This window comes from Rattus norvegicus, chromosome 5 (assembly GCF_036323735.1).
Source record: "Rattus norvegicus strain BN/NHsdMcwi chromosome 5, GRCr8, whole genome shotgun sequence".
In the NCBI taxonomy this organism is placed as follows: domain Eukaryota; kingdom Metazoa; phylum Chordata; class Mammalia; order Rodentia; family Muridae; genus Rattus; species Rattus norvegicus.
Window position 1 is genome coordinate 151,341,646 of NC_086023.1, and position 64,628 is coordinate 151,406,273.

A 64,628-nucleotide genomic window follows, 5' to 3' on the forward strand; every position below is an offset into this window, starting at 1 on the left:
ATCCTTCATCTCCTCCATCTTTCTTTTTTAAAAAAAAATGTATTAATTATATGTGAGTACACTGTAGCTGTCTTCAGACACACCAGAAGAGGGCATCGGATCCCATAACAGATGGTTGTGAGCCACCATGTGGTTGCTGGGATTTGAACTCAGGACCTCTGGAAGAGCAGTCGGAACTCTTTTTTTTTTTTTTTTTTTTTGGAGCTGGGGACCGAACCCAGGGCCTTGCGCTTGCTAGGCAAGCGCTCTGCCGCTGAGCTAAATCCCCAACCCCCAACCCCCAGTCAGTACTCTTAACCTCTGAGCCATCTCTCCAGCCCCACATCCCTCTTTCTTCCTCTTCTTCCTCCTCCTCCTTCTCCTCCTCCTCCTCTTCCTCCTCCCCTCCTCCTCCCCTCCTCCTCCTCTTCCTCCTCTTCCCCCTTCTTCTTTTTTGTAATAGCCCTGGCTGCCCTGGAACTTACTTTGTAGACCAGGCTACCCTTAAGCTCAGAGAATTGCCTGCCTCTGCCTCTCGAGTGCTGGGGTTACAGGCGTGCACCAGTACACTTGGTTTTATGTGCTGCCGGGGATGGAACCCGGGCCTTCATGCCTGCTAGGCAAGCACTCTCCCAACAGAGCCATGCCCCCAGCTTTGTTTGTTGTCAGATGGATGGGATTTGCTGTGTTGCCCCGGACCGAGTGCTTGACCTCAGTTGTCATCTTCCTGCGTAGCTAGAACTAAAGGTGAGTGACATCACAGCTGTCTGATTTCTGTCCATCCTTCCATCCGGCATCCATGTGTTTCCCGTGTACATGAGAATTTGCACATCCTGAGCATGGCCTCTCCCGCTGAACCACACCCCTCCAAACTGCCTTTATTGAATATATTAACGTGTCTAGTGAGGTTAGAACTTGTTACCCCTGAAGGATATCTAAGTTCCAATATGTTCTTGTTTTACTAAGAAACAGCAAATAGGACCAGAGAGATGACTTAGCAGAGGACCTGGGCTGGGTCCCCAGGACTGATGGGTACACTGAATAAGGGCCATGGTTCTAACATCCTAATTTCCAAGCCGGGAGAGTGGAAATGTTATCATTTCCCCCTGGCCTTGGGAAATCCTCTTCCCCTCTTGTGGTGACTCCTAGAATTACCATTACCATAGAAATCATGGATCTACAGGGACTCCTGTAGGAGTCTCCAAGGACTCTGAGAGACTAAAGGCACTCAAGTCAGTGCTCCCTGAGCTGCTCTTCCAAAACCCCACTTATGACAGAGTGTGCTAATGAATGCTTTCAACGTTCAAAAGAGTACAGCCAAGCTGGCACAGTGGTGACACACCATAATCCTACCTCTGGGGAGGTGGAGGCAGGAGGATCGGGAGTTGGAGGTCATCCTTGGCTACACAGTGAGCCTGAGGCCAGCCATATAAAAATATACAGCTTGCTAAAGTGCCTGCTTCACAACCTGAAGACTTGAGTTCTGGTCCCCATTGGTACTGGAGGCCCAGAGACCGGTGGATCCCTGGAGTTCATTCGTTTACAAACCTTGATTAATTAGTCAGTGAGTTCCCGGCTCAGTGAAAGACCCTGAGGCATGGGAGGAAGAAGTTTGAGAAGGGCATGGTGGGGGTTGTGTGAATTGCTTGTGTCTCCATCCCAGAATCCCAGCGCTTGGGAGCGGAGTCAGACAGGTCTCTATGAGAATGAGGCCAGCCTGGTCTACACAATGAGTTCCAGGCTAGCCAGAGCTACATAGTGAGATTGTGAGGCCCTGACTCTAAAAAACAAAGAAAAGAAAAACAAACAAGCAAATGAAACCTAAGAAAGAGAAAAGAAGGTGGGATACCCAAAGATACCTCATTGGGTAAAGTCTGACGTTTTTGTTTTTCTGAGACAGGATTTTTCTGTGTAGCCCTGGCTGTCTTGGAACTTTTTCTATGGACCAGGCTGGCCTTGAACTCCCAGAAATCCACAAGTCTCTGCCTCCTGAGTGTTGGGATATATACATACACACACACACACACACACACACGCACACACACACACACACACACACACACACACACACACACACACACACACACACACACACAGAGGCACTGATAATAACAACCTGAAATGAACAGGTTGATTCACTAGACTTGTGTCCTTGTTTGGACTCAGGTTCTCATGTAGCCCAGGTTAGCCTCCAACTTGCTATGTAATTGAGGTCAGTCCTTTCCTGCCTCTCAGGCCTATGTCAGTCCGATTAGACTTACTGGACATTAAAATCTTCTGCTCTGTCATAGATGCCAGGAAGAGAGATTCTTGTTGTTTGTGACTTGGTTTCACCATCTAAACCTGGTTGGCTCAGAACTCGTAATTTTCACCCCTCTAACTCCCCAGAGATCTGGGACAACAGGTACGTCACATGCACAGCCTACACATGTTTATGACAAGTGAGCAAGGCCCAGAAAGTGTTAAGAATGAATATGTATGGGCTGGAGAGATGGATCAGCGGTTAAGAGCGCTGACTGCTCTTCCAGAGGTCCTGAGTTCAAATCCCAGCAACCACATGGTGGCTCACAACCATCTGTAATGGGATCTGACGCCCTCTTCTGGTGTGTCTGAAGACAGTGACAGTGTACTCATATAAATAAAATAAATAAATCTAAAAAAAAAAAAAAAAAAAGGAGGTGTTGCCTTACTGGGAGAAATGTGTCACCATGGGGTGGGCTTTGAGGTGCTATGTCCTGGTTCAGAAGAGACCGTCCTGGCTGCCTGTGGAAAACAGTCTCCTCCTAGCTACCTTCTGATCAAGATATAGAATTCTTGGCTCTCCAACATCAAGTCTGCCTGCACAATGCCATGCTTCCCACCATGATGGTAATGGACTGAACTTAGGAAACTGTAAGCCAGTCCCAGTGAAATGTTTTCCTTTTTTTTTTTTCTTTTTTTTTTTTTCCTTTTTCTTTTTTTCAGAGCTGGGGACCGAACCCAGGGCCTTGCGTTTGCTAGGCAAGCGCTCTACCACTGAGCTAAATCCCCAACCCCAAATGTTTTCCTTTTTAAGAGTCGCCTGGATCATGGTGTCTCTTCACAGCAATAAAAACCCGACTAAGACGATATAAAAAAAAAGAATGAGGGGCTGGGGATTTAGCTCAGTGGTAGAGCGCTTACCTAGGAAGCGCAAGGCCCTGGGTTCGGTCCCCAGTTCCGGAAAAAAAAAAAAAAGAACCAAAAAAAAAAAAAAATGAGGGGCTGGGGATTTAGCTCCTGGGTTCGGTCCCCAGCTCCGAAAAAAAAGAACCAAAAAAAAAAAAAAAAAAAAAAAAGAATGAGTCTACTCAACAGTGAGAGGACTCATCAAGAAACAGGCAAAAGATTTGTACAGGGTCTTCTCTAAAAAAGATACACACACAATAAAAGCAAGAAACCCCACAATAAAAGCAAGGGTCAGAATGGACCATGCAAATTAAAAGCACACTGCGCGGGGTTGGGGATTTAGCTCAGTGGTAGAGCTAGAGCGCTTGCCTAGCAAGCACAAGGCCGTGGGTTCAGTCCCCAGCTCTGAAAGAAAAAACAACAAAAAACGCACACTGCGCTCTCTGAAGGCAGAAGCAGGAGATAAGCACTCCTAGCTGCACCTGTTCAGTCTCCCACGGTGCGGTGCGCACCGCACTGTAAAAACAGCGAGTGTAGGGAGAGGCAGAGGCAAACCTCAGGTTTCAGAACACTAGGGTGGGGCTGGGGACACTTTGCACTACGCACATGGGGAAGTCCTTAGGTGTGCTAGGCTGAACAGGGAACTGTCGGGGCCAGCACCGACACAGTACCGAGAATCGGGCGAAAGCCTACAGGATGAAAGAAACACACACACACACACACACACACACACACACACACACAGGTTATCATGTCAAGCCAGGAGAGGAAGAGAGGAAGAGAGGAAGAGATAGAGAGAGAGAGAGAGAGAGAGAGAGAGAGAGAGAGAGAGAGAGAGAGAGAGAGAGGTTGAAGAAGTGATTCAGCATTGGCTTCCCTTCCAGAGGACCCAGGTTCAATTCTCAGCAACCACATGGCAACTCGTAACCCCAGTTCTAAGAAACCCATGTCCTCCTTTGGCCTCCGTGGGCACAGCATGCACAGAATACACAGACGCACACGCAGGCAAAACACCCATAAGTATTAAAAAAAAAAATGGCATGCTGTTGGGTGTAGCCGCTCGCACCTATATAACTACTGCATTCTGAAGGCCGAGGTAGGAGAATCGAGACCAGCCCGGTTGGCATAGTGAAATCCGAGCCACCGGGCTGAAAGATGTGCCCAGGCGTTGGAGTGCTTGTCTAACATGGAGGAAGCCTGAGTCTGACCTCAGCACCACATAAACCAGGCGTGGTGGCACAAGCCTGAAATCCCAGGACGTGGGAGGCAGAGGGAGGAGGATGAGAGGGTCACAGTGAGTTTGAGGCCAGACTGGACTACACGAGACCCTGTCTCTAAAAGATAACAAACAAATAAATGACAACATGACCGGACAAGACATGGTGTGCAGGGGTTGGGGATGTAGCTCAGTGGTAGAGCGCTTGCCTAGGAAGCACAAGGCCCTGGGTTCGGTCCCCAGTTCCGAAAAAAAAAGAACCAAAAAAAAAAAAACAAAACAAAACAACTAAAAAGTTAATTTAAAAATGTACTTATTTTCTTTTTTATGTTTTTTGGGACAGGGTCTGGCCTTGAACTCACAAAGATCCACCTGCCTCTGCCTCCTGAGTGCTGGGATTCAATGTGTGTGTGCCACGACATCCTGCAAAAATAAAAAAAAATTTTTTTTCTTTAAATTTGTAAATTGTTCTTCACCAAAAACTTTCATTCTTCAAATAAAACAATGAGTCACATATCTGGAACACACACACACACACACACACACACACACACACACACACACACACACAGGACAATAGATAGATACGTGGGGTTCTCTGCAATCTGTAGAACTGACTCCATTGAAGGAGGTGGCGAAGGTTCGCAGGAGCAGAAGCAGACAGAAACAGTGCCTTTGTGAGAAAGGCTCAGTAACATTTGTCATCAGGAAATGCAGACTAAACTCACACTCCACACCCACCAGCCTGACTATATTTAAAGCAACTGATACCACTGTCCAAGCCCAGGTGTCCAACCTTGTGACCCTTCCACCTGGTATTGTCATCTACAAATGTGTTGGGCCTCGTTCACAGCCTGCCTTGGACCCATGTAGCCAGTTAGACACACCGGAAGTGACAACCGGATGGATGTTCATGCATTCCTGGTAGGAAAGGAAAGTGGTCAGCTACTTTGGCAAACATTTAGTGTTTCATTATATATATATATGCATGTATATGTATGTATATGTATATGTATGTATATATATATATATGAATTTCTTTGGGTAGCTCTGGTTGTTCTGGAACTTGCTCTGTAGACCAGGCTGGTCTTGAACTCAGAGATTCACCTGCTTCCGTCCCTGGAGTGCTGGGATTAAAGGTGTGTGTCACCAAGTCTGATTTTCTTTCTTTCTTTTTTATTTTTTCAAGACAGAGTTTTGCTCTGTAGCCCAGGATGACCTCAGACATGTAGTACGTTGGTTTGTCTGTAGCAGGACTCGTTGTCCTGGGACTCACTGTGTAGACCTCAAACTCACAGAAATCTACCTTCCTTGATCTCCTGAATTGGGATTAAAGGCAAGCCACCACTTCTGGTCATACATACATACACACACATACACGTAGATACACATACACACACACACACACACAGGCACATGTACATACACATTACACATACACATCTTTATTTTATATGTGCTTTGCACACACACATATACACACACACATTATATATGTGGCACATGTGTTCCTGGTGCCACCTAAGGTCAGATGTGGATGTTGTGTCTGTGAACTGCCACGTAGGTGTTGGGAATTGAACCTTAGTCCTTTGGAAGAGCAGCCAGTGTTCTTAACCACTGAGCCATGTCTCCAGTCCCTCATGTAGTCTAACTTCTGCCTTCCATGCTAAGATTACACTGGGCTGTCACTTTTGTTTCTTTGTTGACTGGGGGACAAGCTTCTTCAAGCTCATGACAGTGGCTGACAACACTGCTGGGCTGACAACACTGGTTTTCAGTAACCTTTCTTTCTTCTTTTACACTGTTATGTGTAGATTCGTGTGTACTGAGGCCGGAAGTGTTAGGCCTCCTGGATTAGACTTATGGGTGGTTGTGAGTCGTCTGATATGGGTGTTGGGACTTGAACCTGGTCCTCTGGAAGAGAACTATATGCTTTAACCACTAAGTCATCCCTCTAGCCCTAAGTAGTGTTCTTTAAGTCATGTTCTTTTTCTTTTTCTTTTTTTCTTTTTTGGTTCTTTTTTTCGGAGCTGGGGACCGAACCCAGGGCCTTGCGCTCGCTAGGCAAGCGCTCTACCACTGAGCTAAATCCCCAACCCCTCTTTTTCTTTTTTTAAAGATTTATTTATTTTATGTAAGTACACTGTAGCTGTCTTCAGACACCAGAAAAGGGCATCAGATCCCATGTCAGATGGTTGTGAGCCACCATGTGGTTGCTGGGATTTGAACTCAGGACCTCTGGAAGAGCAGTCAGTGCTCTTAACCGCTGAGCCATCTCTCCAGCCCTAAGTCATGGTCTTAGACATGATTTACTGACTTGGTCACACTTGGAAACCAGCAGGCACCATCCTAAAAGAATCTTTCCTACTCTCACCAGACTCCCGAGTCATTACCATGGCGTCTCATCAGAAAGCTCGGAGAAAGCAGAGCAGAATGTAGGGAGCCAGGGTCTTCCATGAACAACCCTGGGTCATTCCACTGTTTTCACAGTCACTTCATAACCACTGTACAGTCTAAGATTCATCTCTACTCCGCCCCGTATCTGGAGACTAGTGTGTATTACCTTTGTTAAATATCATCCAATTGTACGTTAAAACCTTGTGCATTTTTCTTGGCTGTAAATGAAAACCCAACATAACGAATGTAGACACAGGCATGAAACTTCTTCCCGGTCTGTTAGACTGAGTCGGAGTTTATGAAGAGAATCCTTTGTCCCAGTCAGCTGTAAGAACTGGGCACTGCGCCCCCTGGAGGTAACACATCAGCACAGCCCTCGCTGCTGACAGAGCAACTCTCTGAGGTGAACAACTGACAGTAGGCTTCCTTCAGAACTCTGTGATCTTACCTGGGCATGGTGGCACATGCCTGTGATTCCAGCACTCAGGAGACTGAGGCAAGAGGATTGTGAGTTCGAGGCCAGGCTGACCTACATAACAGGTTCAAGGTCAGTGTGGGCTGTGTAGTGTGTTCCAAACCCTGAAATTTGAAGAAAATTCATCAGGTGTAGGTGTCGTAGGATATACCTTTAACTCTGCAAGGGTAGGTGGATCTCTGTGAGGCTAGCCTAATCTAAAAACCAATTATAATTTGGCTGGCCTCAAACTCATAGAGATCTTCCTGGCCGCCCCCCCCCGCCCCCGCTCCCTCCCTCTGCCCCCACCCCTCCCCCTCCCCCTGCCCCCGCTCCCGCCCCCTCCCTCTGCCCCCACCCCTCCCCCTCCCCCTCCCCCTGCCCCCGCTCCCTCCCTCTGCCCCCACCCCTCCCCCTCCCTCTGCCCCCACCCCTCCCCCTCCCCTGCCCCCACCCCCTTACCCTCCCCCCTGCCCCCTCCCCTCCTCTGCTGAGTGACCTGCTCCTGGCTCCTGGCAGGCGCTCTTTGTTTGCTCATTGGTTTGTGTTGTTTAGAAAGAGGATGGCACTTAGCATAGGCTGACCTCAAATTAACTAGCCAAGGACTACCTGGAACTACTAATCCTCCTGCCTCGGCCTCCCAAATTAGGATTACAGCACCCATTCCACGCTCAGTTTAGGAAGTTTCCGTGTTCCCGTTTCTTCTACTCCCGTTTCTTCTACTCATGGTCGCTGCCAGAGCCTTGACTCCCATTCAACTTTTCCCCCCCTTGGGGATTGAACCTGGGTCCTTACATATGTTAGGCGAGTGCTGTATCACTAAGCTATGCCCCCAGGCCTGTTTCTGCTTTTTAGTTTGAGGTCGTCACAGTAAATTGCTCAAGATAGCATTGAACTCGGACCCTCCTGTCTCAGCCTCCCAAGAAGCTGGAATTCCAGTCCTGAGCTAACAGAGCTGGCTCTGTTGATTCGTTTTTAAAGGGGGCTCTGCCCACTTGGATGCCCACCCCCGAAGCCCCTGCAGAGGCTCTCATAATTAAACTCCATAGCAACAGTAAGGTGATTGGACCCAAGTAAATCCAGCCCCAGGGAGAATTTCCTGCCATGGTTGATTGACCACAGGCCCTTCCCAGATACAAGCTTCACGCTCAGGTCAGCCCACAGCCTTTGGGGCAGGTGTGGAGCCACAGAGAGAGGAGGCAGAGGAAATGACTTATAAAAAGCAGTCTCAGATTGAGTCACATGCATGAGCTAGAGCTCAGAGATCGGTTTGGGGCAGGAAGAGGGGAGCGGAGGCCTTGTGAACGGCTCCCTCTTCCCCCTGGGCTAAGGCTCTTTACTGAAGTCCACTTCTCTCCAGGTCTTGGTGATGGTTTTGCTTCCCCAAATGTAGAATGAAGAAAGACCCTGAGCTAGGAGGCCGGAGCCTGTGATCCGGGAGAAAGGGAGGGTGCCAGCGAATATGTGTTAGCCTGAGCTACTTCTCAGCCATCTTGTTTCACCTGTATAAAAACCAAACCAAACCAAAACCCCAACCAGCAACAACAACAGAAACACAGCAGGCCCTACTCTGAGCTCAAGTTTAAAGATGGGAGCTCTCTGAGTGATGTTGGAGGGTCAGGAGTTTGAGGTCATCCTTGGCTACCTTGAGAGTTAGAGCCTAGCCACTTGAGATTCTGTCTCAAAAAATAAATACATAAATTCCAACAAAACTGAATAGCCTAAACCTGAGCTAACCACTGCTCCAGCCTGCCCGCCCATCCTCCTGGCTGTTTGTTTATATCCTCCACCCATGCTCACAAGAACTGCATGTGGGGGTGCAGGGTGCCCCCTGCCCCCAATTGCAAACTCAAGGACCTGAGTTCAAATCTCAGCATTCGCATGAAAAGTTTGGTGTTGGGGTTGGGAATTTAGCTCAGTGGTAGAGCGCTTGCCTAGCAAGCGCCAGGCCCTGGGTTTGGTCCCCAGCTCCGGAAAAAAAAAAAAAAAGTTTGGTGTTTGGTGGGCAGAGACAGGCACTGGGGCCAATGGCCAGCTAGCATGGCTCAGTGAGCCCTGGGCCGTGAGACCTGTCTTAAAGGACGTGGGCTCCATTTCTGAAGATCACACCGAAGGTTGTTCTCTGGCTTTTTTGAACAGGCACAAACATACAGAAACAGACACAGACAGACACAGACACAGACACACATGCACACACACACACACACACACACACACACACAGACATACACACACATACACACACAGACAGACATGGACAAAGACAGACAGACATAGACAAAGACAGACACAGACAGACAGACAGAAACACACACACACACACACACACACACACACACACACACGAGTGAGGATGGTAAAGTATAGTTTTTGTTTGATATTTGAGGACAAAGAACCACAGGTCTGGGCTGGAGAGATGGTTCAGCGGTTAAGAGCACTGACTGCTCTTCCAGAGGTCCTGAGTTCAATTCCCAGCAACCACATGGTGGCTCACAACCATCTGTAATGAGATCTGGTGCCCTCTTCTGGTGTGTCTGAAGACAGCTATAGTGTACTCACATAAATTAAATAAATCTTAAAAAAAAAAAAAAGAACCACAGGTTCAACTGACTTGATGTCTGGGCTGTGTCCACCCACTGCGGCCTTCCCAAGGGAGCTGAGCAGGAGGGGGAAGGAAAGGAGCACTGCAGGAGTCCTCCCACTCACCTCTCCAAAGTCCTCCCACAGTTCAGTTCCACCCCTTTGCCATCACTGAAGGGGCAGCATCCAGTAAGGCCTCCCTCCTCCTTGTTGAATCATCCCCATCCCCCCAGTCTCCCACAGTTAGTGGGGAACCCCTCTCTCTGTTTCTAGAAATAAAGTGTAGCTCTTCTGAAAAATCTCAGCTCAGAGCAGAGGAACTTTCCAGGGGTGTGGGGACTACCCTGTAGTAAGGTGGATTCTCCACAGCCTGTGATATTTAATCGCTGACCTGTCCAGCAGGTCCAGTTATTCAGGGTCTCGAAGAGGCACTACCTGAGGGTCAAGGCGGGGGAGAAAAGAAGGAGACCAAGCAAGGCTCTGTTGTCAAGGTCTCGTTTATTGGGGCAAGCTTTACAGCTTATAAGGCTTTCAGATAGGGGGAGTGACCTTTGTGAAACACAAAGGAGGGAGGGGCGAGGGCATTCTTCGAAGCAATATCAGGAAGCAAAGAGGTCATGCAGGGGTTGGGGATTTAGCTCAGTGGTACAGCGCTTGCCTAGGAATTGCAAGGCCCTGGGTTCGGTCCCCAGCTCCGAAAAAAAGAACCAAAAAAAAAAAAAAAAAAAAAGAGGTCATGCGGTGGAGAAATCTGGTGTTTGCTCAGGCTGAAACATCCTGTGATTGTTCCCGGAATCTTCCTGTGTCCTGTGCCGTCAGTTTGTGGGAAAGGATTTTGTCCAACAATCTCATAATCTTGCAGCAGCCATCTTAGGGCTGAGTGTTCTGTGACTGTTTAGCTCAGAATGGCTCCCTACATCTCCCCTTTTTTTCTTTTATAGAAGACCATTAAGACTTCCGTGGAGAAACTGGGCAGAGGAGCAAATGACCGAAAGAGGTGTAGCCATCTCTGTCTTAGGATTGACCTCTCTTTTTTTTTTCTTTTTTTTTTTCGGAGCTGGGGACCGAACCCAGGGCCTTGCGCTTGCTAGGCAAGCGCTCTACCACTGAGCTAAATCCCCAACCCCAGGATCAACCTCTCAAACCCCAGCATTACCTGTCGTAGGATTACCTTGTCGTCCTCAAGACTCCATGTCTTAGGTTGGTCAGGGGCTAGAGGAAGTTGCCCATCATTGAGATGGCTACTTTGGGTCATCTTACCATTCCTCCTAAAAGCCCATGGACGAAAGGGTAGGGGCCAGACAGCATTACTTTAGGAGATTGTGGAAGTTGAGCCTCTCTCGATGTATTGAGCCTCACCTCGCCTTGTTCACCGTCTCTCTGGTCATCCTCAGCTGTTCTGGTCTCCAAGCGATGATAATGTACTGAAACAGAATTTCTAGGCAAAACAGAATCTATTTGTGATTTAATAAAGTGTGTGAGTCACTGAAAGGCCCAAGGACCGAAGGAAATCAACAGAAGCAGGCCAACAAGGGGTCCTAAAATCGAAGGCAGCAGGGTAGAGAGCCATGGGGATCAAGGGTTCTGTAATTCCCTGTTCATATCTAACTATTAATCCCTTTCCAGGGAGGAATCCTGTCCTTAACATTTGGTTAGTAATGACCTCATTGGGACTACACATCATCACTCCCATCTGGGAAAGAATATCCCTTCCCCAGAGGTTAACAGGGAGTCCAGAAACTACAAATGGCCTAACCGTGCCTGTATTATTTTCTTTATCTTTCTAGGTCAGGAGCTTTGAACTTTGGAGTGTATCCTGTGTTTGGCCTATCCCTTTTAAATGTGTGGTGGTAGCTTTAGGGGCCAGGTTGAGGGCCAGTGTCTAGAGGAGAGCACCGTTGCATCCACCCCCGTATCTAAAAGGCCCTGAAACTGTTTGCCATCGAGCCAAAGAGACATCATGGTTTTTTTTTGTTTTTTTGGTTTTTTTTTTGTTCTTTTTTTCGGAGCTGGGGACCAAACCCAGGGCCTTGCGCTTCCTAGGCAAGCACTCTACCACTGAGCTAAATCCCCAACCCCCCCTTTTTTTTTAAAAATATTTATTTATTATGTGTGAATATGAGTACACTGTAGCTGTCCTCAGACACACCAGAAGAGGGCATCAGATCCCATTACAGACGGTTGTGAGCCACCATGTGGTTGCTGGGAATTGAACTCAGGACCTCTGGAAGAGCAGCCGGTGCTCTTAACCGCTGAGCCATCTCTCCAGCCTCCATCATGGGTCTTTTATCAGTTAATTTTTGAACCCAATAAACATCTGAAGAGTCAGGGAAGGAGGAACCACGTCCTTCTTCTATGTGAGGGAACTGTCCCATGAAGGGAAGAGGTAGAGCTTGTGCAATGTGTTGTCCGGCCCTAAGCGTTAAGGGGCCCCGCATGGCAGTGGCTAGAAATTTAATTTCTCCAAAATAGTCAGCATCTATTACAGAGGGAAGGATGACAAGTCCTTGAAGAGCACTCGGGGCTCGCCCAATTATTAGGAAAAACATGCCAGGCGGTGGGGGCCCAAACTCTCCAGATTCTATGATAATAGTCCCTTCCTCAGGGGTTATAATCCTGGTGGTGGAGGAACACAGGTCCACTCCTGCACTCCCTGCTGTTGCCCTGGATAAGTTGGCGTTGTAGGAGCTTGATGCTGCATTTGGGGGGCATGTGGTCACCTGTGGATAGGGGCCCCGGTGTGGGGCCCCCTGTCCGTTTCCCTGGACCGCAGGGAGGGTTTGCCCATTAGCGTCAGTCTTAGACCGACATTCCTTTGCCCAGTGACAGCCTCTCCTACAGCAGGGACAAATTCCCGGGGCAGTGGGCCTAGGGGCCCCTTGACCAACGGCAGGATTAGGGGACTGGATGGGGTTAAGGGCACTACATTCTCTAGCAAAATGACCAGGTTGTCCACATTTAAAACATATTTTGCGGGGTTGGGGATTTAGCTCAGTGGTAGAGCGCCTGCCTAGCAAGCGCAAGGCCCTGGGTTCATCCCCAGCTCGGGGTGGGGGTGGGGGGGAGAAGCTGCTAAAACATGTTTTGCCTCTAGGGTGACCAGAATCCCTGGTTTTTTGGAACACAGTCCTGATCGCCAGGCTAATAGACTTGGATACTTGATATGAGAAGGAATCGACATCATTGCAAAGTTTAATCATTCCCGGAATACCAAGGTCTTTGGTCTTGCCTCGCAGCGTGGCTCTGCACGCCGAGTTGCGTTCTCAAGAGCGAGTTGTCTCACCAGGAGCCCCTCACTTTCTCTTTGACCTAAGATTCTTTCGGCTGCTTCTTGTAGTCTCCCCACAAATTGAGCGTAGGGCTCTTGTGCCCCCTGGATTATTTTAGTTAGGGGGGTGGTGAGTGCTCCTGTAGCAGGGACCGCTCTCCAGGCGGACAAGGCAGCCTGCGCTGTTTGAGTGAGTACACCCGGGGACAACCCTAGCTGTTTTTCCTCAGAGGCGAATGAGCCCCTTCCACATAATTTGTCCGCGGTCTAAGAAGCAATCTTACTTAGAGGATATTTTCTATTTCTAGCAGCAAGACTGTCTGCCCTGTCTATAAACTCGGATTTCCAAGTTAAATATTGTCCTCTAGTGAGGACAGACTGCACCACCTTGGTCCATTCACTAGGAGTCAAATATCCAGACCCGGCAAGTCCCTCTAAAACGGACAAGGTAAAGGGAGCATTTATACCATAATTTTTAACAGCTGAGTGTAATTCTTTTTTTTTTTTAAACAATTAAGTCAATTTATTTAAACAGTTGACTTAGGCATCTGCAATGGCGACTTCAACCTCCACTCCAGGCTCAATACTGATGGAAGTAATCTGCTTAACAATCTCAGAAGGACTGTGTAAGTCGATGAGTCGCTTGTGGATTCTCATCTGGAAACGATCCCACGTCTTGGAACCTTCACCGCAAGGGGTTTTTCTGGTAGTGATTCTCAGTGTCTTGGTAGGCATGCGCACCGGTCCTTTCACTTTCAGATTCTTCTCCTTTGCGCCTCTGATCAAGTCCGCACAAACCTTTTCCAGTGACTTCACGTTGCGGCTGGTGAGCGTGATTCGAATCCAGTGAATCGCCACGTCGGGCTCCTCGGGAGTCTTCCCGGTATCTTTAAATGCCATGGCTGAGGCGAGCTTCCTGACCGACTTGTTTCTCAGCAGGAGCGAACAGCCGTGAGTCAGGACAGAGCAGACTGGACAAGGCTCCACAGCACGCACCACAGGTCTGGGAAAGGCTGAGTGTAATTCTTTTATATGCTTGAGTTTCAGTTTTTGGTACACCGGACGTAAAGTCTCGTATTCACCTTGGTCGGAGTCTTCCTCATCAGAATCTGCAGCTACCTCATCATAATCATTCTCTTCTTAGATCTCTTGTTCCTCATTGTTGTTCTCTCCTTGATTATGATTGGTACTATCTGGCTTGGGTTCTATCTCTGGCCGGTCTATTCCGTGCCCTAGTATTGTCTAACTTGGGCTCATCCCTAGCCTGTCTGGCGCGTGCCCTAGCCATATCCGGGAAAGTTAGTTTTGGCTGGGGTTTTTTAATGGTGTTAGATGGCCTTTTGGGGGCAACTTGTCCCCTTCTCATGGTCTCTTGTAAGTTTTGAATCTCAAATGTAAGGTCCCCTAACTCCTGTTGTAAATGTAAGACTTGTTTGAGTCCGGTGATTGGAGCCTGAAGCGCAGCCTTAGTCTGAGTTAGTCCCTCTACCACTGTGATTAGCAGAGGTGCAGGAGGAATGGACGGCATTGGGGGCAAATAGGGTGGGGGGTGGGTAGGTCTGGATCTTTGTGTGAAAAAGACTGGAGGTTCCTGTGGCCCGGGCCGTACCTCTCCTCCTCATATTTGGCAGCTTCCTCCTCTAACCCGGCCTCAGAGGCGGGATCTAGTCTTGACTCAGAGGATCTAGTCTTGACTCAGAGAAGCGGCGTAGGCGGTGCCTCTCATTTTTATCTTTGTCTTGGTCCCTAGAGATCCCTTTCAGAGAGGGATAGATGGTTTTCGAATTTTTAGACATTTTGAGGTCCTCTAGAGAGCGTAAGACTTCGGATGAGGGATTTCCCCCATCCCCAGGCATATCGATGACAATGGAAGGGCAAGGAGAGTGTGGCTCCCCGTTTTTACTTTCACTTTAAGGTGACAGCTGCCACAAAACTTGTAAGAAATCCTCTGCAATAGCTAAGAGGCGGGCACTCTCGCCTCCTTTCTCAGCATCTTTTATAATGTCTCTAATGATACCCCAGTAACTAAAAAATGCCGCGGACACTGGGTCACCGGCTTTCAAGAGCTTATTAATGTCTTGACCAACCTTATTCCAAGTAAGGGGGTGTATATCGGGGCTGCTTAAAATTAACCAAGGACACTTTTCATCAACAAAACAAAAGAATTTGATTAAATCCTTTTTCTTAACTCTTATTCCTCTCTCCCTGAGTGAGCGCTTGATCTCTCCTATGAAACAAGTTTCTTTAGATAATTGCTTCCCCATGACAGTCGGACGACAATTATTCAGCCGTTCGTACCTCCCTCTCCAGCAACGCACTAGCGATGCGGCCTGAAGAGTCTTGTCTTTTTGTGGATCCTTTGTCTCCGTTGTCCAGTAGTTGGCCGTGCTTCAGGTCCCTGTTCAGGCGCCACTTGACCAGTTCAGCAGGTCCAGTTATTCAGGGTCCTGAAGAGGCACTACCTGAGGGTCAAGGGGGGGAGAAAAGAAGGAGACCAAGGAAGGCTCTATTGTCAAGGTCTCGTTTATTGGGGCGAGCGTTATAGCTTATAAGGTTTTCAGATAGGGGGAGTGACCTTTGTGAAACACAAAGGAGGGAGGGGCGAGGGCATTCTTAGCAGCAATAGCAGGAAGAGAAGAGGTCATGCAGTGGAGACATCTGGTGTTTGCTCAGGCTGAAACATCCTGTGATTGTTCCTGGAATCTTCCTGTGCCGTCAGTTCGTGGGAAAGGCTTTTGTCCAACAATCTCATAATCTTGCAGCAGCCATCTTAGGGCTGAGCGTTCTGTGACTGTTTAGCTCAGAATGGCTCCCTACAAATCGAGGCCTGGGTGCTTAGTTGAAAGGCCTTCCGGTAGGAGGCAGGGGTTGGGGCCAGGCCTTGGAGGTTCTTTAGCTGTAAGCTTCTATGAGTCATGAGTTGAAATTTAGCCTTTACACGAGGTCAGATACAGGGCATGCATAGGGCTAAGATAGACTTAGGCTCAAAGCCTGCCTTCCTGGCGTATACATGCCTGAGACAGGAGGGGTTTTGAATGGAGGAGCTCAAGGCAACGAGGCTGCCTGGGCACTAGGAAATAGTCCCTTTTCCAAAGACAAAAGACACAGGCCTGCAGAGACAATTGCCACCCAACCTAAAGCCCTGTGATCCCCAGATAAGAGAGAACCAACTTCTGTATGATGTCCTCTGACCTCTACCTATATGCTTTGCCACGGGTGACCGCACACATGAACATACACACACATAAGCCTTTTTTGTCTTTTAAAAGTGGTCTAGCCACCTCCTTGCTTGGACTCCGTGTGTACATTTGTCTTCAATGTCCTTCCCATAAAACCAAAAATGCTTATCTCATGAGACTATACCGCCTCAACTTTGCTAGGTAGCTGAGGCTGACCTCGAACCCCTGATCCTCCCACCTTTTGCTTTCCAAGTGCTGGGATGACGGATATACATGCCCAAAGCTGGCAGTGTTGGAGATAACCCAGCGCTTTGGACGCACGAGGCAGCCGCTCTACCCACAGAACCATCTCCCCAGCCAGCCCCGTGAGAGAGCTTTAGGTACGAATGTGATGACGGCAGAGCCGGCCTGGTGTGAAGCGAGGCTCAGTGGATCACACCTCTCACAAGTGCTTCAACAGAAGGCCAAGCCACACATCAACAGGTCCTCTGCTGACCGGTCATTTCAGAGTTGAGGGGAGGTTTTACATTGATGAGCTGAGGTCCCGAATGTTTGAATACTTAACGTGGGCAGGGAGCCAGGCCTTCCTCTGTCAGGGACTGCTTCCTCTAAGAAAGCAGGATACATGAACAGGCAAAATGCCAGAAATGCCCCAGATGCATGGGGCAGGAAAGGGCTCAGAAGTTTAAGAGCTGCTCTCTCCCAGAGGCCTGAATTCAGCTTCCAGCACCCGCATCAGGTGGCTCCTTAACTGTTGTAACTCAGGTTCCAGGGATCCAATGCTTTCTTGTGACACCAGTACACATGTGGTGCACATAAACCTGTTGTAAATACACTCTGTTGTTGTTTGTTTGAGACAGGGGTTCTCTGTGTAGAGTTCACTGTCCTGGAACTTCCTCTTTAGACTAGGCTGGTAGCCTTGAACTCACAGAAATCCACCTGCCTCTGCCTTTCCAGTGCTGGAATTAAAGGCCACTGACTACCTGGCTATGCATATATATTTTTAAAAAGTGGGGGAGGGGAGGCAGGTGGATCTCTTAAGTTCAAGGCCAGCCTGGTCTACAAAGTGAGTTCAAAGATGGCCAGAGATAGGGCTAGAGAGATGGCTCAGTGGTTAAGAGCACTGACTGCTCTTCCAGAGGTCCTGAGTTCAAATCCCAGCAACCACATGGTGGCTCATAACCATCTGTAATGGGATCTGGTGCCCTATACTTAGTAAATAAATAAACCTTAAAAAAAAAAGAGGATGGTCAGGGATACACAGAGAAACTGTACACCCTCCCAGAAAGACAGACAGACAGACAGACAGACAGACAGAAAGAAAGGAAGAAAGAAAAATTCAGAAAGGATGCTGAGAGACCCCGATGTGCAGGGCAGCATTGAGGGTGAGTCTCTGACCCAAGGGGAACATGTAGTGTATCCCAGCATCCCTCGGTGGAAAAGGAATCTCCTGGACCTTATAGAGCTGGGAAACTTTCCAATTTCCAACTTGCTTCCCATTAGTTTTCTAACAATTAATTAGAATTCTGTGACCCGGAAGCACAGAGGGGTTCTGATTTGCACTCATTTGTGAATTCCACTCTGTAGCCTGAGTTGTGTCCTTGTGCAAGTCAGTCTCTGTGTGAAATAGGGTTGGTCGCATGTTGCTTCCTCGAGGATATAATAACAGAACAGGGGAACCAGTCAGTGCTTGGCACTGGTCATTGGGAGCTGTGACCTTTACTCCTCATCGATGTGGCCTCAGGCAGTTTGGGATGGCAATAGAAAGTAGTTGAGGGCAGGTGAGGCTTGATGGGTTGTAGCCGTTGTAGCCACCGCTTACAGCCATGAGAGAGGCGTTCCTGTCACAGTAGCTGGAGGTCGTGAACTGCCTTTCTAGAGTCTGCTAAGTTAGGGGGTGGGGTGGGGGTGCCGTCCTGATCTAGTCAAAAGGAGAGCAAACTTCACACAAACCTCTTCCTTTTCTTACTCATATCCACTTACTCGATTTTCAACTGATATTGAGATGGACGGAAATGATTCATTTATTAATTCTTGATATTTTTTTTTTGTTACTCCTAACGGATGTTTTGCCTGTGTGTATGTCTGGACACACGGGTACCTGGTGCCCACGGAAGCCAGAAGACATGGAATCCCTTGGAACTGAAGTTATGGAGGTCTGTGAACTGCCATGTGGGTGCTGGGAGCCAAACTCAGTCCTCTGGAAGAGCAGCCAGTGCTCTTAACCGCTGAGCCGTCCTTCCAGCCCAGGATTCCTGTTTAGCAAGTGGGAAACTGAGGCATGGAGCAGTGTAGTAGTGGGGGTTTTGTGGCTCCTGGCTACGCTTCCTCCAGCACCATCATGCACAGTTCCGCATTTCTTTTATTTATTTAACAAACACTAGTTGAGTCCCAAGGCAATTTGTGACAATTAGGGACTTCCTGAAGTGGCCTGGGGCTGGCCTTGAATTACTGATTTTCCTGTCTACACTTCCTAGGTGTTGGGATTATAGGCTTGGGCCTCCATGACTTGGAGCTCCAATCTCTCATGAGAACTCTTACTTGATGAATCGGTTTGGATATTTAGAAAGAAGCTCTCACAGAGAACCAAGAACTTCCATTAAACCTGCCCACCCCCAACTTCCTTCCTATGTCAAACCTAGATTTCTTTTTTTCTTTTTTTTAAGATTTATTTATTTCTATGTGAGTACACTGTAGGTGTCTTCAGACACTTCAGAAGAGAACATCCCATTGCAGATGGTTGTGAGCCACCATGTGGTTGCTGGGAATCAAACTCAGGACCTCTGGAAGAGCAGTCAGTGCTCTTAACCACTGAGCCATCTCTCCAGCCCCAAACCTAGATTTCTTGAGGGAGGGTTTTGTCTCTCGTAACTGGTGCTGACTTTGAACACCTGTCATTGAGGTTCATCCTGGGTTACTTGCAACTCTGCCCCGAACCAAAACGAAACAAAATCAAGACCTTGATCCTCCTGCCTCTACCTCTCAAGTGCTGGGATTACAAGTGTGTGCTAACACCAGCCACTCAGAAGGATTTAATCTTACTGTGTGTCTGACGTATGTATGTGAGTGTGGGTACACACACCACAGCATGTGTGAAGGTCAGGTCAGGAGCATTCGCTGGGCTCAGGGATCTTTCTACTGTGGGTTCTGGGACTTGATTGAGAATGTCAGCGCATGCAAGCATGTTATCTTTAAAGTCATATTTTCTTCTTTCAGTTGTTGGAGTTTCTCTATGTACTAGAGCCCCGGCCTTCCTGGACTCACTTTGTAGTCCAGCCTGGCCTGGAACTTACAGAGATCCACCTACATCTGCCACCAGAGCGCTGGGATTAAAGGTATGCTCTACCTTACCTGGCTGGCTGTAAGATATTCTGAATCTCTTATCTATTCTCCAAACCCACAAATGTTGTCTAACCCAAAGCATGTCCTGGCCACTCCCTCCCCAGCCTGTTCAAGCTACTTGAGCCCAGACCTGATCACGGTTTTTCCTCCGTCTTGCCCCCTCTTCCAGTCAACTTGCTCTACAGCTTTAAAAAAGTAAAAGTGGGCCCAGGGCTAGAGCCTCTGTTTATCACTTTCCAGGTGGCTTAATCTACAGACACCGCCATGAAAATAGGTCAGTGATTCTCCACTTCCTGTCAGAAGGCTGCAGCAGGGGTACTGTGTTTGAGACCAGCCTAGGCTACAGTAGGAAGGGGCTGGGGAGAGAGACCATGTTAAGAGTCGTGTCATATATGGCACGGGGAATTAAAATTAGGCTGTACCTCTCTGAACTACCTGCCTATGCCCTAAACCCGCAGTTCTCAATCAGTGGGAGTGTCGAACAACCCTTCCATAAAGGTCACCTAAGACTATCACAAAATATTTACATTATAGTTTATAACAGTCGCAAAATCATAGTTATGAAACTAATTTTATGCTTGGGGGTCACCACAACATGAGGAACTGTATTAAGGGGTTCCAGCGAGAACCACTGCCATAAATCCTTTTAAGAGCTTGTACTGTTGACAATGCTCAAGTCTAGCCTGGGAAACCCAGTCTCCTTCCCAGCCTCATCCTGCATAAACTCCTGGTTCTGAGGACAAGGTCTTCAGCTAAGCACTAGACTGAGCCATTTCTCTAGTTCTCTAACTAGCTTGCATCTGTCTTTGGGTCTGTCCTAACTGGTCCCTTCTTACCATCAGCCCTAAGCTTCCGGGCCACCCTCAATGGTGTCCTACCTCTCTACTCCATTCTGGTTCTCTGCATATCTTATCAGTAGATGACCTTGGGGTTTTTTTTTTTTTGTTTGTTAATGTGAGTGAGTCACTGTCTTCACACATCAGAAGAAACCCCATTACAGATGGTTGTGAGCCACCATGTGGTTGCTGGGATTTGAACTCAGGACCTCTGGAAGAGCAATCAGTGCTCTTAATGGCTGAGCCATTTCTCAAGCTCCAGACCTTGGGTTGTTAACTGTTCATTTCCTCTGTATGGGGTAAGATCCAGGGCCTTATTTTCTACCTGGCCCAACAGAAAACACCTACTGTGTGCTGCATGAGGAATGCCATTCCCTCTCTGAGCCTGTTTTCCATTCGTAAAATGGAGCGTCTGTTTGACAGGGTTAAGACTAAATGAGATGGTGGCATAGTTCAGTGACACAGCACCGTGAGGTCCTGAGTTCAAGTCCGAGCACCACACAGAGGAAAGGGGGACGGTGGTAGAGCCCTTCTCTCGAGTGTTTAAGGACTTGGGGTTATCACAAAGGGCCAGCGACTGTCGCTGGCTGCCAATGCTAGTGTTTCTCTAGACTGTGATGGAATCCCCTCACTGGAGCACATGCACAGAATCAGAGGGATTCTCACACGCTCCTCAAATGACGTGTGCTCCAAGCAAGTGGGCTAATCTGTTCCTAGCCTGTTCCTGTCACCAGCGAAGTCTTCGAGGAGGATTAAAAAGTGGAAGCGCAGGCGCTTTGACTGGACTGTAGGTTTATTAGAAAGGCCTTGGACAGATGAACCCTGAGTTACCAGCTGAGGAGGAAAGGGAAAAGCCCTCATCCCCCGTGGACTACCTCCCTGGTCTCCTGTGAACTCTGTCCAGTGGCAGACAGGAAGTCTCCCAAAAAGTGCTCTCCGTCTCCTCTCCACGGGGCTGCCCGTTCTGACTGCAGGGGCCCACTGCGCATGGGCGCTGTGGATGCTGGTGCCTGGAGCCAAGAGCTGACAGGGTGGGGTCCCGGGCTCTTAGCAGAAAGTGGTTCGAGAACCCCAGAACAGAATGGAAAAAGAGATGGCTGGGGACACCAAGTTCTGCTGAGGAGCCAGTCGACAACTCTGAGAGGCAACGCCGAACTGCTCGGAGGCGGGTGCAGATGGCTCCTTGACCAACAGAGGGGCGGAGTCCCAAAGCTATCACGGGAGTCTTGGCCACACATGGGACTGGGTGTTCCTCCTGGGACTGCAATGGCCAAAAAGGCAAATGGATCTTGTAAAAAAAAAATCCATGGTAAATGATGTCATTTTTCTTTTCCTTTCTTAAAAAATAGTTTGTACAGTGAGTGGATTTCACACAATGGAGCCTGAGCCCAGAAGAGCCCGTCCTGGGGAGGAAGGCACTTCACACCCGCACGGGTGAGCTGGGCTAGTTGCTTCCTTTAGGACTCCATTCCACTTGGTCCTGTGACTCAGGCTTGCTCCCTCTGGGAAGGACTCTGCCTCCAAGGAGTTTGTCTGCGCTGCGGTTCACAGGGTGGTGGATGGCAGCTTCCTCACCCGCCGCTGGGCCAGGATGGACGACTCGATTGGCTTGAGCTGGGGGGTGGGTTTGGAGCTACTGAGTGCAGAATATGTAGCTGCCATGGCCCCCTAAAAGAGAAAAGGTGGGAGATCAGACCACGAGGCGGCGTGGGGGGTATAGTGGGCAGACAAAACATGTGTGCCCCAGGATCTGGCCAAGGTCCCTCCCAAGGTCCCTCAGCCCACCCAGTCCAGTGTTCCTAGACTTGGTGTTGTTTCATGACCATGGTTTTCCCTGGGACACAAGAATTCATTGACACCACTGCGTAAGTCTGGGACTCCCTTGGGACAGGGCTATGTCTTTTGCCATATCCCCTGGTTTTGGGCAGACCTAGAACTTCCTGGCTCTGTCACTTCAAGTCCCTACCATAACCCACTGGTCTGAGCCCAACCCACCGCCCTGGCCCCAGAAGCTCAGCAGCTGCCCCAGGTGCTCATACCGCAGGTGTTCATACCCCAGGTGTTCATACCGACCTTCACAAGCTGCAGGTCTTGGTGGGACAACTGGCTCTGGGGGAGCTTGTCTTTCTGGGTGATCCACGGGTGCTGCAGAACCTGTTTGGCTGTGAGGCGCTGGTGGGGGTCCACATGCAGCATCTTAGATACTAAGTCCTGGAGGCACATGGATAAGGAGGTGACCCGTGGGGCACCGAGGGAGAAGAGAGCTGTGCCAACTGATGGCCAATGACTGGAAGGCCAACCGTGTCCAGCCATCTCTGGCCTGAGCTGTTACAAAAGCCCCTGCAGTCCGTTCTTTATACACCAAAGCCCCCTCCTCCTCCCCATCCTAGGATCTCTTTTCTTCCCTCCTTGCTGCTCGAGGTATGTAGGGGACATCTTTCCCTTTTTCCTTCAGAAAAGCCAAGAGGAAAGGTGGGGATTGCCTGAAGACTGGGGGCGGAGAGGGGGCATGCAGGCAGACGCAGGCTTAGATTTGACTCTCCTTAGATGCTGGCCGGCCAGACATGCGAGAGGTGCCGGGTTCCATCCCCAGCTCAATGAAGAACAGTTGAAAAGAGAAACCCGTGAAAAAAACATGCCAGGTATTTAATCCCAGCATGTGGGAGGCAGAGCCGGGGATCATGAGTTCAAAATCAGTCTCTCGGCTACATAGGCCTTGAAGGCAACCAGGGCTGGGAGAGACCTTATCTTCAAAGCAAAACCAAAGCAAACAAGCTTCCTGCTTGTTTGCTCTCCCAGAGAGTTCAGGTCCCAGCACTCTAATTTTTTTTCCCCCAGATGGGGTTTTTCTGTGTAGCCTTGGCTGTCCTGGCCCTCGCTCTATAGATGAGACTGAAACCAGAACTCAGAGATAGGCCTGTCTCTGTCTCCTGGGCACTGGGATTAAAGGTGTGAGCCACCACCGCCCAGCCTCACACACTTGCAGGAGGCTCACAGCCAGACGTAACACCAGCTCCGGGGGCCTTAGGTCTTCTGGCCTCTGAGGTCACACACATAATTAAAATAAAACTAAAGCTGGGTGTGGTGTAAACCTTTAAACCCAGTACTGAGGAGACAGAGAAGGGTGAATGTTGGTGAATTTAATGCCAGCCTGGTCTACAGACCAAGTCTAGGATAGCCTAGGCTACACAGTGAGACAAAAAAACAAACAAAACAAAACAAAACAAAACAAAAAAAACCAAACTAAACAAACCTTGAAACAGTAACAGAATCTCAAATAAACTTAGCTCTCTCTCCCTCCAGCTGAAGTGTTCTAGAGGGTTGTTACCTCTGAGCCTCAGTTATCCCTCTGAGAAACAGAGGTGACAATACCCAGTACAGGTGGGGTGCTATTCACCAAAGGTTAAACCATGCTACGCAGATGTTCTAGGAGAATGGAAACACCCCAATATTGAAAGCTCAAGAGCAGCCTCCTTTGGGGAGCCTTTCCACACTTGGGCAGACGCCCACACACTTGACCAGAGAGCTAGCTTCAATGGGGTGGTGTGTTTTCTACCACACCAACTCTCCATGGAGACAGACATGGATTATGCAGCCCTCCTCATCCCTTAGGGCCCAGAACACAGAAGGGGCAGTGAAGTTATCCAGACAAGCAGGGGAGGGGTATGTGTCCGGGAATCTTCTACTTGGGGTAATGCTGCAAAAGGGATTTGTGGAACATTCTACGTGGGAGAGAGGGAGACTGTAGGAAACCTATTAGCCCGGCTCCGCCCTCCCAGCCTCACAGGCTTACCTTGGCTGTCTCTGAAACCGTGTTCCAGTTTCCCCCGTTGAGGGTGAACTTCCCACTGCTGATCCGGGTGAGGATCTCCTCTGGGGTATCACTGGGCCCATTGGCAAATGGAGTGTATCTAGAGGGGAGTTCCCAAAGCCAGCGTTAGCCACTGGCCTCCACCCTGGCGCTAGGGGGTTAGGTTAGGAGGTTGGAAGCTCCCGGAGGCAGGGTCAGAGGCCCAGACTTCACACTCACCCTGCCAGCATCGTGTACAGCAGAACGCCCAGGCTCCATATGTCACAGCCTTCATCGTAGCCCTGACGCTTCAGCACCTGGCAGGAGGCAGGGAGGGCGGTCAGGCTGAGGGGCGTAGGAAACGTCAAACATTTCCCATAAGGGTAGAGTAGAGTCAGAGCCATGGACTGACTATACGTCTTCCCTTGGAACCTGGGTCAAGGCCCAGACAGTATGGGACATTTGAGAGCAGGCACAGGGTCTCCTGATGCCTCCCCTCCACTTACCTCAGGTGCCACAAAGTTGGCTGTGTAGCAAGGTGTCATGAGAAGCCCGTTCTCAGCCCGTAGCTGCTTGGCAAAGCCAAAGTCGCATATTCGTAGGCATTCGGGGTTCCCAGACTCATCCACATACAGGATGTTACTGGGTTTGAGGTCCCTGTGGACGACCTAAGGGCAGAGGGCTGGGGTCGGTATATGGTGCAGGAGTAGTGACCCATGCCAACTGCCAGAGTTGAGAAGTCCCACAGACTGGCCCACAGAGAAAGGCCCAGACCTCTACAACAGGACAAGGTTTTGAAAAGAGGCCCTATGTTGGTATAACTGCCTTTAAAGAAATTGTGCGTGTGGGTACCAGGTCATACAACTTGAGGGAGTCGACTCCTTCCTTCCACTGTGTGGGTCCCGGGGGAGCACATCCGGGTTGTCCAGCTTGGCAGCAAACACATGTGCACCGGCCCTGCATCACCCTTTTGAAATCTCTGACGATGCCAGCGGGCACCTCAAAGCTCACCCCAGTTTCTCCTTCTGACCTGCCCATCAGCCCCTCTCTTCTAGGACAGCCCCACCTCCCTGCAGTGTGGGTCCTTTTCCTTCTCTTCTTCCTTCCTTTTAAAAGATTTCTATCCCTGTACCTCTCAATCCCCCACCCTCCAAACGCCGCTGGCTCTACCATTAGAATGCCCAGAGCCCAGCTCCTCTCCTGTCAGGAATCCCATCCCCAACATTGTCATTTATCTCTAGATCCCGCAGCTGACAGAGGGAGCCCCTTAAACGGAAGTCAAGGGTCAGTGCGAGGGCTGAGTAGAGAGAAGTGCTCATGGTCAAGTCTGATGCCTGGGTTTGATCAATAGAATCCACAGGGTTAAAGGAGAGAACCCGCAGTGTCCTCTGACTTCCACGTGCATGTGCCACAGCACAAGTGCACATGTGCGTACACACACACACACACACACACACGCTCGCACGCACAAACAATACACACACACAAACTCTCTCAAAGCAGGGCTAGAAAGGTGGCCTGGCAGTTAAGAACCCTGGTGAGTGGGACTGAGGATTTAGCTCAGTGGTAGAGCGCTTGCCTAGGAAGCACAAGGCCCTGGGTTCGGTCCCCAGCTCCGGGGGGGGGGGGGGGGGGGGGGGAAGAACCCTGGTGAGCAAGGCAGCACACCTTAATCCCAGCAGTCAGGAGGCAGAGGCAGGAAGAGCTCTGTGAGTTTGAGGCCAGCTTGGTCTATAGACGGAGTTCCAGGATGGCCAAGACTGCAAAAAAAAAAACAAAACCCTGTCTAACCATGCCCCATCACCTCAACCACCAAAAAAAAAAAAAAAAAAAAAAAAAAAAATTGGCTAAGTTATCATGAATATTAGAGCAGAATTTGAACCCCAGAACCTACAGAAGAAACCGGGGTGCTGTGCCTGTAACCCTGCCTACAGTGGGGCGGGCAGAGACAGGAGGACCGCTGATTGCTGGGGCTTCCTGCCTTCCAACCTAGCCAAGAACAATGCCGGTAACAGGACACTTGACACCCTGTTCTGGCTGCCAGAGTGCACACAGGTATGCACTCCCCCCACATACACGTATAATCTCATAGACAAGTATATAAAGAAGTCTTTTCAAAACGTCACTTCTCAGTCATGATGACACTGGCAGGGCCACTCATCACACCTCGGTAGGCAGGTGGCATTTTACAGAGGAGGACACGGAGAGAAACCCTGACTTGTGAGAAACAGGAGCAGGACTTGAACTCAGCCCTGACCACCATTTCGGGGCTTTCCCAGTTTACTGTGGCACAGAGGACACATTTGGGGAACAGACATTAGGGAAGTTTGTGATCTGACCCTGCCCTAGCAACATAAAGAAATGAATAACTCTTTGACAGGAACCGAGTCTCCTTGAGCTGGAGCAGAGTGGGGCGGGGCACAGCTCAGAAAAGCTGCAGACACTGCTGGCTGGTCACCAGGTATGCACACTGTCACAGAAAGTCACAGCTGGCTGGGAAGGTGCGAGGGAAGACAAGAGTGGGGACCATGGCAACCAGACTAAACACAGCTCTGGGTATGGGTGACAGTCACCATGTAGCAACTCAGGCCCTGTAGTTTTCAGAGGCAGCCACCCTCACCAAACCTTAGGACATCAACCTCAGAACAGAAGCCCACCCCTTCTGCAGTCCAGGGAGGGCCTGGCCTCACCCTCCACAGTTGTGTGGCCTGCCACTGCATCTTCAGCTCTGGGGCTGACACGTGTGTTCAGGGACCAGGGTCACAGGGAAGGCCCGGGATGTTTAACTCAGAGCCTAGGACAAAGGTGGGGGTTTGCATTGGTAACCACACAGTGGTTTCAGATGAAAGCCCAGTTTTGATGGGGATGAAGCAGGAGGATGGTCAGAGTTTCCTGGTTTCCAGTCTAGCTGAGAAAATACAAGCTGAAAATTCAAGGAGAAACCTTTTGTAAAAGGAACGGGGTGGGGGAAGAGAACACTCAACCGGACTCTGCTTCCAGACACTCACATAAACCCTTAAGAAAAAATAGTCAGTGGTGGCACAGGCCTTTGATCCCAGCACTCAGTTTGAGGCTAGCCTGGTCTACACAGTGAGTTCCAGGACAGCCAGGGCTACACAGAGAAAAAAAAGCGGTACCACAACAAACAAAAGAACAAAACAAAAGATGCAAACGTTCCCCAAAACACAAGCCCTGGCTTGTCATAGCAACTTTCTCTGGGGCAATAAAGACGGGGCAAGCACCCAGTGTCTACTGACAGGTGAGCAAAGGTCTCTGGGCAAGCCATACTGTGGAATTCAATGCAGCAACAAACCTGCAGCCCACAAGGTGTCCCTCAGTGACAGAGGGGAAGGCAATCAGCAATGGGCCTAGCTTGGAGTGGTCGCACAAGCCTGCCACCCCAGTGCCCCAGCCTGGGTACAAACACACACACACAAAGAAAAACAAAACAAAATGAAAAAACCCCAAAGCCAAAACCCGTGACCAAACTACAACAGAAAACAAGCAAGAAGAGAAGTTGAGCAGGATCAGGCGTCTCCTCAAAAGGGAGCCGGGGAACGCTTTGTGCACTGACGTCAGAGCTGGAATGGGGTGTGTTCATTGCTAGGAAACCGACCAGCCTTGTGACTTGTGTGTCACGTCGTGTTTATGGGACATTTCAATAAACATATGCTATTAAACAGGTGTCCTGGATCTGGCCCCTCGTCAGTCCTTTCTCTCAGCTTCCATGGATTCTCAGCTTCAGACACCAAACCTACCCAGAGAGCCCTGCAAATACCTCCAAAAAGAAAAAAAGAGTATCTGTGCCTGTTTCAGTGGCCCCTAGAATCTGGAAAAGGCCAGAAACAAAACACTGGTGACCTATAAACTCCTGGGCTGTCTTCAAGGGGCCCCGTGCTTTTGGAGACTCTCGTTCTGGAAATTACTTCATTGCTCTAAGCTTCAGGTTACCCACCGATAATTCACTAGCTCAGTTTCACCTTCTTAGACCCTTGGCTGTCTTAGAACTCGCTCTGGATATAGACCGGGCTGGCCTCGAACTCACAGAGCTCTGCCTGTCTCTGCCTCCTGCGGGTTAGGATTAAAGACGTGCAAAGCCACCATCCTTTCTGTTTTGTTTGTTTGTTTGTTTGTTTGTTTTTTCTATTCTTTTTTTTCATAGCTGGTGACCGAACCCAGGGCCTTGCGCTTGCTAGGCAAGCGCTCTACCACTGAGCCAAATCCCCAACCCCCTTTCTGGTTTTTTGATACAAGTTCTTCTTATATAGCCCAGGCTGCCTTGCTACAGAGTAGCTCTCAGTCTCCTGAGAGCTGGGGTTACAGTCATGTGCCGACACGTGCATTTGTTTGTTTGTGTGTGTGTGTGTGTGTGTGTGTGTGTGTGTGTGTGTGTGTGTGTGTACGCGAGTGTGTTTAGTACTGTGGATGGAACCCAGGGCCTCCAGGCCACTAGGCAAACACTGTACAATGGAACCAAGCTGTTAAGGGAGATCTTTAGCCAGTATTAACAAGACAGGAGAGGAAACATCACTGCTCTGATCTGACATGGTTAAATATTAGTCTGCTTGCACTGACCACATAGAAACCAAAGCCACTTCAAACACAACCAGTCAAAACCCACATGGCCACCAAACTGAAGCTTTGCTTATAAGGTAAAGTTCCCTCCCTCTTATGAAAGAATTCTGGGCCTCTGAGAGGGCTCAGTTGGCAAAGGCACTTGCAGCCAAGTCTGATGACCCAAGTTCGATCCCTACCTGTCGAAAGCGGATAACCACAAGTTATCCTCACCTCCACACACCCACTGTGGCATACACTCCCACACCCACTAAATTAAAGCAAACAAATGCATAAGAATTCCCTTAATAAGGCAGACATAATCTAACACTGACATTTTCACCAAGTTTAATAACAGAATTGATTCAAACACTCCTAAAAAGATAAATCCTTGGGGCTGGAGAGATGGCTCAGCGGTTAAGAGCACCGACTGCTCTTCCAGAGGTCCTGAGTTCAATTCCCAGCAACCACACAGTGCCTCACAACCATCTATAATGGGATCTGATGAATTCTTCTGGTGTGTCTGAAGACAGCTACAGTGTACTTGCATACAGAAAATAAATTAAAAAAAAAAAAGAGATATATCCTCAACGTGAGAGTCTTCCCAATGAAGAGATGGGATGACACCCATGGGGCCTGAGTAATCTGGGCAACATGAGGCTGTGTCTGTGGATGCCATGCAGGATCAAGTACAATGTCCCACTGAGTAGAAAAGTGATTCTGGCCGCCTCCCCAAGCCCCAGTCCTACTTTAATGCTTTGGAGCAGAATGCCCAATACAGACCATGTCACCAAACGGTCCTGCGAAAGAACCCAATCGTAAGTATGAACAAGAGCCTGACTGTTCTACAGAACCAGCTCAGGGACTAGAGGCTTTGGCCCTAGGTATGAGCAGAGGACATCATGATTCCCTACTCCCACCCCGTCACTAAAACACATAACTGGATGCCGATGGTTAGACATGGTCATGATAAACCCCCTTTCGAATTCTTCCACTATAGACACAGTTAAATCCAAGAAGACTAGAATTCCTGGAAGTTCAGTGGCCTGTAATAGCTAAGTTTTCTAGCTGGGTACAGAGCTATAATGTCTGTAATCCCAACACTGGGAAGGCTGAGGCAGGTGGATCTCTGTGAGTTTCAGGTCGGCCTGGCAAGGCTGCAGGGTGACTTCATAACTAGCCTGGGCTACATAGCAAATTTTAGGCTAGCCTAGGTTACATTCTAAGACTTTATCTCAAAACTAATAAAAACAAAAGCTGCAAAGGCTGCCAAAGCTGTCGCTGCTCTCACCTAACGAGGCCTCTCTAGTCTCAAGGCCTCTGAGAGGAATCTTGCTTCATAATCTCATGGGTGAAAATACTGGAACCTATAGCTTTACAGGTGAGAAAGGGGAAGGTCAAATGCAGAGGCCAAACCTTGCTCTCACCTTAAGTATGTTCCATTCCTATTTTACCTTTTTTTCCTGTTTATCTTGGGTTTGGAGAGATGACTCAGTGGTTAAGAGCACTGGCTGCTCTTCCAGAGGTCCTGAGTTCAAGTCCCAGGAACCACATGGTGGCTCACAACCATCTGTAATGAGATCTGATGCCCTCTTCTGGTGTGTCTGAAGACAGCTACAGTGTACTTATATAAATATAATAAATAAATCTTAAAAAAAAAAAAAAGAAAAGAACGAAAGAAACAGGGCCCAGGTGGATGAGGTCACATGCATTTGAAGACAAAGTCTCTCTATGTAGATCAGCCTGTCCTTGATCTCATAAAGATTTGTCTGTCTCTGCCTTTTGAGTACAAGAATTAAAGGTCTAGGATATAGAAGGCCCTACCTCAAAAACAAAAATTCTTCATCTACAGGTATTTCCAGGTCAAGCATCAATTCCTGTTCAATGTGGCTAGTCAGAGGCAGGCTGCATGGTACCCTTCTTATATTTGTTTGTTTTGAGGCAGGCCTGAGGAGATGGTTAAGAACACTAGCTGCCCTTCCAGAAGACTAATGTTGATGCCGAGCCCCATGACTGGTGGCTCACACCTGCCCTCTTCTGGCCGGCAGTGTGCACCTTCGCTCACACGCACATAGCATTTTTTTGTTTTGTTTTTTGGAGACAGGATTTCTCCGTGTAGCCTACTGGGCACATAGTTCTGGGTTATACTCACGACAGTCTGTAATTCTATTTCTATAAGACCCGATGCCCTCTTCTAGCCAATGCAGGCACTAGGGAACTAAATGTGGTACACAGACATGTTTGCAGGGAAAACACCCCCCCCACACACTCATGCACGCACGTGTGCGCACGCACACACAAGCTAAACAAGCCACAGTGAGCAAATCAGTCAGCAATGCTTCTCCGTGGTCTCTGCTTCAGTTCCTGCCTCGATTTCCCTCAACTGGACTGTGGCGTGGGAAGTATAATCCAAATAAACCTTTTTCTCCTTGTCACGGCAATAGAAAGCAAAAGAGGGCGCCATGTAAACACTGGGCAGACACAGCAGGATCCCTGTAATCCTAACACTCAGGAAGCGGAGACAGGGATGGATCTGAAGATAAATTGCTTGGCTAGTCAGCACAGTCCTGGAACAACTCGAGACCCTGCCTCAGTATATACACAATGTAGCGTGACTAAGGACAACATCCAACGTCAACCTCAGATCTCTACACTCAAGCACACGTATGCATACCAGCCCGCATACTCGCCTAATCAAATGCAAGCTCACACACACACACACACACACACACACACACACTACACACATACATACTACATACACTACACACACATACACACTACATACATGCTATACGCACACACTACATACACACATCCATCATACATCCATATACTACATACATACATACATACATACATACATACATACATACTACATACTTGTAGATGTGTGACGTGGTGGTGGCACATACCCAAGGCCTAACTCTAACATGTGATGCTCCTCCTCCCTTGGCCTCTCAAGTGATTACAGGTGGGAAGCCATGTCTAACTTCCTATACTTTTTTCCTCTTTGGAAATAAGGTGTCACTAGTTGGATCAGGCTGACCTCTGACTCCTGAGTGCTGAGATCAAAGGCTCAGGACACCAGACTGCCATCACTGTTAACCCTTCACTGTCTGATCAGACGCTCCCCAAAACATCACCCAAGCCAAGAGAGAACCACTATGAGGAACTTGAACCGCCCACTCAGCTTACCCACCAAAGCAACATCAACAAAGAAAGCCATACCCTGCTCTTTGGCCCCACCCATTCTCTCTCTCTCTCTCTTAGTACCTGGGTCATCCTCTCGAATACCCTGCATCTTCCAAACAAAAATCTACCCCTCCTTGCAACTTCTGGTCACCATTTTCCCCGGTTGTCTGATCCTGGGAAAAAGACTGTACAGCTCCAACCCTCAGACTCCCCCCCCCCCCCCAAGGGCTGGGGACCGAACCCAGGACCTTGCGCTTCCTAGGTAAGCGCTCTACCACTGAGCCAAATCCCCAACCCCAACCTTCAGACTTTTGATCTGTCAAGTGCCAGTAACCTGACAGGTCATTCAACCAATCAAACATCTAATTCAGGATTTGGTGAAAATCCCACTGAAAGAACCAAGGAAACTTTCTCTTACACTTGTCCTGGTGTGCGGCACACACTAGGTGTGGCACACAGTAGGTTCTGGACAAATGGTCTTGAGCCAGCCCTCATCTCCCCATTCCTCTTACAGCCAGCCACCTACCCAACCGGAGTCCCCTCTGACTGGCAATTTGGAGACGGTCCCTCATGAGCCAGCCAGTTCTTGCATTCTACCCAGGTCACGACCTTGGACACCCCCAACTCCTCTCACGGAGACTTACCCCTTGGGAGTGCAAGTATTCCACAGTCTTGCTGATGGTGTACAGGACGAAGCTGGCCTCCCGCTCTGAGAAGAATTTCTGCCGTAGGATCTTATCCAGCAGCTCCCCGCCCCTCATCAGCTCTGTCACCAGGTATACGTGCTTACTGTCGTCATACACCTGCCAGAGACCTCGTCATCAGGCTGCGACCTCACCCACCAGCTCTCCAGACAAGCAAGCCTCAAGGCTGGGTTCTGCCAACATTTATTTCAGGGCCCACCACCCGTTTGGGCTCCCGTCTTGCTGGACAGTGGGCGCTGGTCTCATCTATGATGGTCAGAGAATGCTGGAGTCCTCAGGGGAGGACTTGGGGACCCTCAAGTAAAACACATGGATTCGGGCTGGAGAGATGGCTCAGTGGTTAAGAGCACCTGACTACTCTTCCAGAGGTCCTGAGTTCAATTCCCAGCAACCGCATGGTGGCTCACAACCATCTGCAATGGGATCCTATGCCCTCTTCTGGTGTGTCTGAAGATAGCTACAGTGTACTTATATATAATAAATAAATGTTTAAAAAAACAAAACAAAACAGGGCTGGAGAAATGGCTCAGCGGTTAAGAGCACTGACTGCTCTTCCAGAGGTCCTGAGTTCAATTCCCAGCAACCACATGGTGGCTCACAACCATCTGCAATGGGATCCTATGCCCTCTTCTGGTGTGTCTGGAGAGAGCAGCAGTGTATTCAAATACATAAAATGAATAAATAAATCTTTAAAAAACAAAAACAAAAACACATGGGTTCCCTCAGTCAAATCCTACAGTTGGGACTCCCAGCCCCTACCTGGCTTCGATGATCCCGCCCCACTCACATCTTTCAGGGTGATGATGTTGGGGTGCTGTCCATACCGCAGAAGAATCTCGATCTCTTCGGAGGGATCTCTTTTGCTTTTGTCGATGACCTGGAGAGAACGGGAGCCCATGGCAATGTCAGGGGCAAAGACCCATGGTCCGAGTCTGAGTCTCTTTGTTATGTTTGTTATGGAGCCCACACTAGAGGGCCAGGGAGAATCAGCCAGCCGTTTGCGTGACATTATCCACAGACCCTCAAAGTGCTACAGGTACACTGGCTTCACCCCAGCCCAGCAGCCTTAGCCAAGATAGGGTTCAGAGGCTCACTTTGACTGCGTACTCCATGTTGGTGGCCTTGTGGACACAGCGCTTACACACAGAGTAGGAGCCCACGCCGATCGTCTCCTTTACTATGTAGCCATCGCTGAAAACCAAGTTCTTCCCGTGGAGTTGCTGTGGAAGACACGAGTCAGCCTGACCAGGGTGCTACGGTGCAGGGGTCGTCCGAACACCAGGCCTTGGCCCAGCAGGGGTGGCAGTGTGAAGAGAGAGAGTCACAAGGCCTAAGTGTTATCTGATCTGTGTGGCCTCAGTCGAGGATCTGCCCCTCTCTGGGCTTCCATTTTACTCTGCAATGGGCACGTTCACCTCATACATCAGCCTCTCTGCATAGGAATGAGGAAACTGAGGCATAGGAGCTGGTGACTCCTCTAGAGTCTGGTCAACTTGTAAGCTAAACCCAGGCCATGACCTCCGGTGTTAAGAACTTCCTAGCTATGTTTTTAGCCAATAGTCAGGGCCACTCGGAGACAGGTGTCAGGGACGGTGCTTCACTCATGGGTTTACACACGAGGACAGTGAGGGTCCAGGAGATTGGAGGTCCTCTGGGTCCCAGAGAGGTTTGACGGGCCAGCTCTGGAGCCTGTGTTCTCAGCTATTCTGTGGTAACTGAGCAGCAGGGCCCACGTCCCTCACCTGTACCACCGAGTGCAGCGGAGCCTGGGTGGCCCGAGGCTTGCTGTCATCCTCCATCAGACCGGTGGCCACGAAGCTGAAGCCACGGAAGAGCTGATGGGCACCAGCACTGGGGGGGATGCCCGGCGAATCTGTCAAGGAGAGGACGTGGGGTGAGGGGGTACCCTTGATGCCCTGCAGTTCAGGAAGGAGAGACTGCCGGGATCCTGGCCTGCCTCAGCAGGCAGCCATGGAGGGAGTGTTTAAGGCTCATCTATCCCAGGCCTTTGCCTCTCCGTTAACATGTATAGCTTAGGGGTATAGTACACGACTACAGTGTACAGTGTAGGCCTGATTTCCAACACCACAAAGAAATACAAACACATTCACTGTTAGGTCTCGAAGAAACCTGGGACAAGGGCTGGAGAGATGGCTCAGCGGTTAAGAGCACTGACTGCTCTTCCAGAGGTCCTGAGTTCAATTCCCAGCAACCACATGGTGGCTCAAAACCATCTGGAATGGGATCTGATGTTCTCTTCTGGTGCGTCTGAAGTGAGCTACAATGTACTCACATAAAATAAATAAATCTTTTATTAAAGAAAAAAAAAGGAAAGAAAGAAAAAGAAAAGAAAAAAAAAAAAAAGAAACATGGAACAAGTCTCAGGACCTGTGGCTCCTCCCAGGGCTCCTCCCCCAGCCCCTCACCCTAAACCTTTCCCTCCCAGGGCTAGACTTGCTCTTCTCTTTCCTCAGTCCAATCCTATGTAACTCAGCCATTTTGGCTGCTCTGGTCTCTTGGTCTCTCTTGGCCCAGGCCACCCCTCTTGGTCGCCAGCGCCTCTCTTGCTCTCCTTCCCTCTCCCCTCTCATGCCCCTCTGCTGGCCATGTTCAGTCCGGACTCTTCCCTTTGCCTGCCTTCTCCTCTGTAGCCTACGTCTGCAATAAAAACCCCCTCTGTGCTTTAGGAGCAGCCACGGTCTCCTTCGACTTCATTTCTCATCCACACACTAAATGAATACGTAGCTATGGATGACACACGCGCCTGCCACCTCAGCCCTCACCAGGGAGACTCAGGAGGACTGTGCTCCAGACAAAGGCCAGTCTGGGGAACACAGTGAGTTCTAAGCCAGCCTAAGCCACAGAAAGAAATCCTGTCTCAAAGACTCCAAACAATTGATTAACAAACACAATATAAACAAACAAACGTGTGCTTTGACCGACTGTTCCAGTCCTGTCACCTGAGGACTGTCTGAGCCCCACACCCAGCCTCCAGCTCAGGCCAGGCCCTGCCTCTTTCCAGCCTCCCCACCTCAGGTCCATCTCCCTCTTAATCGACTATCAGCACAGCTGGAGGGACAGTTCCAACCAAGAAGTCTGGGCTACCTGTGCTCTATACTCATCAGGGGAATGCTCACCCCACCCCCATGTCTGGCAAGTTAGATCCACACGGCCTCAGCCTCTTTTCTCCCCTTTGGTGACTCAGTCCTGATGAACTCCACATATTCAAAACTGCCTCAGCGTCACCACACACGCAGTTCCCCTGACTAGAATACTCACCCCTTGTCTGTCATTCAAGGCTTAGCTCATACGCCCTCCCCTGAGAAGGCTGCCTGATGCTGCTCCTCTCACCCACATGTCTAAACTCTCACCCACAGCCGGAGCCACATGTCTTGTTCACAATCCTAGGCCTGTCGTCTACACTACCACGCTCACTGTGACTGACACAGAGCAGGGACCTGGTATGGACTTAACCGGTAAATAAGGAGAAGACAGACAGCTCACAAGTGCTGAGCTTCCAGTTATCAACGGTGTGCAAGCTACAGAGAGAACAATGACCCCCTCAGAAGACACCTCAGAACCAACAAACACCTCCCCACCCACTGGCAGTATCTGGCTGGACGTCAGGATTCCCAAGCTCCCTCCTAGAAGCTACCCTCACGGATGACCTGCAGCAACAGGGGAACAAGTAAGTGGGTCTGTGACTCCCTGAAAATTCCTCACAAGCAACCAGGCCTAGCATCAGAAGCCAAGTCTGCACACATCCAACCTGGGGGCACATCCCCTCTGTTCTGCCAGACTCTGTCAGGGGTTTGCCAGGTCAAATTCCTCGTGTCTGATGCATGTGGAGGCCTGATGTGTTTAGTCATCCCAATGGGCTGAAGGGTGCCCGGGGCAGGGGTCCTGTCGTTCCTGTTGTGGTCTAAGCCACCCCCACACCTCAGTCCCTCACCTAGAAACAAAGAAGCCCACAGAACCCCAGGGAGGTAGCTGGGTAGTGTCAGAATGGAGCCTGAATCCCACGGAGCCAGATACTGCCTATCCACCCACACATCTGGGCTTCCAGAGTCCTTGATCACCGCTGGACCCCAGGGTTCCCCTCCAGAGACGTGCTACCCAGCCCGAGGCAGACAAACCAGGTCAGGAACATACCCCTGGGTGTGCGTGACGTGAACTCGGTATCAAAGTAGAAGGTGTCATCCGGCTGGGCCACAGCGGGCTTGAAAGGTGGCTTGATCTCACGGCGGTAGAGCTTCTGCAAAGGTGGGGTGTGTGCTCTGATCACCATGGTGACCCCTCAGCCTGCTAGCAGCCCCGGCTGGAAGAGTAGAAGCTACTCTACCCAGAAGATAACAGCCAGGGAGAGCAACCTTCAAGGGCATGAAGGGCTGTTCATCTTCTATCTCCTACATCTGAGGCCACGGCTGGCAGGGGCCCCTCCCCCACCCTTCCTGTGTCCATCACAGAACCAGGGAGTGGACAGACTCACTCACATTCCAGTCAATGGTAGAGTAGAAGATATGTCTCTTAATTTCCTCAGCCCCATCGGGGCCTGAGCCTGTAAGAAGCCAAAGGAAGGTCCAGCCTCAGACACCCCGACTGTCCCCCAAGCTCTGGACCAGCTGCTACAGTAGGGGGCATCTTGGGCTCACCCTGCCTTGTGTCAATACCCATCACCCCGAAGCCTGGAGCCCACTCAGTGTTTTCTATATTACGAAGCCTCTTCTGGTTTATTAAAGGAGGAGGAGCCAGGCAGGACGGACGGCTTGATCATGCATCAGTCATGACAGAAGCTGGACTTCTTTTGAGATCTAATAAGGACCTTCATCTACTCCTCCTGCCACAGGCCCTCTCTCCACCCTTCTTCTTCTACCACTGCCTTTATTCCCGAGACAAACACTCATTCAATTCGTCCCAGGGACCCGGACTGGACCTTAGCTGGTTGTGATCCAGATAAAGCCCTCATCTGAAAAACTCAGCGAGCACTGTGTACTCCAGTGCAAAGGAGGCATGTCCTTCTCTGACTCAAAGAACCCTGGGAGCCAGGTCAGGATCACTGTCTTCACAGACACAAGGAACCCTGGGGGCGTCACCTGCCTTAGCGCAGGCTCGTAAACAGTATTTGGTCTCTCGACAGACATTTACAGTAACTTCCGGGTGCCAGGCAGTGGGAATAGACACAGGCAGGACTGAGAGACTCGTGTCAGTCCTAAGCTCATATGCCTTCCCTTGAGCCAGCAACCTTGGCAGAGAGGCTGTGTGGGGGCCTCTGTCCTTGTCCCTGAGTGGGTATGGATGACTCAGTTCCTGCCTTCCCCCCACACAGGTCACCCTCCCAACACCATACATGGAACCAGAAAACAGGGTAGCCAGCAGCATTGTCTGCACACAAAGGACAACAGCTCCTTTCAGCCCCAGATGTGGCCCTGTGGCCTAGGCTGCAGCTGTACCCTGCTCCCCACTGCCATGTCCCCTCCCCGAGCTGGGGTTGCTTACCAAGCCGGTTGGCAGGATTCCTCTTGAACAGGGCCCGCAGGAGGCTCTGGGCTTCCGTGCTCAGAAACTGGGGCATGCCTAGCTTTGCCCTGGAATAGCCACAGGTCTCATCAGGGCTGAGCCCCACCCTGGGAGACCCAGAACCCCTTCCCTTTGTTCCAGGTCTCTTTCCCAGCTCAGTCCAGAGAAGCCAGCCATTAATTCACCTCCCAAAGACTTTAAGGATACCCTTCCACTGGCCCAGGTAGACAGCAAGGGTCTATTGGCAGGGAAATGCAATTCTCTGGCCCTGAAGCTTGGGTAAGATTAGGAAGAACTTGCTAGGGCCAGGGTAGCATTGATGCTTACTTCAAAATCAAGGTCATGGTCTCCTTCCGGTCCTTCCCCTGGAAGGGCAGGGAGCCCGTCAGCATCTCAAACTGCAGAGAAAAGGAACCATATAGGTGCGGTCTTGTTCTCTGTCTCCCGCATTCCCCTCCCCCTCCTTCCCAGGCTACCCCGCTGTGGTTCCAGGATTCTTGCTGGCCTGTTAGACTTCAGAGTCTAGCTGCAGCAGGGCCTGTGCCTGCCTCTGCCCCCATCCCAACCTAGATTCCAGGAGCAACACTAAAGCCTGAAGTGGAGGAGAGTCCCCCAAGTTAGGGGAAGGGTGGTACTTCAGTCAGATGGATTGAAGCCCACGATTCTTCCAAGGAAAGGAAGTGCAATGGCGTGCAGTTGTGAGACAAGGGGAGGGTAAACTGACTTTTCTCGACTTGGGGAAACTGAGTCCAGAGCCTAGACACTCACCATCAACACCCCATAGGACCACCAATCTGCACTGTGGGTGTGGCCCTGGCGGTTGACAACCTCGGGGGCCATGTACTCCACCGTCCCGCAGAAGGAATAGGCCTTCTTTTCGTGGTCAATGGCCTCCTTGCTCAGGCCAAAGTCTGCAGCATGGAGGGCAGAGAAGTCGTCGTTAGGATCCCTGCCAAGTCACTGCTACCACTCTTAGCTCCTCTGACCAGAGCCAGGCATCGCCTCTGTGATGCCAGGAGAAAGCTGAAGCCCACATGGATTTGTCCAAGGCTGTAATTGGGAGCTATGAGAGACGGCCCGGCAGTTAAATCACCGGCTGTTCTTCCCGACAACCCAGGTTCGATTCCCAGCTCCCACAGGATGGCTAACAGTTGTAGGCGACTCCAGCTTTGTGGGCAACACGTGCAGGAGGCACAGAGGCCTAGGCAGGCAGAACCCCATACACAAAAGATAAGTAACGGGGGCCTGTGCTTTTGGCTGCTTCTTGCAGGAAGCACAGTGAACTAGCTGAGTTCACTGCGGCCATCAGCTGAGACCCATCAGACGGAGCCTGTCCATCCTTCCCAGGAGCCCAAAGGAGCTGGTGCCTCACTCACCAGTGAGTTTGATGTGGCCCTCCTCATCCAAAAGGATACTGTAACAGAGAGACATGAGTCAGAAATCCTTAGCCCCAGGCACTGTGTAGGTTCTAGTGGTACCATGGGATGGAGAGAGATGGAGCTTGCCCAGAAGGAGGGCTTGGCCCAGCTCTACTCCATGGAAGAGTAGAAGGATGGAGCTCAGGAAAGTAACTCCTTGTAGTCACAAGGTTTGAATGGCTCTGGGTCTTTTTCTCCTTTCAGGGACAGGGTCTACTGCATTGTACAGGCTGGCTTCGAACTCCTGGACTCAGCCTCTTTAGCAGCTGGTACCACAGCGGAGAACCATAACGCCTGACTTAGCATGTGTCTGACTCTACCAACAGGATCTATCCCAGCTCTCCAGACAGCACTGGAAGGCAGTTCATTGGCCAACCCCAGAATGAACAGATCAAGAAATGATCTTTAGGGGCTGGGGATTTAGCTCAGTGGTAGAGCGCTTACCTAGGAAGCGCAAGGCCCTGGGTTCGGTCCCCAGCTCCGAAAAAAAGAACCAAAAAAAAAAAAAAAAGAAATGATCTTTAGAGGTGGGCGGTAGTAATACACGCCTTCAGGCCCGGCACTCGGGAGGCAGAGGCAGGCTGGTCTTGGTGAGTTTGAGGCCAGCCAGGTCTACACAGAGAGACCCAGTCTTGAACACCACCCCCTGCCCCCAAAAAAGGGAAAAAAGAAAGAAAATAGAAGCGATCTTTTAACAGCAGCATGTCCGATGTCACACTGTATTAGGAAGGAGGTCTGGGTGGGGCCCACAGCTGCCCTGCGGCCTTTAGTAATAGCCACACTTATCAGGCACTTCCTAATTATCTACGGTGAATTTGCTGCTGGCCAACCACTGCAACCACCCACCCCTCTGACAGCCCCAAAGAGAGATAAGTTCCCGGGGAGTGCCACACACTGAGTGAGTGGCCCAGTCCTAAAAGGCCCAAGGGCTGTCAGTCCCTGCACCCGGGAGAAAGGGCGGGAGTATGGCAGGGGCTTCGCTTACTTCTCAGGCTTGAGGTCTCTGTAAATGATGCCCAAGCTGTGCAGGTGGTCCAGGCCCAGTGCCAGCTCAGCCAGGTAAAACTTCACATCCTCCTCTGTAAACATAACCTGCCACAGGGAAAAAGACACCCATCCACTGGCACACCCTGTTCCCGAGGAGCCGGGCTACTGGGCAGTGGAGCCTCTTGGTGCTTGGGGGGGGGGGGGGGACGTAGGCAATGCAACTTCCTCTAATCTTTCTCTAACACGCAGTCTAATTGTATAGACGGACTGTAATAAAGAGTCAATATCTTTAATACCCGAGTCGCTCGCTGTGCTGGAGTTTGGAAACAGCAAAGAATGGAAACACCCAGGAATAAAAGACTGGAATAAACCGCCTCTCCTGGCGCAGGAGGGGGTGGGGAGGGAGGGGGTAGTGGGATGGTGGAGGGAGGGGTGTGGGGGCAGTTGGGGAGGGGGGAAGGGCAGCTCTGCAGCCATGACATAGAACAAGGAGTTTGCTCTTGTCCTGATGCAGAACAATCTGAGACACACTGACACCCGAGGCCAGGCACAGGACAGTGCGCAGGAATGAATACTTCTCATGTAAGAAAGTAGGGGTAGGGACTCAGAACATGTGTAGGATTTATTTACAGAAGGTTAAAAAAAAAACTAATTAAAAAAATGTTTACTTCCAGGGGGTAGAGGGACTGTGTAGTGATTAAGACTTGACCGTGCATATCTTTCTTTTGAATCATGAAAATGGACTGCCTGATGAACCATTATTTCTCTGAGGAGCCCTGGCTGTCCTAGAACTTGCTCTGTAGACGAGACTGGCCTTGAACTCAGAGATCACCCGGTCTGTCTCCCGAGTGCTGGGATTAAGGGTGTGGCTGCCGCCACCGCCCAGCTGAGCATTAATGTTTTAAATATTGAAAGTAAGTTTCTGAGAAAGTGAGACTCCCGGGTAAAGACTGGCTGCGTGTCTTTGAGCCCATGTGGTGGAAGCAGCGATCTAATTCCTACAAGTTGTCCTCTGGCCTTTATATGCACACCTGTGTGCCCACGAGTCTGTCTGTGTGTCCCCATGTAAAGTTTGCTGTCGGTGCTGTTTCAGAAAGAGTGACCTTTCCCCACACCCAGGCTGAATCAGGTCTTGGTATATTCTAGACAAACTCTCTACCACTGACTGACATCTCAGCCATATATATTTTAGTCACTCAGGCAGGCCTTCATGTTGTAATCCACCTGCCTCAGTCTCCCAAATAACTGTAACTTAAGGCCCGTGCCACAATGCCTGGTCAAGCTTGCTTCTCTCCCATGGTTGGATTGTATTAATGATCTTGGTTTTGAGAAATGACGTTCAGATCCTTTTCTACTGGGCCCTTTGTATTTTTTTCCTGTGGCGGTGGAGGCCTGTATTGTATTTTTTTTTTTTATATCAACAACATGACAAGGACCTTAAAGTCTTTAGCTTCCTGGGTGGGTTTGGACCTCTTCCCCTCGGCCAGCACACAGTCTATCTCAAGCATTTGAGGGATCGGCAACTAGAAATCACAGCAGTGTCACCTTTAGACCCCGTTCATCTTCAGCCCATCCTGAGAGAAATTCTCAGAGGCAGGTGGCATTTCTCGACTGTCAAACAGAGCCGGGAAGTTCCAGGCCGCACCACAATGACAGTGTTCCCCACAGGCCCAGGATGGGACTCTCTGTCAGGTCCCCAGCGGTGGGATGCTAGCTTACCTCCTTTGAGAGTCGTGTGAACAGGTCTCCACCACGCAGAAAGTCCAGAATAAGATAGAGCTTGCCCTCGGTCTGGAAGGCTAAGAGAGGAGGAAGCCAATGTGGGATCAGCTGGGCCAGTGTCAGCTTGTGACAAATGCCTCTACTCTGGGCTCCTTGGCCAGGCCCGTGAGAAGTTGGACAAGGGACAAGGAAGGCAGCAGGCTGTAGGTGAGGGTGGACGTTGAGGGGACGAGTGGCACTTGGGCAGGGTCTGGGGTCTCACCATAGTGCAGTTTCACTACGAAGGGGTGGTTCACGTCAGCTAGGATGTCTCTCTCCATCTTGGTCCGAACACGGTCACGCACTGGCCAGAGGAGAAAAGAAGGCACTAGTAGAACACACCCAACACAGCCTCTCCCCAAAGTCCACCTCTAGGTGAGGTTTCCCTCAGCCTTCCAAGGCCCCCCCAGGGTGCTCTCACCCTTGGGACGTTCAGCTAATTCTTTCCTTCTGGAATGTTCTGGGTCCTCAGGTGGCTCTTGGTCTCCTGGAGACGTCCAGGCATAGTCCTTGTGTCTTGCTCAGTTGTCTAGCCTCACCCACCACCAGACCCTGCAGCACCGTGTACCCCAGGGTGCTTAATTTTCTGAGGTCCCCGGCCTTTGACTCTGTATCCCTTCAGCACACACTTATCAAGCCTCTTTCGATCCTCCACAACAGCTTCTAAGTGTAATATTAAAACGCCATTCTGGGGTCTAAGCAGCCTTCCTTCCCTTGTTTTATTAACTTCCTTTTCCTCCAGTTGCTGGGGAGGATTATTTGAGACAAGCTCTCATGTAGGTCAGGCTTGCCTGGAAGTCATGATGTCGCCAACACTGGCCTTGAATGTCTGATCCTTCTGCTCTACCTCTACCCTGCGTTTCGATGACAAGTCTCGGGAATGTCTGGTTGGGGATGGGGATAAAAAAAGATGCCAAGCAAATTCCGACCACTAGCAGGTTTTTGGTTGACTAAGTTCAGACTTTACGGCCTCGGGGAAGCATCCCTACCCTGCAGGCAAGGCTGGGACCTCTGGGCTCCCACAAGCTGGCACTCCCCATCAAGACGTCAAGACGCATCTTATTGTGTTTTGATTCTTATGTTTCTCTCACTAGATGTGGCAGGGGCCTTGTGTGGTTGTAACTAATCCAGTCACTTTCAAACACACCTCACGCTTCAGCCACCAAAGGGACATGGTCCCTGCTTTCTGGGTTGGGGGAAGTCGTCCTTCCTTACTTTACCATCTTTTTTTTTTTTTTCTTTCCCGGAGCTGGGGACCGAACCCAGGGCCTTGCGCTTGGTAGGCAAGCGCTCTACCACTGAGCTAAATCCCCAACCCTTACTTTACCATCTTGTTCTGGTAAATTCCTAACATTCTTCAAGGCATAGGTCCTGCACTTGCCCCCAGAGTGTCCCCCAGACGCCTCATCTGACCCCTGTGATTCCACAGCCTACCCCTCAACTCCTTGGCCTGGACATCTATGTGTACAGCCAGGTATTGCTATACCCAACTGACAGGCCATGTAAACACTCTCCCACCAGTCCATGAGCCCCTTAGAGCAGCGACCACATCTCTCCATCTTTCTCCTCCCTGTAACCCCACAATCCCTCCTGAGGGATACTCCTACTATTAGCCTACACTAAAGCCTTTGATAGGCCAAGGACAGATCAGTCCTTATGGCTGGCCCCTCCTTTCTCCCTGTTACTCCCCAGCTTAGCATGGGCTCCACCTGATTTCTGGCTACATTGGCTCCCAGACCAATCAGAGTCAACTGACCCTCAGCCAGTTACTAACCATCCTCGTGCACTTTCTAAGTCCCCAGAATTCTTGACTTTAAGCTTGGGGATCCTTTCTGAACCTCTGTCATCCAACTCTTGTGGCCCTGACCCCAGTCAACCTTCTCTTACGGATCCCAGCTTCTACACTCCCAGGTTGCCTGCCTCTTTTCTCCTGCCCTCCTCCTCTTCTTTGGCTTTTGTTGAGACAAGGTTTCCCTGGGTAGCCCTGGCTATCCTAGAACCATCTGCCTCTGCCTCCTGAGTGCTGGGATCAAAGGCATGTACCACCACTGCCTAGCTCTCCCATACCCCTCTATGGTCTGAGTCTTCGGGGGGGGGGGAGCGAGAAGAGAGAGAGAGAGGAGAGAAGAGAGAGAGAAGAAGAGAGAAGCGAGGAGAGGAGAGAGAGAGAGGAGAGAGGGAAGAGAGAGGAGAAAGAAAGAAGAGAGAGGAGAGGAAAGAGAGAGAAGAGAGAGGAAAGAGAGAGAAGAGAGAGAAAAGAGAGAGAGAGAGAGAGAGATATCTCCCTTAGACTATCCGAGCACCATGAAGCAGCGATGCTTCATCAATAATGTGATGTCTGAGTCTCGCGCCCCAAGTGTTCTGTACCCCACTACTTCCTTCTCGGCACTGGCCTTTACTTGGCTTTAGAGGAGGGGGAAGGCGAGGCAAGGGCAGCTGAAGGCAGGCTTGTTTTCCATCTCTGTCAGAGACCCCTGAAGACAGAGGCATCTCCCTCGCCGGCTCCATAACCCTGTGGCCTGGGCTTCTCTCTCATCCTAAGCCCAGCCTCAGTTCTTTCCAGAGAAGTTCTCTTACTCACCTTTCAGCGTGGCCTTCTTTAATACTTTCATGGCATACAAGTGCCCATTGTCAGGCCGGGTGACCTTGCGTACCAGGAAGACCTGAGAAGGCAGAGGTCAGGACAAATCAGGAAGGAGGTGGGAGGTGGCTGGCCCAATTGTCTCCCAGCCTCCAATATGACCTAGACAGTCCCTGGGACCCCAAGTGGACCTTTAGCTCTCCCTGGGTATATCAAAGGGACCCCCCTGCTCCTTGCCCTCTGTTCCTTTGGTACATCCCAAGGTAGCCCCTGACATTCCACCTCAGACAAGACTGTGATACCCTTCCAACAAGGGACTCTAACTTACTTTGCCAAAGGATCCTTGGCCCAGAACCTTGAGGAGCTCAAAATGGGATGGATCAGCCTTCTCAGAGCCAGCCTTGACGTGGTGTGTGATAGAGATCTCCTTGAGGATGCCCTCATCCTGACAGAGGGACAGAGCTGGTAGGTGTGGGCCCCTCTGTAGATGTGGGGCCCTTCCCGGGCAACATGGCACACAGCATATCCAAGCCATTCACCAGATCAAAACAGGCCCAAGAGACCAGTGCCTCAACAGCCGTCAGGCTCATGGGTACCAACAGTGTCTCAAAGGCCGACTACCGGAGCGCCAGCTCAGGTGAGGCCCTGTTCCTGTGGCATGGATGCTCCTGCCTCCTCAGACACAAGGGACGCTACAGACATGGCCAGGAAGAGTTGACCCAAGGCTTGGGTCTGGTGTAGAGATAAACTCAAGCCAGCCCTTGAGGCTCCCCTCCCCCAGCTGTTTGGGTTTTGCCACAATAGGAAGTAAGGTTTGAGCTCACAATGGGGAGGTAGAGCCGGGCCTCTTTTTTTTTTTTTTTGCTAGGCAGGATAAGATGAGCCAAACTCTGGCTGTATGGAAAGACTGAGGTACACAGAGACTCAAGAGTCAGGAGGACATCCCCCAACCCACTTGGTGCCCATCTGGAACAATCGAGAGTTAAGGCCAGAAAAACTACACCCTACCGAACTTCCCTTGATAAGCATTGAGTCACTGCTGTTACAGGACCTCTCTGGCCCTCCAATCTGCCAGTCCTGCCCTGAGACACTGTGATGTCTCCTTACTTCCCCAGGAAGCGAGTCCCGGGCAAGGTCCAGTCATCTAGCGGGGCCAGAAGAAGCCAAAGCTAACTTAGACCAAACCGGCTGCCCAAACACCTGTTCTAGGGGCTACTGCCAAGCCAGGACCAGATGTCCGGGTCCACTTACCGAGTCCTGCTGGGGACCAGAGCCAGGGCCAGGCAGAGTCTGGCTGATCCTGGACCGTTGCTTCCTGAGTAGCCAGGGGAGCAGGGTCCTGAGCCACAGACGGGGCAGCTTGGGGTCCTGCTCCATCCGCCCAGCAGGGCCACGGCACCATGGCAAGGGTAAGCAACAACTGGGACTGCCAAGGAGGTGGCTGGGCCCAAGGCGGATGTGCAGGGTGAAGGCGTGGGGGCTGGGCCAGGCTCAAGACAGCCAATCAGACAGGGCCTGTGGTTTCCCAGCTCCAGCCATCCACCCTCACTCTGTTCCCTTCTCTCTCCCCCAACTACCCGGTGCCTGAGGTCTGCCCTCTGGCCCTCCCCTTCATCCTCCTACAGCGAGAAAGTCCCATATCAACCCAGCTGCTGAGCAGATAGGTCCTAGAACAACAGGGACCTGACATGGTATCCTGTAGACAGAGACAGGCATCTACCATGTAGTGGAAGCCAAGGACACCCATCAGACAAGACATACATACAGCGTGTACGTAGCATATAATACATTCATCCAACAGGCAGGGAGGCATAATACAAGGACCTTTGGCAAGGGACATCCTAGGACCATCCCCGGACAGACAGAAACAGACAGGCACATATAGTCAATACATAGAGGTGTTGGGAGACCTGTATCCAGTGGTAAAGGCAAGAATACACTTTCACTATCCAGAAGGAAACTCGCATCTATGTGACGGAGACTCATCTGAACATGCAGAGACAGGAGGAAGAAGCCACTCAACAATTATCGGGGGACCCAATTCATGAAGACAGGCACTTATCAACTGGAGACAGAGTCTGGAACCCAGCGAGGGAGACAGGGCTGGCAGCAGAGAGCCAGGCAGAATTAGAGACCTTCACAGACTGACAGGTGTCAGGGCAGACCCAGGTAGATAGCAGGACAGGGGTCCCCAAGGAAGGACAAGGCACAGCATAGTTTTGGATTCTTGCTTAAGTGCTCAGGTGGGGACATAAGCTGCCAGCCTCAGTACCCAGCAGCTGCACCGAGTTGGTGGTCAATCCCATCTCGGAGGTTTTTCAAAACTTTTCCAGGAGGTTCCTAGGGAGCCCCAGGGCTGACAAAGAGGTTGAGAGAGACATCTCTTAACTGTACTCTGATCTAAACATCCCTAAAACTTCTAACCCCTCTCGGGGGACAGGAAACTGTGGTTCAGGTTCAATACAAGCCAATGACAGATTTGTCCTGAGCCAAGTCCCTCCTTTGGGTCCCATCTGACTGTAGTCAGCAGCCTCGAGGGCCGGGAAAGGGTGGGCAGGTAAATCAGCCAGAGCCCACTTCCTGCCCTCCCAAGCCCGCCCTCTCTCAGTCCTAACACCATTCTAGGACTTCCTATTCCAAGCCTCACTCTGAGACTCAGAGGCTCTGCAGTGAACCGTCAAACCCCAGAATACTGTAGGCCAGTCAGTGTCCCGAGAGTAATCTGGTAGAACAGACATAAGGCACCGCCCAGAGAGTGACTATGGTTAGGCCAAGGACACACAGCAATTCCTGCTCACCCACCCTGAGATCTGCTCCTCAACTCTGAGCTGTCTGCCTGAGTAGACCCGCTGGGAACAGATGCAGCTACCCGGAAACTCTAGGGATCAGAGAGATTCCCACACACCTATTCCGTGCCCAAAGGCATGATGACAGACACTTCTGGAGACGAATCACCCTTTTCCCTACCTTTCTGGGACAGAAGCCGGGGTCTCTCTCAACCTTGGGGAAATCAGCTGGTGTTTGCATGGTGGGGCTCAGGCTGGTGGCCAGAGGGGCCTGTAACTCCTACAACTTCTGCTTTTTTAGCCTTCTTAGCCCAGAAGGCAGGGTCTCTGGCTCCCCTCCTTCTCACTTCCCTCTCAGCTCGAAGGAGGAACTCCAGATGGGTTAGGCTCCCCTGCTAAGGAGGGGGCACTGCAGACCCCAAGTTAGAACCCTGGGCAAGCCCAAAGGTTTATACCTTTTTGTCTCCTGACCCCCAGGAAGAGATGAGAGGAAATCGGACCCAAGCCTCGAGGCCATGTGATGCCCACACAATGGGCATTCAGGTCTTGAAAATATATACCCTGGGGGCTCCCCTAGGACATACGGGACAGAAGTCTGCAAGTCCAGTCTGGCTGACCCAGCCCAGAACTTAAATAACCCTTCCCCCAACAGAACAGGCAGCACCCTGACTGGTCCTGTCTCTGTCCAAACAACTAATCCTAAATCCTGGGATAGACAAGAAGTCAGAAAATCCAAGAAGAGGAGGAAGAGGAGGAGGAGGAGGAAGAAGAGGAAGAAGAGGGAGAGGAGGAGGAGGAGGTGGAGGGGGAGGCAGCTACTGAGACCAGGAATGGACCAGGACCATCCCTTTCTACGGGGCTGCAGCTCTTCTGACACTAACACACCCACAGAGCTGACAGATTCACTCGGGCTGGTGATCGGAAACCCTTTCTAGACAGCCCAGTGTAGAAACACATGCCCCCTCACGCACCCCACATTTCCCCTTCCCTGTCCTCACAGGGCTCTGATAACAGTCTGTGGTAGATGGCCTGTGGAACTGTGAAAGACACCGCCCCAATTGTTTCTTCAGGCAGGGGCAGCCTGCCCGAAGATTCACCACAAGCGTGCTTCTGAGGGGATTGCCTCAACCTGCTAGTCCCCATAAACAGGGAAAGAAGCATGGTGGTGACCGGGGTACCAGAAGGGACGGGAAGAAGAAGATGGTCTCGGAATTTCCTTTGCTGAACCGTGTGAGGACGTGAAGCCTCTGGTGGGGGGAAGGAGGGATATCAGCTCACATTTCTGGCCCTCCCCAGAGCAGCAGGAAGAAAAGCCCAGAGCCATACCACCTGATTCTTGTCCTCTAGAACCCTTGCTATGCTCAAGCCTACTTGTCGGTTGCTGATCCTAGGGACCAGTAACACTCCCTTCCCCAGCCGGCAAAATCCACAGGCGTCTCCCAGCAAGCCTCTTAGCAGGCTGGCTGTGCCTAGACATCCCAGGGCTGGTCCCAGGCACCAGGTCAGACCGGGAGAAGCAAAGAGCACTGAGTCTCCCATCATGTGAGGACGTAAGCACTTGTTCGTTCCTTCAGCCTTTGCTGAGGGAGGTCCCCCAGGCCCCGGCTCGGCACAGCTCCCAAGGAAGGACCATTTTCCAACTTCAGTGATAAGGATACAGGACTTAGCAGAAAGTGACCAGTCCCAAGGCCGTGAAGATGGTACAGGGGACAGTAAGGGTTAAACTAAAAAACCTGTACCTGCAGGAAAAGCTTTTCATCACTGACCTTACCCTTACCCCCCATCCTGACCCCTCCATCAAGGCTTTCCCACAAGCATTAGACACCGGCATCTCTCCTTTGGACATGGCTGACAGCTCCAGGCCCCTGCTTCATCCACGTGAGAGACAACGGCCCTACCACAGAGCTGCAGTTAAGATGCTGTCACTGCCCAGAATTGCTGCCCAGAAGTGCAGAGACTGTGGAGGGTGAAGACCTTCTGGATGAAGACAGTCCAGCTGGGTCTTGAGGATTAACAGGCATCGGATGGACAGAGGGACTGAGGGACAGAGAGAGTCCAAGCTGAGAAAGAGCGATGTGGGGAAGGCGCAAGGGAAGAGGGGTAACGAGTCTATGTGAGTCACGTGGTGCTCCCAGGCAAAATGTCTACCTCAGTATCTGCCTCTCCCCTGCCAAGATGAAGGTTCAAACCATCCCCTTGGAAGGATGCCTCTGGAAGCCAAATGGGCCACGGAGAAAAGACACCGTAAACAAAACCTCTTTCTACTTAGACCACAGGCTCTCCCCAGGGAAGGCTGAAGGAAGAGAGCTCTTCATGCATCCCAAGGCGCTAAGCAGGTAGCATGGCTAGTTCCGGTCATCCAAGAGAAGCTTCTCTCAATACCTGAGGCTGCCTGAGGCTCCCCAAAGCCCAGAGTCACATCCTGCCTAAAGTTCCAAGGCCAGGGGAACACAAGGGATCCGAGAGGGATCAGGGTTTCATAAACAGGAAGAGAGAAGGGGAGGCGGGAGATACTCTGCTCTCAAAATAGACCTGCAGGCACTTCAAAGGGGTCCAGCTCCGGAGACAGCCAGAGGAGGGGGCCTGGGTTACCCAGTCTGCTCCCAGGAGGGGAGAGGGAGTGTAAGTGGAGCTCTGATGATCCTGAGGATACAGAAGACAACGGGATCCATAGTGCTTGCCCGACACCATCAATGCTAAACCCCAGACCTCTCTCCATCTGTAATGGACAATGAATGGAGCCAGCACTAAATGGCAACACTGGGGGCGCAAACCTTGTTGAACACTGTTAATTTATACACACAGCACATTCTTCCAGGAGGCCCTAAATGTTAGGTTCCTTTTGGTTTTTTCTTGTTTTGTGGAAAGGTCTTGATAAATAGCCTTGGCTGGCCTAGAACTCACAGAGATCCACCTGCCTCGGCCTCCAAATGCTGTGATTAAGGGCCTGTGCCATCATGCCCAGCAAGATAGGCTCTATTCTGTCCTTTGAAGGAGCAACTTGTCCCAGGCTAGGCAAACGGAGACACAGGAAGATAGCCCAGACTGCCTGGCTCCCAAGTGTCCACCCCTGCCTCACCTCCACTGGAAGGCCCGCCTCCCTCTCCTGCCTCTCAAAGCCCAGCCAACCACTAACTCCGCAGGGAAGGGAGGCAGGTGCCCCAGCCCCATGCAGCCTTCCTCCACCTACCACACACAGCAGAGATCACCTCTCCGCATTCAGCCATGAGCTCAGGTGACACTGGCTGAGGATGCCTGTGCTACTAATCACTTTCCAGAGAGGAATGTGGGGCCCAGAAGCTGTTTAAGTTCTCTGTGCCCGTGACCACAGGATTTCCCCATCTTAGCACCAACTGCAATGTTCCTGTCTCCACCCTCCCTCCACGCCTAGGGGCTCTCTGAGGTGTCCAGCGCATTTGGGCGAGGGGCGTGTCTCTGAAACAATATAATGCACCAAGCATGCCTCAAGGCCAGACAGCCTGTTCCAACCACTACACGAGGTCCTACAGCAGGGTGAGCGCCCCCTAGTGTACTAAGCCCAGAAGTGGCCATTGAGGATCCTAGAGGCACAGAGCTCAGTTTGCACTCTGGGCTAGCACCTGGGGTGATAGATACTCACTGTTCTTCCGTACTAGGGATTCCCCAGCCAGGGAGGGAGGAATGTGGCTCTGGTCAAACATAGCTTGACCCCACCCCCCCAGCACTGTGTGACATAAGGCTTCAGTGTTCTCATCTGGGAAATGTTCTACCTCTGAAAATTGTACACGGGGCAGGAGAGATTGCTCTTTGGTTAAGAGCTCCGACTGTTCTTCCCAAGGACCCAGGTTCGATTCCCAGCACCTACTTAACCACTTAACAATCATCTCTAATTCCAACTCCAGAGGACCTGACACCCTCTTCTGGTCCTCTCGGGCACCACACGCTCGAGGCACAGAAATGCATGAAGGCAAGACACCCATACAGATAAAATAAAAATAAATCTTAAAGATAAATGAACACAGAGCTTCTAGTGTGATGCCAGGCATGATCCAACTTTTTCCACTATGTGTCGTCTGAGAACCCCAAGTCATACTGTCTCCAGGCTTGACCCCCTTCCCACCCCAGGACCTACCACCCCAGAGCAGGAGCCTTAGGTCCCTGCCTCGACAAACTCCCTGTTCCAGTTGGCCTCTCTCTTGGTTTGGTTTTGTGACAGTCTCAAGTAGTTCAGGCTAGCCCAAAACCCACTCTGTACTACATAGCTCAGGTTAGTCCAAAACTCACTATATACCAGAGATGACTTTGAACTCTTGATTCTCCTCTTTCTACCTCCCAAGAACTGGTATTACAGCCTATCACCAGACCTGGCCCCTCTGACCTTTGAGAGACCAAGCTGAGCTCACTACCAGTTCCCCAAAGCCTGTACTATGACCCCTTGGACCTTCAAACCTAAGATCTGAATGCCTGGTTCTCCACTGGGGACACAATGGATGCTTCTGGGCTTTTGTTTATTTTTTGTTTTCCTGAGACAGGGTTTCTTTGGGTAGCCCTGGCTATCCTGAACCCACCAGGCTGACCTCAGCTGACGGAGATCTGCCTGCCTCTACCTCACAGAGCGCTGGGATTAAAGGTTTGGTCCACCACCCTCCAGTTACTCCCTCGATTTATCTCTAGGGAATGAGGAGCAGCTCTTTCGTGGAATCAATCTCCAGACACGGTGAGAGATAAGGACGGTCCAAGCTACAAGGTTTACAGGCCCCCACGGCTCCGTTGCTACAGTAACCAACAGCAGGAGTGGGTTGGTTATTTCTCTTAACACAGGCTCCACCACACCCAGCTGGCTACCTTATCTTAGGAAACTAAGTCAATGTAAACATCAGAGCCAAGCCTGACTCCAAATCAAAGGTCACACTTACAGCTGTGCTGACCCCAGGCCTGGAAGGCGGGGCCTTGGGCAGGAAGTTGAACCGAGCAATGCTTGAGGGCAGTTCTACTGTGTGCCAGGCGGTTACCACGTCATGTTCTTCACTTCAGTCCTGGGTACTCCCCAACTTTCAGACAGGACAGAAGAGCTCTTGGGTGGGGAGGAGCACCTGGAATCTAGGTTTGCAGAGATGCTGCCCAGAGGGCTTTCAAAGCCTCTCAAAGCCACTATCTCTGTGACCTCAGTGCTCTCGCGAGTGTGCTCTCTCTCTCTTTGTCTCTTTCTCTGTCTCTCTCTCTGTCTCTCCCTCTCTCTGTCTGTCTGTCTCTCTCTCTTTCTCTCTGTGACTTAGGTGTGGTTCTTCCTATTACAAAGATGAGAAAGGCGGGTTCAGAGAGGGCAAGGTATCCAACTAAGGTCACACAGGAGCTTTTGGCTATGTAGAACAGCAAGGCAGGCCGGTGAGAAAGCTCAGTGGGTAAAGGCACTTAACGCCAGCTTGACAAACTGAGTTTGATCCCTGGCATCAGCATGACAGAAAGAACGGACTTCAGCAAGTTGTCCACTGGCCTCCACACATGCCTAGGGACATGCATGCGTGCATGCCTACACACAAGAGCACACGCGAAATTATTAAATGAAAGTATAATACTGATTTTTGGCTGGACACAGTGGCGCACACGTTTAATCCTAGCATTTGGGAGGCCAAGCAGGGCAAATGGATCTCTGAAGTTTGAGGCCAGCCAGAGTTACAGGCCAAGATCCTATCTAAAAAAAATTAATTTTAAAAAAGAACAACAAGGGCTGGAGAGATGGCTCAGTGGTTAAGAGCACTGTCTGCTCTTCCAGAGGTCCTGAGTTCAATTCCCAGCAACTACATGATGGCTCACAACCATCTGTAATGAGATCTGATGCCCTCTTCTGGCCTGCGGTTGTACATGCAGGCAGAATGCTGTAAACATAATAAATAAATCCTTAAAAAAAAAAAATAAAAAAAGAACAAAAAAGTACTAATTTATTTTTTTTTTTAAATAGAAAACAGGAAGAGGTAATGGATTGGCCCCGGGAAGCAGAGGCAGAATAAATGACTGCACCTTGTTTTGGGAGCTGGGGGGGTTTCAAGAAGCCATCTGGGAGGTTGCTACTAGGAAAAGCTACTAGGTTTTGCAAATCTACCATTCCAATTCATAGGCCCAAATGCTCCCAAGCCCTGTGGCCCCCACTCCCACCAAGGAGATCAGCACAACACACAGAGCTCCCCAGTCATTCGGGAGGCACAAACTGTGAGTACATAATAAACCCAGGAGGTGTGGTGGTGTGGGTCACAGCCAGCCAGAACCCTTGGATCCTGAACGTGTCCCTGGCCCTTTCTGGGCCACACCTTTGAGTCCAGGAATGAAAGCTCCCTCACCTTTGAAGTAGGAGAGTTGAGAGCAGTGTTATCCGTCCTGAGCAGAGACAGAATCAGAGGAAGAGAGCCAAGCTATGCGATGGGATGAGAGGCCGAGGCCTTCACACTCCTCTCCTCTCCTCTCTGACCAAGACTTCACTGGAAGTCTGTAGTCCTTACCTTGGATGGCTGAAGTCCAGCTTCTTCCCCTGAAGCCTGTCCATTCTGGAAAAGAGAAACAAAGCGAGGGGAATGTCAAAATTTATCTGCAGGCAAACACCCCATCTAATCAAAGTCTCGCCTCAGGTATTTCCTCTTCCCAGGGAGAGGGAAGGGGCGCGCACAGCCAAGACTGTGCAACCTTCTGGATACCCTAACTTCCCAAAATTGCTCAATAGATGGAAGAAAACAAGGCTGGGGCAGGTGTCCCCTTCTGGTGGCTTCCCCAGCCCTGCTTGACTCCGAGAACCCATCAACAGGTAAAGCGGTTGGCGGTATCCGCCATGCCTTTGCATTTCTCCACAGTACCATGGGTCACACACAGTCCCACGCTTCCCAATAGACGGGGAGACCCGGGAGAGCAGCTCCGAGAACCTGTGCTACAGCTGCTCTGCAAAGTGCCTGCCACGCGTCATGGCTGGGCTCCCGGCCTCACACCTGGGGCACAAGTTAGGCCTTGGCTCCATAGGTAGAGAAGGACGTCTAAAGATAGAGCGAGCCCTCACACAACTGAAAAGCAGGGATCTGAAAGGTCTCCCCAAATGTGGGAACTTCTTGGGAAAGGCCTGGGAGCTGCCTGCAGGAGAGGCTGGGGCATAGCCTACCTCTGAGATCCTGTTTCTTTCTGACTTTACCCCAGATGCAAACTACCTACCCTGGCGTATACCCCAGCTTGTCTCTCTATGCCTATGTGCTCTGAAGTTCGAAACCCACCTGAGGAAGCTGTCCCCAAGCTTCCTGGCATGGACTGAGCACAGTAAGACAGACAGGAGGTTCCCAAAGGCTGGGACTTTAGAGCCAAGAGTCAGGTTCATGGGGCAGCTTCAGCCTTGCTTGGCAACAGCAGGGACAGCTAAGTTCTATTACGTAACCTCCTGCTCCTGGAGTAGCTGCCCCCTGCCTGCTAGGACATCCTTCCGATCCTGAGCCCCCTTAATGCCCCTAATCCTCCCCAAGAAACCAAGAGTCATACAGGTATACACACATACATGCACATGCACACATGCACACATACACACATACACACATACACACACACACACACACACACACACACACACACACACACACACACTTTGAGAAGGAACAGGTTGGTCAGAGCCTAAGAGCAGGGCTAGGCAGATGCACTTGCCAAGTTCAGTTCACTCAGCAGACAAGACTTCACAGAGGAACTGTCTTACCTACATCCACAAACAGCCTGCTTGCCAGCCCCTGCTGCAGCCTTCCAGAGGTACTCCAGACCCTCATCTTCCTGAGCGTCCATCAACTCAGGCCCTGTCCACTGAAAACCTCACATCCTCTGTCACTGGGACTAAGTTTCTCACCATGCAACCCAAGACCACCACCATCTCCAACTACCCGGCACCAGGATTAAAAAGGATGTGCGTTCAAATTTTGGCCTCTACCATTTGCATGACCCCGAGGAGGTCATTACACTTCTCATGGCTCAGTCTTCTCACCTGTAAAATGGGACTAAATGAGGACGGCTTAAAGTCAGTGACATCAAGCCCTAGGTACACAGCTGGCATATGACTGGCCCATAAAAAGTGGTCACTGAAGCCATGATTGTCATCCCTACCCAGTTCCCATCTTTTTATTAACCCATACAGAATCAACAGTCTTCTGGCCTGTTAAAGTAGTAAACCAAATGACATTTACTGAGTGGCCAGTCACGAAGACTCACACCACATTCACCTTGATAAAAGTGACGAATTCTGACACTTTCATCCACCTGAAAGGATTTCAGGGCAGCCAAAAATAACCTTTCTCGAGCTTTAAACACACGGACTGCTAGACTGGCGGGGTGGCTCATCCATTTAAGGTGCTTGCCACCAAGCCGGAAGACCTGAGTTCGATCCCTAGAAAGCACAAAAGGGTGCAAAGAGAGAACTGACTCCACAAAGTTGTCCTATGGCCCCCGCACACGCACGAGTGCTCATGTATGCACATCATGTGTGAATACACACAAAAATAACTCCTAAAAATATCTGAAAGATGCACCACTTCATGAACGTGTGTGCCACTCTTGCCCAGACATCATGCTAATCTTCCCTGTGTCATCCAGTTCTAGCAATGTCCCATTGAAGCAAGCTCTAGTGGGTGTTCTTTGGGGTCTCCACTGAACTCATCTGAGAACCCAGAAAGACCTGTTCTAGAGGATTGAGAATTTACATGGTGGCCTACCCTAACAAGAAAACCCTTTTTGCTCTTCTCTCAGGGCTCCACTCGAACTCTACCTCTCTGCCCACCCAGCCCCTATCCTCGGCATTGAGCACACACCTAAACTCAGGAGGGGGCACGACCTGGGTCTTTCATCTGCTCCTTCGTGCTGAACCAGGGTCCAACATACAGTTTATTGAATGAAAGGCAAAAGGTCAACCAGCAAAGACAGCCAGGAAGCCAGTGTAGGTTCTTGTATTTTTCCGAGGAGGCTCAGCAAAGGGGCTCAGAGCTAGCAGGCGGCAGACATGGGTCCATAACTCAGTCCTAACTTGGTCCGCAGACCTAAATCCCCAACGAAGGAGAGAAGGCATAGCAAGAGGTGTCAAGTTGGTTTTAGCGTAATTTGGGGACCTCTGCCACCAAGCCTTATTTGGCTAGGAGCGGAGCCTATGGACCCATTTCTCAGGATCTCCAGAGACGTGATCCACCCTCAAAAGAGGACTGGAGGGGTAGACAGGATGGCAAAGACCATCTGTCCTTTTGGTCCGACATGTGGGCAGCAGGAAGAACACAGCTGTGTAAACACAAAGCCATCGACACATTACTTCTCAGTCTTGGTTTCTTCCTCTGTACTGTGACTCCATGTCTAACGGGTCAGCAGGTGCACTCTGTGACCTAGGAGACTGAAGGAAGTCCTTGTCTAAAAAGCCTAAGGGGTGATGAATGACTCAGTGGTAAATGGCACTTGTTGCTCTTCCAGAGGACATGAGTTCAAATCCTGGCACCTATGTCGAGCAGCTCGCAATTGCCTGTAACTGAAGCTTTGGGGGTATGGGGGAATCCAATGCCCTCTTCGGCTCCTGGGGAAAAAGATTTTTAAAAGGGCCTACAGGGAGGTTTAACTCAGAGGTAGAGTGCTTGCCTAGCACAAATAAGGCCCTGGATTGGTAGAAGGAAAAGGGGGGAGGGGAAGGGGAAACGGAAAGGGGGGAGGGGAGGGGAGGGGAGGGGAGGGGAGGGGAGGAAGAAAAGATAAGCCAACCAGATCCTGGGACCAGGGAGAAAGCTTGGGACAGGGACGGTCCTCTGGCCTTTTGGAGCACTCCATTCTCTCTTCCTCAGGAGCACCACTCATGAAGATGGCCACCTGCTCAGAAGCCCTAGAGCCCCGCACCCCTTCCAGTAGTGAGAGTCGGGTCCTAACAGATTCGCTTCTTTCCATCTAAGGGTCCAGAGCAGCTTCTGGAAAAGCTGGGAGTAGAACAGATGGAGAAAGACAGCACGTGCCCTGGAGGCAGGAAGCAGCCCCAGGAACTGGGTTCTGAGCCCAGCACTGGCAGCCCTGGGCACTGCTGGAGCCTGGGGGCCAAGTGCCAGGACACTGCTAGCCCTCAGCCAAGGCTGGACAAGTGGCCCGGGAAGTGTGTGCCAACATCCGGAGCTGCTCTCTGCCTACCTGCCACCTGTGCCAGTTTAAACCCACCCTTTGCTCATCTTCCAATCTCTTGTGCTTGGTGGCCAACAGCGACAGCACCGAGTTCCAACCCTGGCCCTGTTATTCATGCACACACCAGCATCCCTGAGTTCTGCTGTCCCATTTGAAAACGGGGGTCATAACTTCTAACTTGACAAGTTGCAACGTAATGTCAATAAACAGTAGAGAGAGTGAAGCCCTGACAGGATAAAGCCTGGAGACACAAGGCTCTGCTGGTTTCAGCAAAACCAAGAAAAGCCCAGGTAGCATCCTTACCCCTATGTCAAATTGGTTTATTCCACCTGGGCCCTGCCTGCCAGCAGCCCATTTCTGGTGACAGCAATTCGAAGACAGGGCAATTCAGATCCCAGACCTCTTCTGCCAAATGCTCTTGCCGGCCCCCTTACCTGCCTCCTTCCTGGCCAGAAGCTGCCCACAATGGCGCCAGTACCTGCGGGCCAGGCGCTGTATCACTTACAAGTCATCTGCATGAAGAACAGCAAGGCCCTGTTCTCCAGTGAGCATGTACACCCTCGCTGCCCCATGGCTTCTGGTTACCCAAACAATAACACCCAGTCCACAGGCACCTCCTTGGCTTGGGGGAGGGGACACGGGCCGCAGTACCCAGGGTTTTGCACCTTGTCAGGCCCCAGGAAGTAGAGCTAGAAGCTCATCTGTGGCACTGGAAAGAGGGGCCCAGACAGCTCGAAGAGGGACACATAGCATTTCTCAAGTAAAGCTCAAGCTCAACGGAGAACTCTCCAACGTCCCAGGAAACTTGACAGTCTCCGCTCCCAAAATCAGGTGCCACAGTATTCAAACTAAGATGTTTCCGGTTTAACCTGGCCCCCCATGAAGCTGCCTCTGGCCTCAGGATTTCCCAAAGGGAAGCAGGAAGTGCTGCCCTGGAGGAGGCCGGCACTCCTAGAGCTTTACCTCCCCCCCACCCCCCACTTGCTAGTATAACACTAGGAATCTCTAGGCTAAGTCACTCCCTAACCATATCCAGCTCAGCTCTACCTTCCTCGGGAGGCCCAGGTGGCAGGGGCGTGCCCAGGCAAAGGAGTACACCTCAGAGCCTTCCCTCAGGCCTTGTGCCCCAGTCCTGAGTGGGGAGGAGGGGGAGGCAACAGGGGCCGCGTAGAGCAATGTTCCTCACCTAGGAGGGTGAGTCAGCCAGAGAACCTCCGAGCGGCTGTGTAGGGCCTGTAAAAACCTCATGGCGAAGATCCCAGAACAATTTACTCCAAATTGCGCCTTCAGGTTGGTTACCTAATCCAGCCGCGCCCACCCTCCAATAGCCAGTGTAAGCCATCCCTTTAAAGGGGCAGCGTGCCCTGGGTGCCTTGGGAACCTCACTGTGGATCCCCTCTACCTGTGGTCCTGAGAGGCAGGGCTCAGGGAGACTGACCTGAGGTACCAAACGTAGGTAAAGAGGTTCAAGCCAGGAGAAAAGTCATCTAGGCTCTGGGATCAAGTGAGGTCTCCTTCTGCCTTCTGTACCCCAGTTAAGGCAGAGTTTCACCTGCCGCCTCCTTAACATGAGAGCAGGGGAAAGTTTTAAAGTTGCTGGTTCAGAACTTGACCTTGATCCCAGGGTGACAGGACACCACAGAAGTGGCCTCCTGCATGTGCAGGGTCGGACCACAAAGACCTCAAAAGGACAGGAGTTGCTTCTGGGAAAGGCTAGGTGGCAGAAGCCACATTGCCCAAGGGCTCGGCCTTTTCTAAAGGAAAGGAAGACAGAGGGAGAGAGGAAGACAGAAGCAGAGTCTCTTTTACAGAGACAATCTTCACAAGGTCTAAGGGCTTTCCCCACTCTTTAGCATAACCTGAAGTAGGAAGACCAGTGTCATTAGCTTTAGGGCAAAGGAAAGCAGGTTCTAACTCCAGAGGTGGTATCGTCCCACGTTCCATAACTGCTAGGGGTCCAGAGGCGCTACCTTCCTAAGGTCAGAAGTGGAGTAACGAAGAGATGTCTTGGGGAGAGGGAACGGTGAGAAACCGGATTCCCATGATCCTTGTCTCTAGTAGAAGCCCAGACATCTGACCCAAGCCTTTCCCTTCTGCACTGATTGGGGCAACTCCCACAGCTACCAAAAGATGATGAGCGGGAAGGGTCCTAGGGGTCAGACCTCAACACCCCGTGGGGTTCCCTCTCCTGGCTACCGCAGGGAGGTATTGAGCGCCCAGCAGAACCATCCCCTGCAAACGCACACCCGGAGCACAAGGGGGTGGAGCCGGACAGTGGGTTAGAGACCGAAGGGCACTCGCGTCCCCGCGGGGCTGCAGAGACGCTGCGGGCCGCCCCTGCCCCGCCCCGGTGCGGATCCGGGCTGGCCGGTCGCCGCCGCCTGTCCCCCGCCCCTCTCACCTCCGGGTCCAGCGGCACCAGCTCCATGAGCGGCCAGGGTTCCTTGAGCTGGGCGAGCGGCATCGCGCCGCCGCCGGACCGCCCGCGCTCCTCCGGGCGGCCCCGGGCTGTGCCGCCTCTGGGCCCCGGGGTCCTTGCTGCTGCACCGAGACCCCCGCACGCCCCCGAGCCCCTCGCGCTCTGGCTGGGCCGTCCGCCGCCGCCGCGGCACTCGCACTTCGGCTCCCTCCGTCACCGGGCGCCGCCGCGCCCATTGGCTACCTGCGCGGGGGCGGGGCCTGAGTAGCCCCGCCCAGTCCCCCCACGGCGCGGCATTCCCCGCGCGGACCCCCGCCCCCAACGCGCCGGGAGTCAGCCTCGCCTTCACACCAGTCTCCAGCCCGCTGTCGGCCCTGCCCACCGGAGGCTCTGCGGGTTCCGTCTTCCCGGGGTGTGTGCCGCTTTGCAGACCTCTCCCGGGCCTCCGTTGTCCTGCCCTAGCAGCCTTTGGGATGTTAACCCAGATGTGCCTTCTTCCTCCAAGGGGAGGGGCTGCCACCCCACATTTACATGGGACGTCCTGGGCCTGATCCCGCCTGAGGAAGGATCCTGGGCCGTGTGCCCTCTGGCTCTCAGCTTGCCAAGTCCTAGGATCGCCCCCTTTCGAAAGCTTCCGCACAGCATGGGAGGCTACACTTTGGGGTCTCGGTGTGATCCCCCGTGTCCCAAGCCAGTCAGCGCCAGGACCCACAGCGCCCCCAGGGCGATTTTCTAATACGCGTTTTCCTCCTAGTCTGTTGTGCCCTATCACTTGAGGGCGCTGGTTTCAGGCCAGGTCCTGCGCCTCTTCCGCTCCGACCAGATTGTGGTCTGATTTGAGCATGAGTCTCTCGTGAAGAGGGCAAAGTCCAGGTCTGGTGGGATCAGGATTCTCGCTGGTTAAGATTTCGCCTGCACCTAAGGAGATTTTAGGCCCCAGGTGTGGTGAGACTTACTTCCAGGTGAGATACAAGCTGGCTAATTTATTAAAAGCCTCCAGCGAGCCAGGCTCCATTGATACGGGATTTCTTTTTTTGTTATGTTTGCTTGCTTGGTTATGGGTGTGGAACCCAGTGTTTGCAGGCCTGGTTGTGCTTAGTACCATGGACGTACACCTCCAGGCAGCTTGGGATTTTCTTGAGACCTTACTCTCTCCTAGTAGACACTCTAAGCGATTTATCCGAAGTCACACAGCAGGTCAGGAGCTCTGTGGTGTTTAAAAGAGTGTGTGTGTGTATGGGGGGGGGGGGTGTCCGTGGTGTGGTTCAATGGATAAATGAGTTTGCCTGCCCCGATGATGCCCTGAGTTTGATTCCCAGGTCCCAGGTTGTAGAAGAGGACCAAAGCTCATAAGGCGACCTTTGACCTCCATAAATGTGCACAGAGACAACCTTCCCCAAATAAGAAACGTTAATGCAGTGTATTTTCAAGTGGAGAGAAGTGGAGCACGTCTTTAATCCTAGCAATGGGAGGCAGAGGCAGGAGGATTTCTGTGTTCAGGGCCAGCTTGGTCTACATAGCGAGTTCCAGGCCAGCCAAGACTACATAGTGAGAACCTGTATCAAAACCAAACAATCAAACAATCAAACAGCCCAACAAAAACCCCAACTAAATAAATATATAAACAAATAAATAGAAATAAATTTAATCCAAGAGATTTAGGTCAGATGATTGTGATTTTTGAGGCCAGCCTAGACTACATAATGGAGATGTTGTCTAAAAAAAATCAAAAAATAAATTAAATGGAAAAAAATAGAAACAGATGCTGGTCACCCAGGAAGCATTTGTAACCTCACTGCTGAGGCTGCTGAGATTGGTCTGGTTGGTCAGCCAGCTTAGCCAAATAGGTGAGTTCCAGGTTCAAAGGGAGACTCACACAATAAAATAGACAGATTTAGAAAAGGATGAAGACATGGACTGTCAACCTGTAGCCTACACATACATGGGCACACACATGCACATGCACAGACAGTTATATGTACATATAGCGCAGACACATGCACATATGTATACAGACACATGCACACACACACATGCACACACACACACACATGCATACCATCATAATGAAGTAGACACTGATTTCTCCCAAATCTCCATGCCCCTTATCCTACGTCTCCCCTTAGTGGAATCACTAGTGACTTGAACTGTATTTTGAGTAGATAGGACTTTGGAATCCAAAAATCACAGAGTTGAATCCCAGATCTTCCCCCTCTTTAAACACTGGACAATTCCTGCCTTTAAATTCAGCTACTTTATCTGAATTTAAAATAAAAATGGAAATTATAACTCCAAGCTTTTAGGTCTGCAGTTGGGACTAAAGTCATTACAACCCTATATATTATCTATAGTTAAGAATAACACAGCAGACCCTCTCAGCCCAGTGGCACAAGCCTATAATTCCAGCATTCAGGAGGCTAAGACAAGAGGATCTTGAGTTTGGAGCAGATTATCCTGGTTTATAGAGTGAGACTATATCTCAGAAAAATAAAATAAATCTAAACACAGCCAGATGTGGTGCCTATAATTGCACCTCTTGGAAGGTAGAAGGCAGGGGGATCTGGAGTTCAAGATAATCCTCAGCTTCACATTGAGTTCTAGGCTAGCCTGTACTACCAAAGACCCCGTCTCAAAATACCTGGCAAGATCGCTCATCGGGTAACGGGGCCTGCCTCCAAGCATGAAGATATGAGGTTGATTTCAGGATCCACAGAGGAGAGGGAGAGAACTAGTCCCCAAATTTTCCTCTGATTTCCACATGTGCCACTCTGAAGACAGTAGGCAGACAGTGAGTTCAAGTCCAACCTGGTCTATGTAGTGAGTTCCAGGATGCCAGGGCAACACGGTGAGACCTTGTCTCAGCGAATGAATGAATGAATGAGGTTGGAAAGATAGCACCATTGTAAAGCAGCGGTACCAGGGTGAGGATGGAAGCTAAGATCTCCAGAGCCTATGAAGAAGCCAGGCAGTCCTGACTGCCTCCTACAATCCCAACGTTGGGGAAGCAAAGACAAAGGATCCCCAGGGCAAGATGGCTACTCAGATGAGCTGTGATTGGTGAGCTCCAGGTTCAGTGAGAGACCCTCCCTCAGTAAAATGGGCACTCGCTTGCGCGCGCGCGTACACACACACACACACACACACACACACAGAGGAACACACAGCTGTGTGAGCACACACACACACCATATTCACACAAACACTTACTAAACGCGGCGATCGCCAACACAGCGCTAACGAGCTCTGTTCTAAGCATTCTTCCTGTACTCTGTTCTGTGGTACTCATGCTATTCTACCTGATTTTGTTGATGAGGACATCGGGGACAGCTTGGTGCCAGATGGCAGCCAATTATGAACATCCGTGTCCGCATAGTCCAAGTCGACTGCTTGGGACCGTTTGTGATTCGCCAGCCCTGACTGCTCAGGGCTAGGATTTGAATACTAGGGCACACTTGATTAAATTATTACCTGTCATTTATCTGCCACTCGAATTGAACTGGGGAATCCTGGGTTTTGACTTGCTCAATCTGGTCATCCTCCTCAGGGCTCAGAAGAAGTTGCACCCAGGTGACAAATGTCAAACACATTTAAGTGACACTTAGGGAGGAGGACACACTGAGAGCCATGAATGGCACTGCTATTAGAGAACTGGGCTACAGCAAAGGAGGTAGTGGTGGTTTTGTCTTTAGACTCTCTCTTCCTTCCCTGTCTCAGGACTCTTCCTCTCCAAACACTGTCTTACTTAGGGACCAAGCCAGTGATTACATTTTCAACTTAAAGTTTATCTGGTCTACATAGCGAGTTCTACATAGCCAGCCAGAGCTACACAGCCAGACCCTATTTTTTTTTAAACAATATTTATTTTCTTACATATATGAGTACACCGTAGCTGTCTTCAGATACACCAGAAGAGGGCATCAGACCCCATTACAGATGGTTGTGAGCCACCATGTGGTTGCTGGGAATTGAACTCAGGACCTCTGGAAGAGCAGTTGGTGCTCTTAACCACTGAACCATCTCTCCAGCCCCCAGACCCTATTTAAAAAACAAAAACGAAAACAAAACAGCATCAACTGGAGATCAGAGGACAACGTTTGGGAGTCAGTTCTCTCCTTCTAAGATGGGGAGCTAGTCTGGTCATCAATCTTGGCAGCAAGCGCCTTAGCCGCTGGCCATGTCGGCGGCCCATACTTTGAACAAATAAAGATTTGTTTCTTTGTGTTTTATGTGCCTGAGTCTTGCCTGTTGCGTAACAATTTAAAAAAAAAAAAAGAAAAAAGAAAAAAAGAAGAAGAAAAAGGCTGAGCTGCAAACAGGACTCAGACCAGATCAGAAGCCTGGAAGAAGCAGAAACGGGCTGAACTTCTAGGAAGAGATTTAGACCAATAGAGACTCC

At 50.8% G+C, this 64,628-nt stretch overlaps 2 protein-coding genes across 6 annotated transcripts; both read right to left on the minus strand.

The window, feature by feature from the left end:
• Positions 1 to 13,536: 13,536 nt before the first annotated feature.
• Positions 13,537 to 15,806, minus strand: LOC120103001 (40S ribosomal protein S20-like). Its single transcript, XM_063288632.1, has one exon. It carries the CDS (start codon positions 13,939 to 13,941, stop codon positions 13,582 to 13,584), a length of 360 nt encoding a protein of 119 aa, XP_063144702.1. The 5' UTR covers positions 13,942 to 15,806; the 3' UTR covers positions 13,537 to 13,581.
• A 5,367-nt stretch (positions 15,807 to 21,173) lies between these two features.
• On the minus strand, positions 21,174 to 60,419 carry Rps6ka1 (ribosomal protein S6 kinase A1). Of its 5 annotated transcripts, NM_031107.2 has the most exons (22): positions 60,215 to 60,419; positions 54,165 to 54,209; positions 45,234 to 45,350; positions 44,906 to 44,987; positions 42,548 to 42,628; positions 42,283 to 42,362; positions 40,562 to 40,668; positions 39,535 to 39,572; positions 38,927 to 39,069; positions 38,486 to 38,556; positions 38,138 to 38,226; positions 37,135 to 37,199; positions 36,794 to 36,896; positions 34,384 to 34,514; positions 33,736 to 33,861; positions 33,429 to 33,518; positions 32,582 to 32,740; positions 24,695 to 24,856; positions 24,429 to 24,505; positions 24,192 to 24,309; positions 22,472 to 22,609; positions 21,174 to 22,066 (listed from the first exon to the last, which is right to left on the minus strand). In NM_031107.2, exons 1-22 carry the CDS (start codon positions 60,275 to 60,277, stop codon positions 21,944 to 21,946), a joined length of 2,208 nt encoding a protein of 735 aa, NP_112369.2. In that variant the 5' UTR covers positions 60,278 to 60,419; the 3' UTR covers positions 21,174 to 21,943. The 5 variants fall into 5 exon arrangements, with proteins under 5 accessions (NP_112369.2, XP_038966769.1, XP_006239146.1 ...); XM_039110841.2 differs by lacking the exons at positions 54,165 to 54,209; positions 60,215 to 60,419 and adding an exon at positions 50,882 to 51,728; XM_006239084.5 differs by lacking the exons at positions 54,165 to 54,209; positions 60,215 to 60,419 and adding an exon at positions 47,873 to 49,505.
• Positions 60,420 to 64,628: the final 4,209 nt, after the last annotated feature.

Excerpts from the sequence above, each read along its gene's own strand:
- LOC120103001 (XM_063288632.1), bottom strand. The coding sequence starts at position 13,941 with ATGGCATTTAAAGATACCGGGAAGACTCCCGAGGAGCCCGACGTGGCG.
- Rps6ka1 (XM_006239083.4), bottom strand. The coding sequence starts at position 46,282 with ATGGAGCAGGACCCCAAGCTGCCCCGTCTGTGGCTCAGGACCCTGCTC. Across the intron at positions 39,573-40,561 it reads AGAGACCTCAAGCCTGAGAA|TATCCTTTTGGATGAGGAGG; the intron begins GTAAGCGAAGCC and ends TCTCTGTTACAG. Across the intron at positions 38,557-38,926 it reads GGTCCTATGGGGTGTTGATG|TTTGAGATGCTGACGGGCTC; the intron begins GTGAGTGTCTAG and ends TTTTCTCTGCAG.